A 72,089-nucleotide genomic window follows, 5' to 3' on the forward strand; every position below is an offset into this window, starting at 1 on the left:
TGTGATTGCTACTCTGTTATAAATCCTTCGAGTACTGTGTGTGTCAGCATTACCGATCCAGGGATGACACTTAAGCACAGAGACTTGACCGTCTGAGGTCGGGTCGCTACAACAACGATATTTCCTCAAGTATGTGATGTTTTAACCTTCACAAGGACCGGGCGTAGCCACACTCGGTTCAACTAAAGTTGGAGAAACTGACACCCGCCAGCCACCTGTGTGCGAAGCACGTCGGTAGAACCAGTCTCGCGTAAGGGTACGCGTAATGTCGGTCCGGGCCGCTTCATCCAACAATACCGTCGAATCAAAGTATGACATGCTGGTAAGCAGTATGACTATTATCGCCCACAACTCACTTGTGTTCTACTCGTGCATATAACATCTACGCATAAACCTGGCTCGGATGCCACTGTTGGGGAACGTAGTAATTTCAAAAAAAATCCTACGCACACGCAAGATCATGGTGATGCATAGCAACGAGAGGGGAGAGTGTCGTCCACGTACCCTCGTTGACCATAAGCGGAAGCGTTATGACAACGCGGTTGATGTAGTCGTACGTCTTCACGATCGACCGATCCTAGTACCGAACGTACGGCACCTCCGCGATATGCACACGTTCAGCTCGGTGACGTCCCACGAACTCACGATCCAGTAGAGCTTCGAGGGAGAGTTTCGTCAGCATGACGGCGTGATGACGGTGATGATGAAGCTACCGACGCAGGGCTTCGCCTAAGCACTGCTACGATATGACCGAGGTGGAATTTGGTGGATGGGGGCACCGCACACGGCTTGGAACAATCAACTTGTGTGTCTTAGGGTGCCCCCTGCCCCCGTATATAAAGGAGCAAGGGGGAGGCCGGCCCTTGGTGTGCCCAAGGAGAGGAGGAATCCTCCTCCTAGTAGGAGTAGGATTCATCCTTTCCTAGTCCTACTAGGAAGGAGGAAGGGGGAAGGAAAGAGAGGGAGAGGGAGAGGGAAAGAGGGGTCGCGCCCCCCTCCCCTAGTCCAATTCAGACTCCCCTTGGGAGGGGGCGCGCCACCTCCTGGGTTATTGCCCTCTCTCTCCCCTAAGGCCCACTAAGGCCCAATACTTCCCCGGGGGCTTCCGGTAACCCCTCCGGCACTCCGGTTTTCTCCGAAATCACCCGGAACACTTCCGGTGTCTGAATATAGCCATCCAATATATCAGTCTTTATGTCTCGACCATTTCGAGACTCCTCGTCATGTCCGTGATCACATCCGGAACTCCGAACTATCTTCGGTACATCAAAACACATAAACTCATAATACCGATCGTCACCGAACGTTAAGCGTGCGGACCCTACGGGTTCGAGAACTATGTATACATGACCGAGACTCATCTCCGGTCAATAACCAATAGCGGAACCTGGATGCTCATATTGGTTCCTACATATTCTACGAAGATCTTTATCGGTCAAACCGCATAACAACATACGTTGTTCCCTTTGTAATCGGTATGTTACTTGCCCGAGATTTGATCGTCGGTATCTCAATACCTAGTTCAATCTCATTACCGGCAAGTCTCTCTACTCGTTCCGTAATGCATCATCCTGCAACTAAATCATTAGTCACATTGCTTGCAAGGCTTATAGTGATGTGCATTACCGAGAGGGCCCAGAGATACCTCTCTGACAATCGGAGTGACAAATCCTAATCTCGATCTATGCCAACTCAACAAGTACCATCGGAGACACCTGTAGAGCACCTTTATAATCACCCAGTTACGTTGTGACGTTTGGTAGCACACAAAGTGTTCCTCCGGTATCCGGGAGTTGCATAATCTCATAGTCATAGGAACATGTATAATTCATGAAGAAAGCAATAGCAATATACTAAACGATCAAGTGCTAAGCTAACGGAATGGGTCAAGTCAATCACATCATTCTCTAATGATGTGATCCCATTAATCAAATGACAACTCATGTCTATGGCTAGGAAACTTAACCATCTTTGATTCAACGAGCTAGTCAAGTAGAGGCATACTAGTGACACTCTGTTTGTCTATGTGTCCACACATGTACTAAGTTTCCGGTTAATACAATTCTAGCATGAATAATAAACATTTATCATGAAATAAGGAAATATAAATAACAACTTTATTATTGCCTCTAGGGCATATTTCCTTCATTCATGCGTCTGAAGGTATCATAATATAAAATGTTGATGCTGCTGCCTCCGTCCATGAGCACCTTAGTGAGCTTATAACCATCAACTTGAGGTGCCACCACCAGAGCAAGACAACCCGGATTCTCGACCCTGGGCGGGTGATCCTCCCTACTCCAAACAACTGGTTGCTCCGACCAGTTTAAGTACTAAGGGACCGCCGGTTCAACCATATTGATCGCACGTTGCTGCAACTTGCAACCATAGTGGTGAACACGTGATATTGACCACTATTCAATTCCTTTGGATTACTCTGGAAACATGTCTGGTTGCCCTCACCAAAATGCTGATGTCCAGACCCGGCTGTTGCCAAATCCTTGATAACCAGACCCTAGACCGCCTGAGCCCTGAAAACCAGGGTTTTGGTAATTGCCCGATGGGCCGCCTCCTAGAAAACTTGCGCTCCAATAAGGGCTCCTTGGATGCTACAAATAGGGGAGATCGATGTAACACCCCGAGAATCATGCTACAGTAACTCCCTGTGATTAAGCTAATCATGTTGCTAAACAGGGCTTGATCACATTTGAATCACATTCCTTTTCAAACTCCTAATTCAAACTTCAATTAAATTTAAAAGGGGAAAATAAAAGTTTTCAAAAATTTAAACAAAAATGTTCGGGCCCTGCCAGAAATTGCACTGATAATTATTGTGGAGAAAACACATTTTTATAAAATGCCTAAATACTTTTAAATGAAATAAAACAGAAAAGAAAATAAACAAATAAAAGAAAACAGAAAACAGAACAGACAAAGAAAAAGAAAAAAAAAAGAGAAGGCCCTCCCCCCCACTGGACCCCTGGCCCAACTGGGCCGACCCCCGGCCCAGCCGGCCTAGCCCATCTCCCACTCCCCCTCGCCCCCTTCCCTGTTCCCCTGACCGGGGTCGGAACAGGGGCCGTCCCCGCCGCACCCCCTCGCCGGCGACGGGGAGGATAAGGACGCCAGCCCCCCGCCTCCTCGGGCCCCTCTCCCACTCACCCCCCCCCCCCCCCCGCTCTCCCTCTCGGCCTCTGCGCCTCCCCCGTCAGATCCACCTCCCTCTCCGCTTCGATCCCCACTGCCCGAGCGTGCTCGCCGCAGTTCACCGCCGTTCCCGTCGTTCACACGGCCACCGTGCCCCAATCGCCACCTCGCCGTGTCATACGCCGTCGCCGCCCTCGACTACACCACCTCCGCCTCTCCGTTGAAGCTCGGAGCCACTGCAACGGCCTCCCCGAGCTCGTCTTCAACTTCGGACGCCGGCGACCCCCCTTCTTCCCCGGCGCCGACCTGCTGCTCCTAAGCTCTCACCGGCCTCCGTGTGCCGCGCGGTGAGCCTCTCCCCCCCCCCTCCTCCCCTGTCCTTTCTCTCTCGCGCGCCCCCTAGCTTCTTCCACGCGCGCGCCCGAACGCCGCGCCGCGGAGCTCACCGCCGGCGGGTCTCCGGTGACCTTTTGGTCACGGGCTCAAGCCCGCAGCACTCCCCACTGCACGTAGATGCTCCCCAGCTCCTCCGCTTGCCCGATCTCGCGCCGAACCAACGTTGTCGTTGCTCGCCCGAAGCACCTCGCCGCCGGCGAGCTCGAATCGCTCGCCCCCGCCCGTTCCGGCCCCTCCGGCCACCACCGTTCGACGCGCGGCGCCGAGCCGCGTCGAACGCGCCCCGCCACGACCCCGCAGACCCCCTGTGCGTGAAACCCGCGCCCCTCTCGAGCCGCGCCGCCGCGTTTGGCTCGTCGGAGTCGCTCCGGCGCCGGCCGCCGACGTGGCTGGCCTGCCCCCCCCCCAGTGCCACTGCCCGTGGGCCCCGTGGGCCCCGTTGACTGGGTCAACCCAGTCAACGTGCTGACTGGGCAGGCTCAGCCACTGACATGCGGGCCCCGCCGCAAAAATAAAAAAAAAAGAGAAAAGAAAAATGTTTTTATAATTAAAACTAATTAATTAATCTAATCACTCACTGACAGGTGGGCCCAGTAGTTAATTAACTAAAAATTAATTAGTTTAATCTTCTGTTAGCCCACTGTCTATGACAGGTGGGGCCCACTGGTCAGTTTGACCTGGTCAGCCGCTCTGTTGACCTGTTGACCTGCTGACGTCGGCATTGCCTCATGCTGACGTCATAATTCATTTTTGCTTAATTCAAATAATTCCAGAAATTCAAATAAACTTTGAAAATTCATATCTTTTAAACCGTAACTCGGATGAAAATGTTTTCTATATGAAAGTTGCTCAGAACGACAAGACGAATCCGAATACGCAGTCCGTTCGTCCACCACACCTCCCTAACCTATCGAACTAGCAACTTTCCCCCTCCGGTCCGTCTGTCCGAAAACGCGAAACATTGGGAATACCTCCCGGATGTTCCCCCCCCCCTTCGCCGGTACCACCTACTGTCGCGTTAGGGCACACCTAGCACCGCTCATTGTCATGTCACGCATCGTCATGCTTATGTTTGCATTGTATTTACTGTTTCTTCCCCCTCTTCTCTCCGGTAGACTACGAGACCGCCCCTGCTGCTGCCCAGTTCGACTACGGAGTCGACGACCCCTCCTACTTGCCAGAGCAACCAGGCAAGCCCCCCCCTTGATCACCAGATATCGCCTATTCTTCTCTATACTGCTTGCATTAGAGTAGTGTAGCATGTTACTGCTTTTCGATATCCTATCCTGATGCATAGCCTATCCTTGCTACTACTGTTGTTACCTTTACCTGCAATTCTACATGCTTAGTATAGGATGCTAGATTTCCATCAGTGGCCCTACATTCTTGTCCGTCTGCTGTGCTATACTATCGGGCCGTGATCACCGGGCGGTGATCACGGGTATATACTTATATACTACATACATGACACATGTGATGACTAAAGTCGGGTCGGCTCGTAGGAGTACCCGCAAGTGGATCTTTGTGGCGGAGCGACAGGGCATGTTGAGACCACCCAGGTGAGAGGTGGGCCTGGCCCTGGTCGGCGTTCGCGGTTACTTAACACGCTTAATGAGATCTTGGTATTTGATCTGAGTCTGGCCATTTGGTCTATACGCACTAACCATCTATGCGGGAGTAGTTATGGGTATCCCGGCGTCGTGGTATCAGCCGAAGCCTTCTTGACGTCAGCGACTGAGTGGCGCGCGCCGGATTGGACTGGAACGCCACTAGGCTAGGTCTGCTTCCGGCCGCGTACGCAACGTGCAGGTGTGCATAGGGCGATGGGCCCAGACCCCTGCGCGCATAGGGTTAGACCGGCGTGCTGACCGCTCTGTTGTGCTTAGGTGGGGCTGCGACGCGTTGATCTTACGAGGCCGGGCATGACCCAGGAAAGTGTGTCCGGCCAAATGGGATCGAGCGTGCTGGGTTATGTGGTGCACCCCTGCAGGGAAGTTTATCTATTCGAATAGCCGTGTCCCTCGGTAAAAGGACGACCCGGAGTTGTACCTTGACCTTATGACAACTAGAACTGGATACTGAATAAAATACACCCCTTCCAAGTACCAGATACAACCCGGTGATCGCTCTCTAACAGGGCGACGAGGAGGGGATCGCCGGGTAGGATTATGCTATGCGATGCTACTTGGAGGACTTCAATCTACTCTCTTCTACATGCTGCAAGATGGAGATGGCCAGAAGCGTAGTCTTCGACAGGACTAGCTATTCCCCCTTTTTATTCTGGCATTCTGCAGTTCAGTCCACTGATATGCCCCTTTACACATATACCCATGCATATGTAGTATAGCTCCTTGCTTGCGAGTACTTTGGATGAGTACTCACGGTTGCTTCTCTCCCTCTTTCCCCCTTTCCTATCTATCTGGTTGTCGCAACCAGATGTTGGAGTCCAGGAGCCAAACGCCACCGTCGACGACGACACCTACGACACTGGAGGTGCCTACTACTACGTGCAGGCCGCTGACGACGACCAGGAGTAGTTAGGAGGTCCCAGGCAGGAGGCCTTGCCTCTTCGATCGTTGCTACTTTTGTGCTAGCCTTCTTAAGGCAAACTTGTTTAACTTATGTCTGTACTCAGATATTGTTGCTTCCGCTGACTCGTCTGTGATCGAGCACTTGTATTCGAGCCCTCGAGGCCCCTGGCTTGTATTATATTGCTTGTATGACTTATTTATGTTTTAGAGTTGTGTTGTGATATCTACCCGTGAGTCCCTGACCTTGATCGTACACATTTGCGTGCATGATTAGTGTACGGTCAAATCGGGGGCGTCACAAGTTGGTATCAGAGCCGACTGCCTGTAGGAATCCCCCTTTCCACACTCCTTGGCCGAAGTCGAGTCTAGACATTACAAAACTTTTACAAACATGGCTGTGTGTCTTACGGGCCCACGTCGCCATTGGGTGGTACTAGGATCTTTTACTCCTCGACCTTTACTCTGGGACTCTGAACTCTCTTCTACTCGGGTTAAACGAATTTACTAACTCTAACACTAGGATCCCGTGACAGCATTCACCCCAAAGTTGGATAAGCCATAGCTGTTTCTTAGAGTAGTATTTTGAACAATTCACCCACTGTCATTTGACTCCTTTGAAACGTCTTTGCTTTCAGATGGAACCCACAAGGCAGGTCGTTCGCCACACGGCGGCCATTGGTGCCTCGGGATCACCTGCGGTGCTAGCTGAGATGATGACCTATCTGGGTTATCGCTGGCACCCTGAGTACACCGTCTACGAGGAGTACCAGGACTTTAACCAGGAGCAGTACCGTGCCATCGTCCACCTCTACTCTCGGGAGTATGACTCCACTACTGTGCTTCACACCGCACATGGAGTTGGTGTGACCATCGATATGGCTGTCCACGATGCTGCCTATGCTGCTCTGACACGTCTTCGTGGAGAGTATCGGGAGTTGGACACCTCCCCTTTCAGGCACATTGCTATCACATCCGATGATGGTGCGGAGGGATACTATACTGCTGCCTACTCCACTGTCACCCGAGAGCCCTTCTACCATCAGAACCTGGTTCTGCATGCTGATGGGCTGGATCGAGCTAACCGAGCTCTTCGCCACGAGATGTACACCACCCGTCAGCACCTTTACCGTGCTCTGACGCTGTTGCACCCCTTTGTCCGATCTGGACAGGTACCGCGTACTGCGATCTACCCAGCCAGGACCGTGATGCCCCATGGTGTCGGTTGGCCAGAGGTGGGAGGCTACTCCCCCACACTTGGTCCTCTTCTGCCACCTGAGCGTCGGGCTCTACACCTGAGTATCCGCGGCCCCCAGTCTGCTGACGTCGAGGGCTATCCGTTGCCTCACTACCAGCTGTCGGGCTACGATTACCTCCACAGTACCTCTTGGGACTGATGTAGGCTTGCTTGTAGTATTAGTTGCAGTCGCCGCGAGCCTGTGTGCCGCCTATGATGTTTTAGTCTATGTACTGAACTCTATGCATGACCCCTTTTGTAAAGTTATGCCGACTACTATGTAGTAGCTATCGTGCTCCTTTCATTATGCATGTTTCATCATGAATGATTCTTGTCATTGCAAATTTCTCAATGCTGAACTACCCCTGTTATATATTAGCAGGATGGTTAGACCAGGTGGTCGTGGTCGTGGTGGCGATGCCCCACCACCACCTGAGTACATGGCTGGTATGATCCAACAGTTTGAACTGAACCGCCAATTCATGGAAAATATGATGGCTCAGTTCCCTCGCCCCAATATGAACCAGCAGCCAGCTCAAGTGACTCTTCAAGATTTCATACGCCTCAACCCAACCATCTACCGCAGCTCAACTCAGCCTCTGGATGCTGATGACTGGCTCCGTGACATCACCTATGAGATGGAGTCTGCTGATGTAGCCCCTGCCAGCTATGTCACCTTTGCTTCCTTCTTCTTGAAGGGACCCGCAGCTCAATGGTGGGACAGCCACAGGCGTACTCTGCCAGCTGGAACAATCATCACATGGCCAGACTTCCAAGCTGCTTTCCGTGCCCGCTTCATTCCTCAGGGAGTCATGGACCGGAAGAAGCGTGAGTTCCGCAACCTCACCCAAGGCAACAAAACTGTCGAAGCTTATCAGCGGGAGTTTCTGGACTTGTCCCGCTATGCTGAAGAAGACATTGCAACTGATGCACGCAGACAGGAGAAGTTTCGTCATGGCCTTCAAGCTGACATCAAGCTCGCACTTCTAGTGCATGACTTTGCTGATTTCTCCACCTTGGTGAACAAGGCCATCAATGTCGAAACTGGTCTGCAGGAATACAAGAGCTCTCACAGGCGCAACCGTGACACGGGCTCATCTTCGGGCCCGCCCTCACAGAAGCGTAAGATATGGATCCCGAACAGCATGTACTGTCCAAATGCATCTGCCCCAAGGCAGACATATGCTGCACCTCGTCTGCCTCCACCACCCTCTAGGCAGTCAAGACTTCCAGCTCCACCATCCCAAGCTCCTGTTCCCACTCCGAATAATGGCTTGTGCTTCAGGTGTGGTCAACCAGGACACCGTGCTAAAGAATGCAACCAGAACCAGAATCAACTGGCCCTTCCAGCAACTGGCCGTGGTAACAATCAGCCCCGCAACAACAATGCTAAGTCTTATGGTCGTGCTCATGCCAACCACGTTGATCTCAACGAAGCTCAAGACCAGCCTGCTACTGTCATGGGTACACTCCTCGTAAATTCAGTACCAGCATCCGTTTTATTTGATACAGGTGCATCGCATTCATTCATGTCAGAAGATTTTGCATACAAGCACGATGTTAAATGTGAGGAGATGAACACCTCTGTATTGGTCAAAATCCCCGTGGAACTCGAAGACATGCTTCGAGCTTGTGTTATTTCCTTCGGCAAGAAATGGGAGGAATCTCTCCCGTATGCTGAGTTCTCTTATAATAATAGCTATCAAGCTAGTCTGAAGATGGCCCCCTTCGAAGTGTTATATGGACGAAAGTGCCGAACCCCTCTGAACTGGTCAGAAACTGGGGAACGTCCACTCTTCGGTCCGGATATTATCCAAGATGCCGAAGAACAAGTCCGCATTATTCGTGAGAATCTCAAGACTGCTCAGTCACGTCAGAAGAGTCAGTATGACCGTCATCATAAAGACATGGTCTATCAACCTGGCGAAAAGGCTTATCTTCGAGTCACACCTATGAAGGGTGCTCACCGCTTCGGGATCAAGGGCAAACTAGCTCCTCGCTATATTGGCCCATTCACTATTCTCGAAAGGCGTGGAAAAGTGGCATACCAACTGGAGCTACCGCCGAACCTTTCTCAGGTTCATGATGTGTTCCATGTGTCACAGCTCCGCCCTTGCTTCAAGGATCCAATCCGAGCTGTGGATCATGAAGTGCTCGAATTGCAGCAAGACCTCTCCTATAAGGAACATCCGGTCCGCATTCTCGACCAAGCTGAACGCCGCACACGTCAGAAGGCGATCAAGTTTCTCAAAGTCCAGTGGTCGCACCATTCTGAAGATGAGGCCACTTGGGAACGAGAGGATCGTCTGCGCGAAGAATACCCCGCACTGTTTCCTTCTACCTCCTAAATCTCGGGACGAGATTTCTTGTAGTGGAGGAGATTTGTAACACCCCGAGAATCATGCTACAGTAACTCCCTGTGATTAAGCTAATCATGTTGCTAAACAGGGCTTGATCACATTTGAATCACATTCCTTTTCAAACTCCTAATTCAAACTTCAATTAAATTTAAAAGGGGAAAATAAAAGTTTTCAAAAATTTAAACAAAAATGTTCGAGCCCTGCCAGAAATTGCACTGATAATTATTGTGGAGAAAACACATTTTTATAAAATGCCTAAATACTTTTAAATGAAATAAAACAGAAAAGAAAATAAACAAATAAAAGAAAACAGAAAACAGAACAAACAAAGAAAAAGAAAAAAAGAGAAGGCCCTCCCCCCCACTGGACCCCTGGCCCAACTGGGCCGACCCCCGGCCCAGCCGGCCTAGCCCATCTCCCACTCCCCCTCGCCCCCTTCCCTGTTCCCCCGACCGGGGTCGGAACAGGGGCCGTCCCCGCCGCACCCCCTCGCCGGCGACGGGGAGGATAAGGACGCCAGCCCCCCGCCTCCTGGGGCCCTCTCCCACTCACCCCCCCGCTCTCCCTCTCGGCCTCTGCGCCTCCCCCGTCAAATCCACCTCCCTCTCCGCTTCGATCCCCACTGCCCGAGCGTGCTCGCCGCCGTTCACCGCCGTTCCCGTCGTTCACACGGCCACCGTGCCCCAATCGCCACCTCGCCGTGTCATACGCCGTCGCCGCCCTCGACTACACCACCTCCGCCTCTCCGTTGAAGCTCGGAGCCACTGCAACGGCCTCCCCGAGCTCGTCTTCAACTTCGGACGCCGGCGACCCCCCTTCTTTCCCGGCGCCGACCTGGTGCTCCTAAGCTCTCACCGGCCTCCGTGTGCCGCGCGGTGAGCCTCTCCCGCCCCCTCCTCCCCTGTCCTTTCTCTCTCGCGCGCCCCCTAGCTTCTTCCCCGCGCGCGCCCGAACGCCACGCCGCGGAGCTCGCCGCCGGCGGGTCTCCGGTGACCTTTTGGTCACGGGCTCAAGCCCGCAGCACTCCCCACCGCACGTAGATGCTCCCCAGCTCCTCCGCTTGCCCGATCTCGCGCCGAACCAACGTTGCCGTTGCTCGCCCGAAGCACCTCGCCGCCGGCGAGCTCGAAGCGCTCGCCCCCGCCCGTTACAGCCCCTCCAGCCACCACCGTTGGACGCGCGGCGCCGAGCCGCGTCGAACGCGCCCCGCCACGACCCCGCAGACCCCCTGTGCGTGAAACCCGCGCCCCTCCCGAGCCGCGCCGCCGTGTTTGGCTCGTCGGAGTCGCTCCGGCGCCGGCCGCCGACGTGGCTGGCCTAGGCCCCCCCCCAGTGCCACTGCCCGTGGGCCTCGTGGGCCCCGTTGACTGGGTCAACCCAGTCAACGTGCTGACTGGGCAGGCTCAGCCACTGACATGCGGGCCCCGCCGCAAAAATAAAAAAAAAAGAGAAAAGAAAAATGTTTTTATAATTAAAACTAATTAATTAATCTAATCACTCACTGACAGGTGGGCCCAGTAGTTAATTAACTAAAAATTAATTAGTTTAATCTTCTGTTAGCCCACTGTCTATGACAGGTGGGGCCCACTGGTCAGTTTGACCTGGTCAGCCGCTCTGTTGACCTGTTGACCTGCTGACGTCAGCATTGCCTCATGCTGACGTCATAATTCATTTTTGCTTAATTCAAATAATTCCAGAAATTCAAATAAACTTTGAAAATTCATATCTTTTAAACCGTAACTCGGATGAAAATGTTTTCTATATGAAAGTTGCTCAGAACGACAAGACGAATCCGAATACGCAGTCCGTTCGTCCACCACACCTCCCTAACCTATCGAACTAGCAACTTTCCCCCTCCGGTCCGTTTGTCCGAAAACGCGAAACATTGGGAATACCTCCCGGATGTTCCCCCCCGCCCTTCGCCGGTACCACCTACTGTCGCGTTAGGGCACACCTAGCACCGCTCATTGTCATGTCACGCATCGTCATGCTTATGTTTGCATTGTATTTACTGTTTCTTCCCCCTCTTCTCTCCGGTAGATTACGAGACCGCCCCTGCTGCTGCCCAGTTCGACTACGGAGTCGACGACCCCTCCTACTTGCCAGAGCAACCAGGCAAGCCCCCCCCCTTGATCACCAGATATCGCCTATTCTTCTCTATACTGCTTGCATTAGAGTAGTGTAGCATGTTACTACTTTTCGATATCCTATCCTGATGCATAGCCTATCCTTGCTACTACTGTTGTTACCTTTACCTGCAATCCTACATGCTTAGTATAGGATGCTAGATTTCCATCAGTGGCCCTACATTCTTGTCCGTCTGCTGTGCTATACTATCGGGCCATGATCACCGGGCGGTGATCACGGGTATATACTTATATACTACATACATGACACATGTGATGACTAAAGTCGGGTCGGCTCATAGGAGTACCCGCAAGTGGATCTTTGTGGCGGAGCGACAGGGCAGGTTGAGACCACCCAGGTGAGAGGTGGGCCTGGCCCTGGTCGGCGTTCGCGGTTACTTAACACGCTTAACGAGATCTTGGTATTTGATCTGAGTCTGGCCATTTGGTCTATACGCACTAACCATCTATGCGGGAGTAGTTATGGGTATCCCGGCGTCGTGGTATCAGCTGAAGCCTTCTTGACGTCAGCGACTGAGTGGCGCGCGCCGGATTGGACTGGAACGCCACTAGGCTAGGTCTGCTTCCGGCCGCGTACGCAATGTGCAGGTGTGCATAGGGCGATGGGCCCAGACCCCTGCGCGCATAGGGTTAGACCGGCGTGATGACCGCTCTGTTGTGCTTAGGTGGGGCTGCGACACGTTGATCTTACGAGGCCGGGCATGACCCAGGAAAGTGTGTCCGGCCAAATGGGATCGAGCATGTTGGGTTATGTGGTGCACCCCTGCAGGGAAGTTTATCTATTCGAATAGCCGTGTCCCTCGGTAAAAGGACGACCCGGAGTTGTACCTTGACCTTATGACAACTAGAACTGGATACTGAATAAAATACACCCCTTCCAAGTACCAGATACAACCCGGTGATCGCTCTCTAACAGGGCGACGAGGAGGGGATCGCCGGGTAGGATTATGCTATGCGATGCTACTTGGAGGACTTCAATCTACTCTCTTCTACATGCTGCAAGATGGAGATGGCCAGAAGCGTAGTCTTCGACAGGACTAGCTATTCCCCCTTTTTATTCTGGCATTCTGCAGTTCAGTCCACTGATATGCCCCTTTACATATATACCCATGCATATGTAGTATAGCTCCTTGCTTGCGAGTACTTTGGATGAGTACTCACGGTTGCTTCTCTCCCTCTTTCCCCCTTTCCTATCTATCTGGTTGTCGCAACCAGATGTTGGAGTCCAGGAGCCAGACGCCACCGTCGACGACGACACCTACGACACTGGAGGTGCCTACTACTACGTGCAGGCCGCTGACGACGACCAGGAGTAGTTAGGAGGTCCCAGGCAGGAGGCCTTGCCTCTTCGATCGTTGCTACTTTTGTGCTAGCCTTCTTAAGGCAAACTTGTTTAACTTATGTCTGTACTCAGATATTGTTGCTTCCGCTGACTCGTCTGTGATCGAGCACTTGTATTCGAGCCCTCGAGGCCCCTGGCTTGTATTATATTGCTTGTATGACTTATTTATGTTTTAGAGTTGTGTTGTGATATCTACCCGTGAGTCCCTGACCTTGATCGTACACATTTGCGTGCATGATTAGTGTACGGTCAAATCGGGGGCGTCACAATCGAAGCCTCATAGGGGGTCCATTCTTTCACCTTGTAGAAGGCATATTTTAGCTCTCTACCATTGCAATACAAAACAAAGCAGGAGTAGGGTATTACACCAAGAAGGTGGCGCAAACCTGGGTAGTTCTTCGTATTCACCTGTAGTTCATCCATCACATCTCACCCATGACTTGGGATTGTTGGACATGTTCAGTCCCTGGCCGAACTCTCAAAGAGTTGTTGCTCACAATTCATATGTAGGTTTTAGAAACTGACATAACCATGGCAAATTTATTTCACTGATCATGGTAAATTTGGTAATTGATCATGGCGAATTTATTACCTATATCATGGCAAATTTTAGTTTCATGTATTTGCCATCAAAATTTTACTTTATTGCGAAGACAATGGCAAATTTTAGTAAATGACCATATATCCTAACTAAATTTACCATGAAGAAGATATATATAAATTTTCCATGTGACAAGTTCTACACTTGCTAGAATTGCCATGTGGGCATTTCAAAGATTTTTTTACACTATTGACATGCTTTTTCTGGGAAAAAAGTTTTTTTACGAATTTGCCATGTGACCGGATATGAAACTTGCCATGCTATGAATTTTTTCCATTAACTTGCCTTGGACCATGGCAAATTTATTTTAAAAACAAATGGAATAGATTTGCCATACTACCTGGCAATTTTTCCCGTGGAACATGGCAATTCTATTTTACGAAGCATGGAAAATTTAATTAAATGGATTTTTTTGTGTTGAGTACAAAATGGTTATAGCACATGCAATTGATTTGCTATACTACATGTCATTTTTTCACCTCCACCATGGCAAGTTTATTTTACGAACCATGACAAATTTAGTTAATTGGAATAGATTGCCATACTACATGGCAATTTTCCCCCTGGCCATGGCAATTCCATTTTATGAAGTATGGAAAATTTAGTGAAATGGAATAGATATGCCATACTACATGGAAATATTTTCCCCTCCACCATGGCAAGTTTATTTTTTAAGAAACACGGCAAATTTAGTTAATTGAAGTAGTTTTGCCATACTACATGGCAATTTTTTCCCTCACCATGGAAATTCTATTTTGTGAAGCATGGAAATTTAGTAAAATGGAGTAGATTTGCCATACTTCATGAATTTTTTTCCCAAACCATGGCAATTGTTTATTTTACAAACCATGGAAATTTAGTTAAATGGATCGTGGCAAATATGTTGCATTATTTGCCATGGATATTATGTGTTCAGCAAATGCCATAGTGCATGCAATATATTTGCTATGTCAATATTTACTTCCTTATTGTTGCCATGGCAAACTTGGGTTTTTATTGCCATCGCATATTTACATCCATTGTCGTGGCAATTTTATCTTCACATACACGACAACTTTTACCTCCATCGCTCACGACAAATGTACATTTATGTAGAATGGCAAGTTAGTTTTATTTTGCCACGTCAAAAATAGCAATTTTTTTTTGCCTTTTTTGATTATTCATTGCAATTTTTACTTCCATACACTCTCGCACATTTACTTTTACAAAACATGGCAATTACTACTAACAATAGATGTTGCACTTTTTATTTATTTTTTGTGCTCCACATGATGGCAAATTTTCATGCACACTCTTCATGTATTTATAGTAAAAATGTCATATATTTTTAATCTAGATTTCTTGCCACCATGTTCACATGCAAATTGCCTTGATCTTTTTCCCTTTTGTGTCATTTGCATTAAAAAGTATCTTTTTCCAGTTTGGGTATTTTTTGGTAATATATTTGTTTTTCATTCTTTGTGTATCACAAACAGTTTTAATTTTGGACCATTGCAAAAAAAAAATCATAGCATGGCGAAATCTGGGTTTACTTGTCACAGCGAAAAGTGGGTTTTTTAGTCACACTAAAATTGAGCCAAACTGGGCTTTATTTTTCCTTTTATATTTTCACAACAAACAGATTTGTTGACCCCCCCCCCCCCCCCCACACACCCACAACAACCCTCAGGGGAACTCCAGCGCCTTCTGCGCCAACTAGGAGTTCCGGCGCCCACTCTGCCGCACTTATGGGCCGGCCCAAAACAGAGGCGCAGCCAAAAGGAAACAAAAACAGAAAATGGCGCGTGAAAGAAGGATCGAACCAGCGACCTCCTATTCCTGGGTACAACGCTCTTACGAGTCGGCCACTTAGGCACATCTGATAGCTTACATTGTTTCCCCTCTTTTCTTGTTTCCTTTTCCCTTTTCCCTTTTTCCATTTTCCACTTTTCGTTTTTGTTTTTTATTTTTTCTTCCTTATATGATGAATTCTTTTCAAATTCGTGAACTCTTATCAAACCGATGGTTTTTTTTCAATTTTTGATGAACTTTTATCAAATTCGCTGAAATTTGAAAAAGTTCATAAATCTGAAAAAAGCTCACCAGATTTGAAAAAAATTCACAAATTTGAAAAAAAAAATCGGATTTGAAAAAAGTTCACTGGATTTTTAAAAACGTTCATCACATTTGAAAAGGTTCGTCACATCTGAAAATAGTTCATCAATTTTGAAAATAGTTCATCAAACTTCAAAAAAGTTCATCGAATTTGAACAAAACTTCATCAAATTCGTAAAAGAGTTCATTGAAATATAAAAAAAGTTCATGAAATTAAAAAAAAGTTTCATCAATTTTGAAAAAAGTTCCTAGATTTTGAAAAAAGTTCATAAATATGAAAAAAATTCATCGATTTTTTTATAAAAACGCAAAAATGGAAAATCATCAATTTGGAAAAAACGAATACAAACACGTATTTGAAAAAGAAAAGGAAAAGAAAAACCAAATAAAAACCGCCCCGGAAATGAAAACGAACCGGGAAAAAACCTGGTTCCCAAAACCGAAGGATTCTCGTGGCTGGAGAGAACAATCAAAAGAAAACAAGTTAGTGGTTCTGTCGTTCGAGATTAAGTAAGAGATCGGCAGTTCGACTCCCGGTTGCACCACCTCCTTTTTTGAACTGTTTTTACAGAATAAAAACAACATTCAGGCGCCCGTTTGCGAACCGGCGCATAAGCGAAATGTAGCTAAAACAACCCTTAAAAGGATAACCAAGCTGGGCTCATAAGCATGCAGGGTACAAAGTACAAACGACTTCAGGAGGGAATGGTCTGCTCGGCACCATCTATCCATGTCTAGTCTTGGGGGATGACGACGAGCTCTGAGAGACCGCTTCGAGGATGGCGTCGACATTCAGATCACAGCAGCGCGCGATCTGCTTAACCTTGCCCCTGGTGAGCGGCATAGGTGTCTTTTGGAGAAGGAGCCCGAGGAGCTCGGACACGTGCTGCAGCTTGGCCTTCTTCTTCCTAGTGGCAGAGGAGGTGCGAGGGCGGCGCCGCGCCCCGCCATCAGATGAGCTGCCGGCTGCCTTGCGTTTGGCGGCGCGCTCAACAGAGCCCACCCTTGGCCCGTCATACAGCTTCTGGATGCAGGAGCTGCGCCACAGCGAGGACGCTGCCGCTTGGGCGGATGGCGAAGTAGATCTTGTCGGAGAGGCTGGAGGGATCGTGCCGCCCCCGGTCACGACAGCGGCAGAGCCGCCCACCTCACTGGTAGCGATGGCATTAGAGGCGTCGTTCCCTGCCGCAAGGCCCTCGTTCACCACACCCTTCGGTGCGATAGGCCAAATCTCTCTTCAGAAACAAATGGTTTCAGGCCGGCTACGGCGTTAACTGTTTGCACTACACCGACCGTGGCATCAAAGAGTCCATTCCCACAAGTGTGATACTTTACTCGCATAGGACGCTACTCCCTCCATTTTTTTTTCAAACTACAAAAACGTCTAAGCACTATTGGCTCAATTTTGGGAATGTAAATCCCTCGTTGGTCTGAAAGCTGAAAGTTTCATTCCCACGCCTCTCCTCTTCGAGGTGCGACGCCTCATTCAACATTTCGGTTGCGCTACGAGGACTCTGATTGTCTAGCATTGAAACCGCAATTTTCTCCATGTAGAGTGCCGTGGGCCATTTATAAGAGCATTTTTCAAAGATGCCCTCTACTATCTTCAAGTCTTGGAGGGCAGCATCAAGTTGGTCAGACATAAGGTAGCACAAGCTACGTCTGGCATAAACAACCGGTGAAACCAATATCCCAGTATCAATAAACTGTGAAACAATGACAGGAAAAGGATGAATCAGGGCATACTGCAGTCTAGAACGCCAAATATCTCCTGGTGATAAGTTCAAGGCATTACCTCAGTAAAATTGTCCAATGCTGCCTGAAAGTCTCCAGCTTGGAATGCATCATCACCCTTTTTTCTGTGGGTAATCGTCTCTTGCATTTGGTCTGTCCACATTTGGAAAGATAGCTGCACCATGGAGGATGATGAACATGTAAGCCCACTGAATTAAAAATAAAAAAATAAAGGTGAAACAAGAATGGATTACCTCCGTCTAATAATCTGGAATAGAGGGAATAGTTCTCTTTAATTACCTCAGATGCAACCCCTTCGTCTTCTTTGTATCCCTCCCTCTCTAGAATCTCATGGATGGCAGTTAGGTCGGCCGGGAAACAGGTTGCTTCCATTCTAGACGCTGCTGAAAGCTGAATAAAATTGTTGCTTATTGATGATTTGGTGCGGCATACAAGAGTATATAAGAGGGTACAAACCGACTTGGAGTAGGGGTACAAAACTGACTTGGACTAGAAGTCGTATACCATAATGACTACTCTAACATCCCCCCGCAGTATCAACGGCAGGCTCGACGACGTTGAGACTGAAACAGATATCTTGAAACGGCTTAGTAGGCAGTGCCTTGGTGAAAATGTCAGCAAACTGAGCCGTAGAGGGAACATGAAGCACCCGAACCTGACCAAGAGCAACCTTTTCACGAACAAAATGAATATCAATCTCAATATGCTTTGTGCGTCGGTGTTGAACTGGATTGCTGGTCATGTAGACTGCTGATATGTTGTCACAGTAGACAATAGTGGCCTGCTCAATAGGCCTGTGTAGCTCGGAGAGTAACTGCCGAATCCAGATTGTATCTGCAATGGCATGTGCCACAGCGCGATACTCAGCCTCGGCCGACGAACGTGAGACTGTAACCTGTCTTTTCGAAGACCAAGAAATCAAATTGTTACCAAGCAAAACACAAAAACCGGAAGTAGACCTTCGAGTGTCAGGACAACCAGCCCAGTCTGCATCAGAGTATGCGGTAAGCGAGTTTGGAGAAGAATTATTGAGGTGGAGACCATGATTGAGAGTTTCTTTTAAATACCGAAGAATGCGTTTAACATGATTATAGTGAGGAACCCGGGGATCATGCATATAGAGACATGCTTGTTGAACAGCAAAAGAGATTTCAGGACGAGTAATGGTGAGATATTGGAGAGCACCTGTTAGGCTACGATAGAGAGTAGGATCGGAAAAGGGTTCACCGGTAGCCGAAAGTTTAAAACTAGTATCGACAGGAGTGCGAGATGATTGACAGTCAAGCATACCAGCACGATTAAGAAGATCAAGAATATATTGGCGTTGGGAAAGAAAAAGGCTGGACATAGAAAATTCAGATCTAAGAAGAGAGACAATATGATCTAAGAACTTTTGAGAGGAGGCGATAAGAATGATATCATCTACATAGAGAAGTAAATAGGCAGTGTCAGAAGTTTGATGATACACAAAAAGAGAGGTGTCGGAGAGAGATGGAGTGAAGCCTATTGTTTGAATGAAGGAGGAGAAGCGTTGAAACCAAGCTCGTGGGGCCTGTTTAAGACCGTAGAAAGATTTCTGAAGAAGACATACATGAGTTGAAAAGGATGGATTTTCAAAACCCAGAGGTTGCTGGCAGTAGACAGTTTCTTGAAGGGAACCATGGAGGAAAGCATTTTTAACGTCAAGTTGGTGAATGGGCCATGAAGAGGAGACAACAACACTAAGAACGGTGCGAATGGTGCTAGGTTTAACAACAGGAGAGAAGGTTTCTTCGTAATCAATTCCTTGTTGCTGAGAAAAGCCACGACAAACCCACCTGGCTTTATATCGTGAGAGGCTCCCATCGGAGTGGAACTTTTGGCGAAAATCCATTTGCCAGAAACAATATTTGTATTGGGAGGACGAGGAACAAGTTGCCAGGTGTTGTTTTGAAGTAAAGCACTATATTCTTCTTGCATGGCAGCGGCCCAATTGGGATCAAGTAGAGCAGTTTTGTAATTCTTTGGAAGAGAAGTGAGAGATACGGAGGTATGAAGGTTTAGGCGGTCTTGGGGTTGATGAAATCCTGATTTGGCCCTAGTACGCATGCGATGATCATTAATCGGGGCTGCTGTAGGAATAGCACGAGGGGGTAAGGTGGGTACTGGTGAGTCCGGCGCAGCGGAAGAGTCGGACGAAGGAGTAGGGCTGGGTGGTGGAGTGGGAGCAGGGCTGGGTGGTGGAGTGGGAGTAGGGGCCGGGGGTGTTGGGGAGGGAGCAGGGGCCGGGGGTGTTGGGAACGTCTCGGGTGGGGTGAGTGTATGGTTGGGATTGGCTATGGTGGGTGTTAATGATGGTGGTGATAAGTTGTGTTCGGCAGGTAGGGGAGTATATAGTTGGAAAGGACGGGGAGAGGGGGTGTTTGCGGAGCTAGGGGTGTTGGATGGTGTAGTAGTGCGTTGTGAGAAAGGAAAAATGTGCTCAGCAAACGTGACATCACGAGAGACATGAACGTGTCCGGTGTGAAGGTCGAGACAGCGATAGCCTTTGTGCTCGTCAGAGAAGCCGAGAAAAGCACATGGGATACAGCGTGGTGACAATTTATTTGCAGAAGTGGCGTAGGCATTGGGAAAACAGAGACAGCCGAAAACACGAACCGCGGAGTAGTCGGGGTGGGAAAGAAAGAGGGAATAATAGGGAGTAGTGTTGGGTTTAGTTTTAGAAGGTCGAATATTTAGAAGGAAGGTGGCCATGTGTAGGGCTTCAGCCCAAAACTTGGGAGGCATAGATGATTGAATGAGGAGAGTGCGAACTATATCATTGAGGGTGCGAAGAGAGCGTTCTGCTTTACCATTTTGAGGGGATGTGTAGGGACATGAGAACCTAAGCAGGATGCCATGTTGTAAGAAGAAAGTACGATTTTTAATGTTATCAAACTCGCGACCATTGTCACATTGGATAAAGCGAATTGGGAGGAAGAAGTGAACAGACACATAGCGTTGAAAATTAAGGAAAAGAGAATGGACCTCGGATTTGTTGCGTAGAGGAAAAGTCCAGACAAAGTGGGTGAAATCATCTAGGATAACAAGGTATTATTTAAAACCCGAAACACTTGCAATGAGAGAGGTCCATAAATCACAATGTATTAATTCAAAGGGATAAGTGCTGCAAGAACTAGAGGAACTAAAGGGAAGACGCACATGTTTGCCTAATTGACAAGACTCGCAAAACACAGAATTATGAGAGTCCCTATTACATGGTATGGTAAATTCACTAAGCATAGAAGCTAAGACGGCGGGGTTGGGATGGCCCAAGCGACGATGCCAGAGATCGACGGAGGCCAGCATGGATGTTGGAGGTGTGGCGGCAGGAACTTCATTAAGAGAATAAAGATCACCGGAGCTATTGAAGCGAGCGATCTCGGCCTTGGTCAGGTAATCCTTCACAGATAAACCAAAAGGGTCAAATTCAGCCGAAACTAGATTGTCGCAAGTAAATTGGCGAACAGAGATAAGATTTTTAATGAGGGCGGGTGCAACTAGAACATCGCGAAGTAAAAGAGGTTTGGTGGAAGAGGGAAGTTGAGCCTGACCAACACAATATATAGGAATAGATGATCCATCTCCAAGGATAATGGAAGGGAAAGGAGATTTAGTGCAAGAATATAACCAATTACTAGATGCAGACATATGACTAGAGGCCCCTGAATCAAAGATCCAATCCGTACCTGAGTTTCCTTGTGCAGCAAAGTTATTCATGGCCTGGAGAAAGGCAGCTTGATCCCAGCTCGGCGTCACAGGTGAGGGTGGCGTCGGAAGCAGTGCCGGCGGATACGATGGTGAAGGCAGTAGGGCCGGCTGGGGAGTGTAGTAGGCATTGGCCGGCTGTGGTGGGGGTGGCGCCGGGAGCAGGGCCGGCTGAGGTGTGTAGTAGGCGCCGCCGTCGCTGGTGTAATGACCATAAGGAGCATACGTCGGGGCGGCGTGATAGGCATTGGCCGGCTGTCGGGGGTTGAGAACCCCGGGAGCACCAGTAGGCGGCCGAAGGCCGGGTTGCCAGGCACCTGAGTATGCCGGCGGAGCACCGAGGGTGGACGGAGCGAACCAGGGCATGGGCCATGCTTGAACAAGCCCCGTCCAAGGATCATGAGGAGGCCGCCATGCAACCGCAAATGGAGCACTGGTGGGTGGTGCAGGACTCGGTGCTGGTGATGTTGTAGGCGGAACCGAACGAGTCGACGACGGCCTGTAGATAGGGTTTTTGCCGCGGTAGTTCGGACTAGGACGCCAGCCTGGGGGCGGTTGAACAGATGACGATGCGGACGGCCCGGCGGCAGGAGCCGACCTGGAAGGCGGCGCTGGTGTAGACGACAGAGGAGGACGAGCCGCAGCATGAAAGACCTTGGGGCGAGAGTCCTTGCGAGCTTGTGTTTCCGCCGTGAGTTGTAGCAAGGAACGAACTTCAGCGAAGCTAGGAGGGGGCCGTATCATCGGTATGAACGAGGCTTGCTTGTCAAAGTCTTCGCTGAGGCCGACGACGACGATATTGATTAGCTGTGAGTCGCTAACTGTATCGCCGAGTTCGCGGAGCTCATCACCAATGGTCTTAACGCGCTGGCAAAACAGGTTCACCGGGGCGTCTCCTTGCACCATATTGCGAAGCTCGGTGTGGAGAGCGTTTTTCCGAGCGTCGGTGTTGCTTTGGAAGAGCTGACAGAGGGAGTGCCAGATGTTGGCAGCGGTGGCGCCGTCGTGATCGAGCATGTTGAAGATCTCGGTGGTGATGCGGGTATAGAACCACTGGACGATCGCGAGATCGTCTTTCAACCATTGCGGATCGTCGGGGCGGGGAAGACAGTTGGCGGCGACATGCGAGCGCAGGTTGCAGCGGCCGAGGTGGAGATCGAAGAGATGTCTCCAATGGTAGTAGTTGTGGGCGGCGAGATCAAGAACTATGGGGATGTAGGGACTGACGTCGGAGATTGTGTCAGCAAGAGATATTGGTGCGGCGAGGATGGGTGCAGGGTAGTTTTGTGGAGCTATGGTGAGGGCCGAGAGAGAAGCGGCCGCGGCGTTGGCGGCCTTGGCGATGAGTGCGGCCCGGCGCTCGAAGTAGCCGGGCGGCGGCGGCGGCGGTGGCGTTGGCGGAGCCATACCCTAAACCCTGGGACCGGTATCTGATACCATGAAAGCTGAATAAAACTGTTGCTTATTGATGATTTGGTGCGGCATACAAAAGTATATAAAAGGATACAAACCGACTTGGGGTAAGGGTACAAAACTGACTTGGATTAGAAGTCGTATACCATAATGACTACTCTAACAGCTGCAATCTATATATTCCACTGGTTAACTATGACAATATTTTGCCTCATTTAAATTTTACAAAATCCCTGATAGTGATCACGGTTAGGACAGACCCGATGCATTGCAGGTGTATCTTATTTGAATGTGCACAACTTGTACTCTTCGAGGTGTTTTGATGACATTTACGTGCATTATGATTAAGTAATTACTATACCTCGTCTAACGTCATTCTTCCTTGTAGCAACTTTATAAGCTCGCCTGTTGATGGCCTTCCCTTCCGCTCAGGATTCACACATGCTAGACCTATCTCAATGCATCTTCTTATTTTTGGTATATAGCCTGGTGATTTGTTCAATGGATTTCTGGACCTCCATTTATCAAGTGTCTGAGAAATCGAAAAATGAATATAGAGTGGTACCAGTATGCAAAATTAAAATGTAACATGCTCTTTGTCGAAACAGGACATCGATTTCTTACAAGCTCCACAAATCTCTCGGATGATGTTCTTGTAACATCTGGGTAGTCCTTGTGTCCTGTTATTACCTCCAAAATTATTACACCCAAACTAAGTATGTCTGATTTAGCTGTGACCGTACCTCCATGTAGGTATTCTAGTGCCATGTAACCCCTACATCGCAAGGTTAAGTTTGTGAAGTTTGAAGGTACAAAATAACAACACTGTGCACGGGAAATATTTTGTAAACCAATAAAATAGAATGGATAATTACAGTGTTCCATCACGACTTGAAGTGCTTATAGTTTGCTGTTGATCGAGTAGTCTTGAAAGACCAAAGTCTGTAATCTTTGGCTTCATAGCATTATCCAGCAATATGTTGGCCGGCTTTAGGTCCATATGGAGCACGGGCTTATCTTTTCCCTCATGAAGGTACTTTAAACCATAGCAAATCTCGACAATTATGTTATAGCGGGTGTCCCACTCAAGTCCAGAAGATTCATCTACATTTTTTACAAAAAGAAATAACATTTTTTACACATGTTATGCAAAAATCTATTTTATACTGTTGATAATATATGAAAACACTGCAGATTCGAACTGCATTGTCCTTCGTCATGACCGATGTGTTTATCGCATATTCATAATTAACTTGAAAACTATAACAGCCATATTGTATACATGCAAATTAAGTTGTCCTAATCCCCACTGCCCAGCCAAAAGTATGGTGAACGAAGACTGCGAAATCATAATTAACTGCGTAATGATATCTTAAGGATCTCAAAATTATGGTATAGATACTATTAAACGAAAAAGTCGTAGGCAACTAAACATATAAACACAGACATACAGGCAACATATGCCCGTGTTGAATTGTTATATCTGAAATATAACCAGCAAGGCTTCCGTTAGCATAATATTGCAAGCAAAGCAACCTTTCTGACATCTCCGCAAAGACGAAATTCCCATTGTGCTCTACACATATATTCTGTGTTTCGTAGCAGTACCCTCGAAGTCGCACTATATTCGGGTGATTAAGGTACATTAGACGATACACCTCATTCTCAAACTGTTTCTGAAAGCTTGGCAATGACACTTGAAGTTTCTTCACGGCAACGAATTCTCCATTACTCATCCTTCCCTGTTTAAATTATCTTATTAATAGGTTCATAGGGTCATCTAGATATTGTTGTCTAGGTTTAAATATACCTTGTATACCACACCTGAACCACCACTACCGAGAGCATGCTCATCAGAGAAGTTGTTTGTGATCATTTTCAGATACTGAAATGGTAACTTTGGTGGTAGTGATGTTTGGTTGCATAAGAGCATCTCCAGCCGCGCCCCCAACAGGCCCCCTCAGGCCACTTTTTCGGCGCCGGCGCAAAAAAAACGCACCAGTCGCGGCCCCAGGACGCCGAAAATCGCCAGTTCGGCCCTTTTTTCTGCCCGGCGGTCACAGGCCGAACCCGGCGCACTGGGGGGCAATTGGGGGCTCCGGCGCAAGGGAAAAGTGCGGCTGGCCCACACCGTCAGGGGAAAAGTCAAGGTTTTCTTCCCGACTCGCCTCCCACCCCCCGCGCCCTCGGCCGCCACTACCTATATCCCGGCGCTGCCCGCCGCCCTTCACCGCTAGATAGCCATTCCCCGCCGGAAAAATAGCAGAGCTTCGCCGCGGCAGCCCCTCCAACAGCAGCTGGGCGTTTCCGGCCGCGGAGGGGCAGTTTAGCGGCGGGTACACGCCCACCGGGCGCAAGGTGTTCGGCGATTTGCCTGCCTCGGCGATGGACTCGAATGACGAGGAAGCGCTCGCCGCGCTGCTGGAGGAGGAAGCCGAGGCCGACGTCGAGGAAGAAGAGCATCTCATGGTGCTCGCCGCCCTCGCCCAGCTGCTGGCGAGCAATGAAAAGCCGCGGCGAGGTGGGTCAGCGCCGGGGCGGGTGAAAGCAAAGAACCGGCATCGTCTCGAAGGCTACTGCATGCTCTACTCCGACTACTTCGCCGATGCTCCACTTCACGGCGAGAAAACATTTTGGCGCCGTTATCGGATGAGCCGAAAGCTCTTCCTCAGGATTGTGAATTCCATCCGGGAGTTCGACAACTACTTCAAGTGCAAGATGGATTGCACCGGCGCCCTTGGATTCACCTCCATCCAGAAGTGCACGACAGCGATGAGGATGCTTGCATACGGAGCTCCCGGTGATTCACTCGACAACAACTATGGGCGCATGGCCGAGTCCACCAGCATAGAGTGTTTCTACAAGTTCTGTCGGGCAGTGGTGGCAGTGTTTGGACCGCAATACTTGAGAACACCCAATGCAGAAGACACTGCTCGGATCCTAGCACAGAATACAGCAAGAGGATTTCCTGGGATGCTTGGAAGCATCGACTGCATGCATTGGAAATGAAAGAATTGCCCATTTGCTTGGCAGGGGATGTACAAAGGCGCCAAAGGCGGTTGCAGTGTGGTATTTGAGGCGGTGGCCACACAGGACCTCTGGATTTGGCACTCCTTCTTTGGTATGCCAGGAACTCACAATGACATCAACGTGCTGCAGCGCTCTCCTGTCTTTGCCAAGCTTGTTGAAGGTCATTCTCCTCCGGTGAACTTCGAGATCAATGGGCGGCACTACAACAAGGGGTACTATCTAGCTGATGGCATCTATCCAAGATGGTCGACATTTGTGAAGACGATCTCAAACCCTGTGGCAGGCAGCAAGAACGCCTGGTTTGCGAAGATTCAGGAGGCTTGCAGGAAGGATGTCGAGCGGGCATTTGGTGTGCTCCAATCTCGATTTGCTGTTGTCCGGTACCCCGCTCAGACCTGGTCCAAAGATCAAATGTGGGAGATTATGACTTGCTGTGTCATCTTGCACAACATGATCATCGAGAGCGAGCAAGAAGACCCAGTGTTTGACACTGAACCATACTACAGGCAGGGTCCTCTAGCCGAAGTTGATCACCAGCTACCGGCAACCTGGACTGCCTATCTCAGTATGCGTCAGGAGATCCGAGACCCATAGGTGCATCATCAACTGCAGAAAGATCTGATTGAGCACCTATGGAGGCTCAAGGGGGACGCCGTGTGATGAAATATGAGTTTTTATTTGTTGAACTATATAATTTGTATTGAACTATTTGTTGTTGTACTATTTTGTTGAAGTATTTGATTTTTCTGTGATGAAATATGTGATAAGAAAAAATTGTGTTGATAATTGAACGCCGAGACACGGGAACCACGCCGAATATGGGCCTATTCTCGCCCATATGGGCCCTTTATTCGCCGAAATGGGGCTGAAAAGTGGGCCAATTTCGGCGCCTGGGGGCGACGACTGGGCGCAAAACCGCCCGGCTCGCCCCCAGGGGCGATTTTTATGCGTCCGGGGGGGGGGGGGGGGGGGGGGCAACGGCTGGAGATGCTCTAACATCCTCTCCATATTGTCTGTCATATTTGCTAGACTCGCCACCCATTTTATTGTCATGCGCCAGATTGTTGTCATATTTGCTAGACTTGTCTCCCATTTTATTGTCCTGCATGCACAAACTATTGAATTCATGTCCCAACCCGTTGTTCTAAAAGTCCGAAATGATGAAAAAAGGCATGCAATATATTTTAACACTCCGCCTCACGCCTAGGCTATCTTAGTCCTTAGATGATGGGATCGATGTAGGCCACAGAATATAATTTTTTAATACTACATTGGCAGAGTCTTAAACTCGTTTAATACCTCTTGGCTCAGATACCATATTGAATTCATGGTCCAGCCAGTTGCTTTAAAAGGACAAACTGATGAAGAGAGGTAGACAATAAATTTCAACACTCCCCCTCAACGTCTATGTGTATCAGTTAGCTGCGGTCACAACATTGTGCTACAATGATCATATGCGATACCGGATAGCATCTATAGTGAATCCCGGTGATTGTGGCCTTAGCTAAGTTTTCTTATGTTTGAGGTATATATTTTAATTCTAAGCTTTGTATTTCCACACGGTTGTACCAAACTATGTAACAAACTTTCAAACATCACCATAATTGTATAGTAAAATAAGGCAGTTAAAGTTCACATATTAAACTGTTGCTCAAATGGACGATCAATTATGTTTGCGTAATTATGGTGATCAATGTTGACTATAAGTTTATCTTATATGATGTTTGGAGAAATAATCCATAGGCCCGGGAATTTGAAGTATTGAATTTTTTTTGCTTTTGGCGGGGAAAACTGTTGGATCCTTTGTAGGGGTTCTTGGAAAGTTTCTTGAGAATTATAAGTATGAGTTGTTCGAAATAATAATGACTCCTCCTGAAATTTTAGACACTTTTCCTCCATTTCAAAATTTAGGCACTTTTTAAAAGATGTTTATTTGCACTTTTGAATAGTGCCCTAAAGGATCTTTTCTTGCAATTCTAAAATGGCCAAATCATTAAAGCGCTTTCCTTTGTATGTATAAACTTTGCAAATTTCCATTGCTTATGTTATGTTTCATCCGGCGCGACGTGGTGCCAGCTCTCCCATAAAAAAATGTAGTGCCTACTCATTTTTTTCAGAGCTTCTAGACTAGCTACCGGTGGGTATGCTTGTAAGTTACTACTATTTGTTTTGTTTTCTTAATTTGCGGGGTGGAGCTAAAACTCAACTAACTTAAGCGCCTGCGTGAACTTGAGGCTCAGGAAGATGCAGGCACTTGTGTTCCACTAGCGAACCGGCTAAGGAGACTCATAGCCTCACTGACTTGCGGGTCTAGACCACTAAAATCAGTGGTAAACTCATGGTCAGAGATCATATGGGTCAATTCATGTTGCTTTGCCTTTAGCAACTCTAGCAGACTCCGCTTCCCGCCCCGACCCGTAAAATAAACGTCAAAATGCGGGCCGGAGCAAAAAAACCAGCCCGAGCAGACCCCGCATCCCGTCCTGGCCCGCAAAAATTTTTGAGGGGCGTGGCAAAATCCCGACCCCAACTCGGGAAAACGCGGGTTTTCTCCGCGCGGCTGCGGTGCCCTGCATATAAGTGGAAGCGGTTGGTGGGGTGACATTTCATCCCGCGCTTTCCCCCACCAACCACCTCTCCTCTCCCCCCTCGCGCCGACGCCGGCCGCCGCCCAAGATTCCGGCGAAAGTAGCCGACAGGAGCACGCTGAAAGGCCGCCACGCGCACGAGGCCTCCCCTCCCTTCCCCCCTGCGTCGGCGGGCCGTCGGATTTGCGGATCTACGGCACTTCATCGCGGGCCGCCGGATTTGGCTTTTCCCGGGCGCCGGTTGCTGCCCCAAGCGATGGAGTGGTCGGGGAGCCTCTCCCGCAGCCCAGGCAAGGGCGCATCGCCGCATGCAGGTACGGGTTCGTCCGCCCACCGCCGCCGAAGGTTTGCGGGCATGGATTCGTCCAGCCGTCCACCGGGCTCGGCGCTCGCGCAGCGTCTTTGTGGCTTGCCGATGCCGCTCATACAGTGCGACGACTGCACGCGGAAAGTGTTGCGGCTCACTTCGGGCACGCCGAAGCAACCCGGATGGGTGTTCTTCAGATGCGAAAACGACGGGTACGTGCACTTGCGATAGCTCATGTGATAGCTCATTCTTTAGTTCAATTGTGGTAGCTCACTTCGAGCTTTCTCATTCTTTTGTGTAGGACGATGGATGCTCATTTTGGTTTTGGGAAGGTCAATACATTGATTTATTGATAGAAAGAAACTAATAGATGTTTGTGCACTCCTTAGTACAATCAAAGGCAATGATGCGGCTGCATGTGCAACTAGAGGGGAAGCAACGTATACTTCTTTCGAACCAAAGATGAAGAAAGAAGAATGCAAAATCAAGAATCCGCAGATCAACAATGAATGCATGGAGAAGATATTAGTCCAACTTGTGGGAGCAGTTATGGAAGTTGGAAATCTTCTGAAATGCATACTTGTGGTTCCTGTTTTTTTTGGTTTTGCTATTCTAGCAAAGATTTGGTGATGTCTTCTGTATCTAATGTTGTTGTAAAAGCAAAGAAATGCATTATGCTAGATCAATTTAAGTTGCAAATTTAAGTTTTGCGGGCCGGGAGGAGCTACGCAAGATCAGACGCCGCAAAGCCGACCAATAAAAAAGTATATTCCGGGAATATCTTTTTTTACAGGTCCATTATGCGGGATCTGCAACTGCGCCCGTCCGCGCCGGACCACAAAGGTGTATTTGCATGAACTGCAAACACGTTTTGCGGGCTGGGAGGATGAGGGGTCTGCTAGAGTTGCTCTTAACAAAATATTGTTACTCCCTCGTATACATATTACTTGTCACAACTTTAGTATACAATTTTATACGTAAATATGTACAAGATAAATTGCATTTATTAAGGATGTCAATTGAGCGTCTGCATCAGTACTGTATTAAAAAAAATCAACTGACTCCATTATTAATTACAGCGTAGGTGTCCCGTACTCCATCAGCTTATTTATTCTTACCTGAAAGCTACCGATATAGCAAATGTGGACAGGTTTTATGCTCTATAAGTATACTTATCTCATTTGCTACACTCATATTATTTTTTTGGTAATAATCGGAGTATATTATTGTCTTCTAGCTATATCAAACAACGAACCAACCCGTGATTGGATGGTCAGGGGGACAGTGATATCCTTGTTCACAAGAGTTCAAGTTTTAGACTTTACATTGGTCCTCGCATTTTGCTGGATTTAATTCAAACATTTTGGCAATGTACATTTAGTGGGAGGAGACGTCTCCGTCGACGATAAAAGTAATGCGTACATTCATACATATGTACAAATGTCTGTGTCTATACTGTATTTATATCAAACCAAAAGTTTTGGTAAAACCTGGAAATCATGTGCAGGAGGGGCGACCGCTCCGGCTGGAATTTTCCGCGGCGTCCCGCTCCCTCCAAGCCACTTCTGTGTGCCAGCTGGCTAGTAGACTCCGCCTCCGCCACTCTGCTGCCCATGTAGGTCCTTCGATGCCCTGCACCTGCCCGGAATCGAACACGCAGCGGCCGGAAACATAGTTGCTCGGGCCCCGCACAGCCGCCCTCTTCCCTATCAATTCTGCCGCCTCCGCAAAGCTCCCCTGCCTCTGGCCGCTGCGGCGAGCAGTCACGGGCCTGGCTCGAGCTCCCCATCGCAGCCACAAGCCCGCAACCTCCACCACCTCCTCCCCATCCTTCTAGTACACTCCGTCATATATGTTCCACCAGCGTCCAGCCCAACTCCGGTCATAGTTGAGCGTGGTGCACAGCAATTGTTCGACGAAATTCCTCCAAGGTGATTTTTTTTTTCAATTGCTCTCTTTTGTGATTTTGCCATGTGAATTCGATTACAAATGAGTGCAAGTGTTTCTTCATGTTTGTGTTGTGATTAACTGATGATGCAATTTGCTTTGTGTTCAGGATGCACTATGCGTGCATTTTGATGTAGCTTGCAAAAACGTCTTACATTATGGGACGGAGGGAGTATTTGTTTTGCCCTGGAATTCATATTCACTTTGGTTTTGTACTTGGTCAATATAGTATAATACTTTCTTCCAAAATTAAGTTGATTGATAGTTTTGTCCTTGGTCTACCAATCGTGAGTTTGACCAAATTTGCACGAAATAGTATTAATATTTATGACAATGAATAAGTGCAATATAAAATATATTTCATAACTAATCTAATGTTTTCTAACTTGGTGTCTTTAATATTTGAGCTTTTTTTTTCTTCAATAAAGCGAGTGAAACTTAAAATCTGTTGATTCGGGATAAAGCTAAAAATCAACTTGTTCTAAGACCGAGGAAGTACATGGCTTTTTCAGAAATCAATCAAACCAAGTAGTCTAAGCCAGCAAGTCTAGTGCCCATAACAAGTTGTGGAGACCGATATTACTAAACTAGTTAGAATTTTGAGGTGATAATATTATAATTTCAATAATAGTTGTAAAAAAAATCTCAAATTTCCTCTAATATGCAAAAAAGGTTGTTGAAAACTAAAGTTGGAAACAGCATATAGCTATCTTATAGTACAACATCTACTCCCTCTGTAAACTAATATAAGAACGTTTAGATCACTATTTTAGTATTCTAAACGTTTTTATATTAGTTTACGGAGGGAGTATTTAGGAATTGACTAGGGAGTACTCAGTAGTCCCTGAAGGCGCCCCAACTTGGAGTCTTTCACGCACTATTCCAACACAACCTCATCCGACAGAAAAACAGTAGAATACCATACTGGTTATTGAATCTATGCATACGTCGATAGTTTGTAAAATAAGAAAAAAATTGAGAAGAATCAAATTAATAAGGATGTTTTGTATCAGACTTGATGCCAGAAACGCTTTTGAACACGATAAAAGCTCAGTGTCAATTTTCGCATAAATAAAATACTTTGCAGGTTACTTTGGATCCTATCTTAGCGGATTAACCTAGAGATTTGATCGAGAAAGCTAAGAAGGCCAAACCGAGAGAACTCTCGGGTGTTCAGAATTAACACAGCATGCATGAAGTGTAAACTTAACAAAGCGCCAACTAACTGACATCCAAAAACATACCTAAAGATCCAAGACCTGCAGGTTTCGAGAGGTGCTGATCCTTGATTGTATGGATCAAGAGAAGAGCCGGAGAGGCGAGCGGTGAAGCAATCAAGCAGAGGGAAGGAGCAGGTTTGAGGAAGAGTTGGCTGGAGAAGGCTAATGCCTTTATTTAGAGCATCTGCATCCAGGAAGTGTATTTAACCATCTAGGGCAGCTCAACTTATCGATACGTACAAAAGCATCCAGGGACCAGGAACCTGCGTCGACTAGCTATAGAGTTTTCTTGCAAATGAATAAACAAACAATGCCACCCAACGATCAACGACCTTTGATTTGAGTGAATTTTATTGTTAATGGAACAACTCGGTTGAGAGGTTCGTTGAATACGCGGGGAGAGAAACAACTGTTGACTCAACAAACTTAAGGCCCTCGGTGACATTCTGTGGTCATGTCCACACAGCGCGACTTCCTTTCACACGGTAACGCCAATCTTCAAAATATATTACTAGTGAAATGTTGTACTCCCTCCGTTTCCAAATATAAGTGTTTTTAGAGATTTCAACAAGTGACTACATAAAGAATAAAATGAGTGAATCTACACTCTAAAATATATTTACATACATTCGTATGTTGTAGTCCATTTGAAATGTCTAAAAAGACTTATATTTAGGAACGGAGGGAGTATCTTTTTCTTTCTGATTATTCTCGGCAAAGAGGTAAGTCATTTCTTATTTGTAGGCTATGTTATTCTTTAGGATGCGACTAACTTCCGATTGTTCAGCAATTAGGAACACATACGAACGAGTGCATGTGTCATGCCTGCATATTATTCTACTTTCTCAATGCATAACATTCCCTCTTTATTAGAGCAACTAATTGCATGCATGCATGAATAGACAGATTTGATGATATCACCAAGGATTCTTTTCAAATCAAAAATTCAAAATGTTTTGTACCTCAAACCGTCAGTCCAATTCAAAATCTGTTTTGACATAAAAAATCGTCACGACGAGATCTTCAAAACTAGATCACATGTTGATATGTCCCGGCATATTTTTTTGGGTCAAAAGTTATCACTTTGGTCTACGTGAGTTATCACGTATGTGGTATATAAGTTATCATGATGTTTGAACAGAAATTATTGGGGCATACGAAATGATTTCTCCAACCTTCTCACCACACGCACATACATGCATGCATTAAATGACAAAAAAGTTGATGTCATCTTATATTCTTCTATTTCAAAACTTCAAAAAGTTTTGTAGCTCAAATCGTTGGACCGATTAAGAAATTGGTTTCACATAAAAAGATACATTGCGACGAGACCTTCGAAACTAGATCTCATTTTGATATGTTCCGGTGGCTTCCTTTTGGTTAAGAAATTACCACACCTATGCTATGTAAGTTATATTCTCTGTCATGCGTATATTATCATTTATTTACACATGAGTAATCGGAGGTGTTTTTCAAAAACTTTCTTTCCGGGTTTAAAAATTACCACATCAGGGCTAAGTAAGTTATCAGCCATGTTGGATGTACATTACTAGCTATGTGTACATGAATTATCCGAAGTGTTTTTCAACAAAAAATTCTCAATCAAAAAGTTACCATGCCTGGACTAAGTCAGTTATCAGCTCTGTTGTGCCTATATTACCAAGTTGTTGACATAGAAGTTACCGGGGGTACATTTGTCAATAACATTTTCACCGGTTCAAAAAGTCACCGTGTTTTTGTACATAAGTTATCATGTATGTGGTGCATATAACCTTTTGTAGATGTATCATTCACTACTGGAATCAGGATCTTCTATTTGTTGTCGCGGCTTGTTAGCGGCGAAGGGGTCCTGAAAACCCGCGAGACGCCATGGTTAGTGCTATAGTGTGTAGCTTTCCTATGCTTTAGCCTATTCAAAATGTATGCTTTTTGACAATGCTCAATTTCATTGACTTAATGGACAAAACTTAGTCGCGACAAAGCTCAATGTATGCTTTTTTCTTCTCACTGAAACCACCTGAGCACATGAACATTAGCTTTTTCTCATGGCAAATGCTTGTAGTTTTTCCATGGCCACCTTCCTCTCCTCAGCCGCCACCTTCTTCTCCTCAGCCGCCTTCGACGGTCACCGCCCTCCATTGTTCTGCTGCGGTCCGCTCCTCCATGTCTTTGATCTTCCTGCATTTTCTTTCTTCGTCCATCTCCTTTCTTGCATCAATGATGGCTTCCAGTTATTCCTTCATGTATTGTCTCCAGCCTTCGTGCCCTTTTTTGCCATTCCTTCTTTCACCGGGCCTTCTCGTAGGAGCAACCGAGTTGGGAGTGGGGCTTTTGTTTTCCTTTTTCGCCACTTGATGCATCATCATCACCAACCGTTACTGCATTTCGAACTAAGCTCTTGGAGTTCTTTTTATTAGGAACTTCATATGCCTCTCGGTTCTTTCACTTCTCACTTTCAGGCTCCTTCCAACGATGATGCAAGGTGAATGCTCTGCCTTGCTTCCCTTTTCTCCCTTTTCCTTTTCATTTTCCTTTGAACAAAGCTTGAACAACGTTGTCCTACATATCACAATTGACGAAACAAGTTAGACACCAACACATATAAAGTGGGAAGGAGACAAAGAAAAGAATGCATAAATTTGAGCAAATGAACATTCTTTCATGCTAAACATAGCAACATGGGTTCATCTACTTGATAGTTTTTTTGTTCTTTCCGATGGTGTTGAATATAAAAACCTCCTCATCCATGTCAAAATTGCACATATCATACTGTGTCTCGTTATTTTTTTGAAACTGTCACCGGGGGCGGGGGGGGGGGGGGGCTCCCCACCTGAATATATTTCAATCAAAAAATAATAGTTCAGACAAGACGAGAGGTGAAAAAATCCCGCCACAATCTGGCATGGATTTTTTGCTGCGCCTTCTTAAGGTGGTGTGAGACCATAGGGTAAGATCAGAGATAATAGCCCTAATTACATCATAAGGAGAGAGAGACAAGTTCCTAACGGTTTTGGTGTTGCGAGCGTCCCAAAATTTCCATAATATGAGAAGAGTGGTTCTTCTACACCCACTCTCGGTGCACCCAGGGTGCACCCACGCAAGAAAACATATCAAAACATTTCGAAAAAATCTGAAACTTTATGGAAATGATCATCAACAAATGTTAGGGAGGCTTGCAAAAATTGGTGGTCAAATAACATTCGAGGAGCTCTCTACAAAAAGACAAATTCACTGAAAATTAGTCAAAATGTAAGTGCACCGTTTGAGCAGATTTTGTAATTTTGTCTTTTTTGTAGAGAGCTTCTCGAAAGTTATTTGACCACCAAACTTTGCAAGCCCCCATAGAATTTGTTGATGATCATTCCCATAAAGTTTCAGAATTTTTGAATTTTTTACTATGTTTTCTTGCGTGGGTGCACCGTGGATGCACCGAAGGTGGGTGCAACCACTACTTTCCCTAATATGAGTAGCAGAATAAGAGGCCAGACTGACGGAGGAAGCCCGTGCTGAACTGGCGCATTCCATAAGTCAGACAGTGGAGAGTAACAGGGTAGCAACCCAATGGCACCCCAAATGGAGGCATCCACCGGACAGGTGAACAAGAGGTGAGCACGATCTTCTGGTCCTACGTTACAACATGGACAGTGTTTGGGAAAATTTGCATGCAAAACAAAAAAATTCTACGCACACGCAAGCTCTATCCATGGAGATGCATAGCAACGAGAGAGGAGAGTGTGTCTACGTACCCTCGTAGACCGTAAGCGGAAGCATTTAGTAACACGGTTGATGTAGTCGAACTTCTTCGTGCTCCAACCAACCAAGTACCAAACGTACGGCACCTCCGCGTTTAGCACACGTTCATCTCGGTGACGTCCTCCGCCTTCTTGATCCAGCAAGACGGAGAGGTAGTGGATGAGTTTCGGCAGCACGACGGTGTGGTGACGGTGATGGTGAAGTTATCTCCGCAGGGCTTCGCCTAAGCACTACGAAAATATGACCGAGGGTGTAAATGGTGGAGGGGGGTGCCGCACACGGCTAAGCGTTGTAGTTGTGCTAGGCGCCCCCTCCCACATATATATAGGTGGGGGAGGAGGGAGTGGCCAGGAGGCGCCCCCAAGTAGGCCAAATCCTACTTGAGGTCCTCCCCAAGTGGCGCCCCATCCCCTTACCATATTTATCGGAGGGGGGAAGGAAAGGGGGGAAGAGGAAAGGAAGGGGGAGGCCGAATCCCCGCTTTCCTCTGTTAGGGCTGCCATAGGGGGTGCACAAGCCCCTTGTGGGCTGGTGTGCCCCCTTCTAATGGCCCAATAGGCCCATTAACCTCCCGGGGGTGTCCGGTACCCCCTCCGGTATTTCGATGACTACCCGGTACACTCGGAAACACTTCCGGTGTCCGAATACCATCATGCAATATATCACTCTTTACCTCTCGACCATTTCGAGACTCCTCGTCATGTCCGTGATCTCATCCGGGACTCTGAACAACATTCGGTCACCAAATCATATAACTCATATAACACTATATCGTCAACGAACGTTAAGCGTGCGGACCCTATGGGTTCGAGAACTATGTAGACATGACCGAAACACCTCTCTGGTTAATAACCAATAGCGGAACCTGGATGCCCATATTGGCTCCTACATATTCTACGAAGATCTTTATCGGTCGAACCTTATGACAACATACGTAATTCCTTTGTCCATCGGTATGTTACTTGCCCGAGATTCGATCGTCGGTATCATCATACCTAGTTCAATCTCGTTACCGGCAAGTCTTTTTACTCATTCCGTAATACATCATCTTGCAACTAACTCCTTAGTCACTTTGCTTGCAAGGCTTCTTATGATGTGTATTACCGAGAGGGCCCAGAGATACCTCTCCGATACTCGGAGTGACAAATCCTAATCTCGATCTATAACAACTCAACAGACACCTTTGGAGATACCTGTAGAGCATCTTTATGATCACCCAGTTATGTTGTGATGTTTGATAGCACACAAGGTATTTCTCCGGTATCCGGGAGTTGCATAATCTCATAGTCGAAGGAATATGTATTTGTCATCAAAAAAGCAATAGCAATAAACTGAACGATCAATATGCTAAGCTAACGAATGGGTCTTGTCCATTACATCATTCTCCTAATGATCGGATCCCGTTTTCAAATGACAACACATGTCTATGGTTAGGAAACCTTAACTATCTTTGATCAACGAGCTAGTCTAGTAGAGGCTTACTAGGGACACAAATTTTGTTTATGTATTCATACATGTATTTAAGTTTCTGGCCAATACAGTTCTAGCATGAATAATAAACCTTTATCATGAATAAGGAAATATAAAACAACTTTATTATTGCCTTTAGGGCATATTTCCTTCAGTCTCCCACTTGCACTAGAGTCAGTAATCTAGTTCACATCGTCATGTGATTAACACCCATAGTTCACATCGCCATGTGACTAACACCCAAAGAGTTTACTAGAGTCAATAATCTAGTTCACATCGCCATGTGATTAATACCCAAAGAGTACTAAGGTGTGATCATGTTTTGCTTGTGAGAGAGGTTTACTCAATGGGTCTGCCATATTCAGATCCGCATGTATTTTGCAAATTTCTATGTCTACAATGCTCTACATGGAGCTACTGTAGCTAATTGTTCCCACTTTCAATATGTATCCAGATTGAGACTCGGAGTCATCTGAATTGGTGTCAAATCTTGCATCGACGTAACTCTTTACGACGAACTCTTTATCACCTCCTTAACCGAGAAATATTCCCTTTGTCCTCTTAGGTAACTAAGGATAATTTTGACCACTGTCCAGCGATCTACTCCTAGATCACTATTGTACCCCCTTGCCAAACTCATGGCAAGGTACACAATAGGTCTGGTACACAAAATGGCATACTTTATAGAACCTATGGCTGAGGCATAGGGAATGACTTTCATTCTCTCTCTATCTTCTTCCGTGGTCGGGCTTTGAGTCTTACTCGACTTCACACCTTACAATACAGGATAGAACTCCTTCTTTGACTGATCCATTTTGAACTACTTCAAAATCTTGTCCAGGTATGTACTCATTGAAAATCTTATCAAGCGTCTTGATCTATCTCTACAGATTTTGATGCCCAATATGTAAGCAGCTTCACCGAGGTCTTTCATTGAAAAATTCTTATTCAAGTATCCTTTTATGCTATCCAGAAATTCTATATCATTTCTAATCAACAATATGTCATCCACATATAATATTAGAAATGCTACAGAGCTCCCACTCACTTTCTTGTAAATACAGGCTTCTCCGTAAGTCTGTATAAAACCATATGCTTTGATCACCTCATCAAAGTGTATATTCCAACTCCGAGATGCTTGCACCAGTCCATAGATGGATCACTGGAGCTTGCACACTTTGTTAGCACCTTTAGGATCGACAAAACCTTCTGGTTGCATCATATACAATTCTTCTTTAAGAAATCCATTAAGGAATGCAGTTTTTACATTCATTTGAAAGATTTCATAATCATAAAATGCGGCAATTGCTAACATGATTCGGACAGACTTATGCATCGCTACGGGTGAGAAAGTCTCATCGTAGTCAACTCCTTGAACTTGTCGAAAACCTTTCGCAACAAGTCGAGCTTTGTAGACAGTAACATTACCATCAGCGTCAGGCTTCTTCTTGAAGATCCATTTATTCTCAATGGCTTGCCGATCATCGGGCAAGTCCACCAAAGTCCACACTTTGTTCTCATACACAGATCCTATCACAGATTTCATGGCCTCAAGCTCATCATAGCTTCTTCGTAGTTTGTATGTTCGCCTTGGTCTAATAACATGACTTCCAGAACAGGATTACTGCACCACTCTGGTGCGGATCGTGCTCTGGTCGACCTACGAGGTTCATTAGTAACTTGATCTGAAGTTTCATGATCATTATCATTTGCTTCCTCTCTAGTTGGTGTAGGCACCATGGGAACGGTTTTCTGTGATGTGCTACTTTCCAATTCGAGAGAAGGTACAATTACCTCATCAAGTTCTACTTTACTCCCACTCACTTCTTTCGAGAGAAACTCCTTCCCTATAAAGGTTCCATTCTTGGCAACAAAGATCTTGCCTTCGGATCTGTGGTAGAAGGTGTAACCGATTGTTTCCTTATGGTATCCTATGAAGAAACACTTCTCCGATTTGGGTTCGAGCTTATCAGGCTGAAGCCTTTTGACATAAGTGTCGCAACCCAAAATTTTAAGAAACAACAGCTTAGGTTTCTTGCCAAACCACAGTTCATACACTATCGTCTCAACGGATTTAGACGGTGCCCTATTTAACGTGAATGCAGCTGTCTCTAATGCATAACCCCAAAACGATAGGGGTAAATCGGTAAGAGACATCATAGAATGCACCATATCCAATAAAGTACGGTTACGACGTTCGGACACACCATTACGCTGTGGTATTCCAGGTGGCGTGAGTTGTGAAACAATTCCACATTGTTTTAAATGAAGGCCAAACTCGTAACTCAAATATTCGCCTCCGTGATCAGATTGTAGAAACTTTATTTTCTTGTTACGATAATTCTCCACTTTGCTCTGAAATTCTTTGAACTTTTCAAATGTTATCAGACTTCTGTTTGATCAAGTAGATATACCCATACATAGTCAAATCATCTGTGAAGGTCAGAAAATAACGATACCCGCCGCGTGCCTCAACACTCATCGGACCGCATACATCAGTATGTATTATTCCCAATAAGTCATTAGCTTGCTCCATTGTTCCAGAGAACAGAGTTTTAGTCATCTTGCCCATGTGGCATGGTTCGCAAGTATCAAATGATTCATAATCAAGTGATTCCAAAAGTCCATCTGCATGGAGTTTCTTCATGCACTTTACACCAATATGACCTAAACAGCAGTGCCACAAATATGTTGCACTATCATTATCAACTTTGCATCTTTTGGCATCAATATTATGTATATGTGTATCACTACGATCGAGATTCAACAAGAATAGACCATTTATCAAGGGTGCATGACCATAGAGATATTACTCATATAAATAGAACAACTATTATTCTCCGATTTAAATGAATAACCGTATCACAATAAACAAGATCCAGATATAATGTTCATGCTCAATGCTGGCACCAAATAACTGTTATTCAGTCTAAAACTAATCCCGAAGGTAGATGTAGAGGTAGCGTGCCGACGGCGACCACATCGTCCTTGGAACCATTCCCGACGCGCATCGTCACCTCGTCCTTAGCCAATCTTCGTTTATTCCGCAGCTCCTGTTTTGAGTTACAAATGTGAGCAACCAAACCAGTATCAAATACCCAGTCGCTGCTACGAGCATTAGTAAGGTACACATCAATAACATGTATATCAAATATACCTTTGTTCACTTTGCCATCATTCTTATCCGCCAAGTATTTGGGGCAGTTCTGCTTCCAGTGACCATTCCCTTTGCAGTAGAAGCACTCAGTTTCAGGCTTGGGTCCAGCTTTGGGCTTCTTCCCGGGAGTGGCAACTTGCTTGCCATTCTTCTTGAAGTTCCCTTTCTTTCTCTTGCCCTTTTTCTTGAAACTAGTGGTCTTGTTAACTGATACGTCTCCAACGTATCTATACTTTATGAAGTATTCATGCCATGTTTACAAAAATTTTATATGATTTTGGTATGATTTGATTAGAACTAACCTGGACTGATGCTATTTTCAGCAGAACTACCGTGGTGTCGCTTTTTGTGCAGAAATAGAAGTTCTCGGAATGGGCTGAAAATTTACGGTGATTTTTTATGGACCAAAAGAGACCCCCGAAGCATCGAAGTTGGGATAGAAGAGTCCCGAGGCAACCAGAAGGGTGGCGGGCGCAGCCTACCCCCGGGAGGGTGCTCCTATCTTGCCGTTGCCTTGTGGACCCCCTTGACATGAGACCAACGCCAAAAATTCCTATAAATACCAAAACCCCCAAAAAGAAACATAGATCAGAAGTTCCGCCACCGCAAGCCTCTGTAGCCACAGAAAATAAATCTAGGCCCTCTCCGGCACACTGCCGGGGGGGGGGGGGGGCATCATCACCGGAGGCCATGGAGGAGGAAGCCGGAGGGGTCCATCATCACCATGGAGGCCAAGGACCAGAGGGAGAACCTCTCCCCATCTAGGGGGGAGGACATGGAGGAGGAAGCACAAGGGGGAGACCCTCTCCCCTCTCTCTCGGTGGCACCGGAGTGCCACCGGGGGAACCATCGCCGCGGTGATCGTCTTCATCAACATCACCATCTTCATCACCTTCCTCTCTTTTAAGCGGTCCACTCTCCCGCACCCCGTTGTAATCCCCTACTTGAACATGGTGCTTTATGCCACATATTATGATCCAATGATGTTTTGCCATTGATTTCTTTTGTCTTTTGGGTTGATTGATGATCTAGATTGGTTTGAGTTGTATGTTTTATTTTGGTGCTGTCCTATGGTGTCTTCTGTGCCGCGCACACGTGAAGGATTCCCACTGTAGGGTGTTGCAATATGTTCATGATTCGCCTATAGTGGGTTGCTAAAGTGACAGAAGCTTAGACCCGAGTAAGGGGGTTGTTGCTTATGGGATAAAGGGGACTTGATACTTTAATGCTATGGTTTGGTTTTACCTTAATGATCTCTAGTAGTTGCGGATGCTTGCTAGAGTTCCAATCATAAGTGCATATGATCCAAGTAGAGAAAGTATGTTAGCTTATGCCTCTCCCTCATATAAAATTGCAATAATGATTACCGATCTTGTTAACAATTGCCTAGGACAATTCCGCACACCGGCCCATCATTATTCCACACTCGCTATTTATAATACATAGTAATATATTCTAACTTTATGTTAACAACACCTATTTTTATATTTTAGCTCTCTGATACCATGCAAAGTTATCCTCTTCATACCCACAACGTAGTTCTATTTCTTGTTTCTAGCAAACGTTCGGTGTATGTAGAGTCGTATCAGTGGCAGATAAGACTTGAGAGAATATTGATCTTACCTTTAGCTCCTTGTGGGTTCAACACTCCATACTTATCACTTCCATCTTTAAAAATTTCTATGATGATTCCTTGCACTTGGGGGTTATCAAGCTCTTTTCTGGCGCCGTTGTCGGGGAGCAATAGTGTGGGGTTGATATTCTCGTGTGTGCTTGTTTGCTTTCTTCACTAAGTAGATTTTGTTTTCCCTTCAGTTTTTTTTTCTTTAGTTGTGGGTGAAACAAAAAAAAATAAAAGAATGAAAATACAAAAAATATACTTGCCTCTTATGCCTAAAACCTTTTTCAAAAAGAGAAGTGATTGGAAGGTCATGCATTGGAGAAGTGAGGGTCGACCTTGAACACTTGTGTTCATGCTCATGGAAACAATGTATAATTTTTCATGGAAGTTTCTCAAAAGTAATTATGCCCTTGTATATATCCATTGTATTATAAAAATAATGTGCCAAATTTTTGTTTTAGGATGATTAGCTTGCTTGTTTGCTATGTGGGGTGCAAAAACAGAAACTTTGGCTGTAGTGCATGAATTTACATTTTTTACTGGACCGTCAAAAGTTTCTGAAATTTTTACAGGTTACTTCTATAATTTTGTTTCCAATTTTTTAGAATTGTTGGAGTTACAGAAGTATACGAAGTTTCCAGATTGCTACAGACTGTCCTCTTTTTGACTGATTCTGTTTTCTATGTGTTGTTCGCTTATTTTGATGAATCTATGGGTTGTATCGGGGGGTATGAACCATGGTGAAGTTGGAATACAGTAGATATAATGCTAATATGAAATTGGAATGAGTTTACAACAGTACCTAAAAGTAGTGATTTGCTTTATTATACTAACGGATCTCACAAGGTTTTTTGTTAAGTTTTGTGTGGATGAAGTGTTCGAAGATCGAGGAGTTATCGATATGAGAAGAATAAGGATAGGCAAGAGTTCAAGCTTGGGGATGCCCAAGGCACCCCAATTAAATATTTCAATGATACTCAAGCATCTAAGCTTGGGGATGCCCCGGTTGGCATCCCATCTTTATTCCTCAACAATTATCAGTATACCTTGGTTTTTGTTTTGTTCATATGATATGCGTCTTTTGTGTTTATTTTTATTTTCTTTTCCTTTATGAACCATGCTAATATGATATAAACCTTCATTGTTTTATAGAATGCTTAATGCGCTTCACTTAAATCTTTTGAGTATGACTTTATAGAATGCTCTTTGTGCTTCACTTAAATCTTTTGAGTATGACTTTATAAAATGCTTCGTGTGCTTCACTTATATATTTTGAGCTTGGATATTGGTTAATTCATATTAATTGTAGAATTCTCTATGAACTTCAGTTCTATCTTTTGGAGTAGGAATAAAATTATAATCGAAATTGGGCTTGGAAGAGTATCATTAAAATATCATGCCTAGCTAAAAAGGCATTAAAGAAAAGCGCTTGTTGGGAGACAACCCAATATTTTCCTTACTGTTTTTGTGTGTTCAAATGATTAAGCTACTGTATTAATCATTTTTTATAGTTTTTGTTTCAATAAAGTGCCAAGTAAAGTCTTTGGGATGGCTTACGGTGATAGTTGACTTGATCTTGCTGAAAAACTGAAACTTTTGCGCCCAGTACAATAATTTTCAAAAATCACAGATGTGTGATTTTTATCTGAATTTTTTACACAAGATTGATATACAAATTTCCTAGGTTTTCCTATTTGTTCAGAGTTTTTGTAGTAACATAAGTATGGTTGTTGTTCAGATCATTAGAGACTATTCTGTTTTTGACAGATTCTATTTTCAATGCATAGTTTGCTTGTTTTCTAGTTTCTATGGCTTATATTGCTCAATATAAATTGTAGAAATGATATGGTACAGTAGGCATTGTGTGAGAACAATTATGAATCTTATCTTGACAGTACCAAAGTGAATGATTTACTCTTTATCATACTAACCATCTCACGAAGTTCCGTTAAATTTTGTCTGATTGAAGTTTTCAAGTTTTGGGTGAGATATCGTTACGAAGAGAATAAGGAGTGGAAAAACCCTAAGATTGGGGATGCCCAAGGCACCCCAAGGTAATATTCAAGGAAGACTCAAGCGCCTAATCTTGGGGATGCCCCGAAAGGCATCCCCTCTTTCCTCTTCAAAACCATTGGTATACCTTACTCGGAGCTATATTTTTATTTGTCACATGATATGTGTTTTGCTTGGAGCGTATTTTCATTTTACTTGTTGTTTGAATAAAACCATTGGATCTGAAATCTTTAATGAGAGAGAGTCCTCCCATTGCTATTTAACTATTTGACTACTCATTGATCTTCACTTATATCTTTCTGGAAGTAGTTTTGTCATTTATTCTCGTGCTTCACTTATATCCTATGAGTAAATGGTTGAATGAATAGATATCATAAATATGAAATTATATATTCTTCATATGCTTATCCCATGGGGAGTAATGAATTCACATATAAGAAGTATAGGTGGTAAAATTTATTGAATGTTAGCAAACACAACATTGGTCACTTGAACAATTCATGAAAGAATATTGAAGGAAGAGAGAGTTCACATATAAATATATTATCTTGGACATCTTCTATGATTGTGAGCCCCATTAATTATTTTCAAACTCGAGCAAATTAGTTGAAGTTGGACAAGGAAGACAACGTAATGAGTTATGTTTGGGTATATTTGCACAGAAGTTATATTGTTATGGATCCTCTAACATGTGGTGCTTGCTTAGGATCTTTTGATAGCCAAAATTTTGTACTAAGTAGAGATACTACTTGTGCATCCAAAACCCTTAAACCCCGTTTCATGCCATGAGTGTCCACCATATCTACCTATGGATTCAACAAGATCCTTCAAGTAAGTTGTCATCGGTGCAAAAGTAATAAAAATTGCTCCTAAATATGTATGATCTTTTATTGTAAGGGAAAATTAGCGTTTTACGAACTTGTGATGGTAAAGAAATAAAAGCGATGGACTGCATAATAAAGGTTGCTATCACAAAGGGCAATACAACATGACGTTTCTTTGCATTAAGGGTTTGCACATCCAAAATTAAAAAGCGCATGACAACCTCTGCTTCCTACTACTTCTTGAGCTTGCGTTGGTTTCTCTCTTGAAGAGGAAAGGGTGATGCAACAAAGTAGAGATAAGTATTTCCCTCAGTTTGAGAACCAAGGTATCAATCCAGTAGGAGAAGAACGCGCAAATCACCAATACATGCACAAACAATCAAACACTTGCACCCAACGCGATAAAGGGGTTGTCAATCCCTTCACAGTCACTTGCAAAGGTGAGATCTGATAGAGACAAAGAAATAAAACTAAACAAAAGATAAAATATTTTTGGGTTTTTTGGTTTATAGATCTGAAAATAAAAGATTGCAAAATAGTAGATCGGAAACTAATATGATGGAAAATAGACCCGGGAGCCATAGGTTTCACTAGAGGCTTCTCTCAGGAAGGCAACTAATACGGTGGGTGAACAAATTACTGTCGAGCAATTGATAGAAAAGCGCAAAGTTATGACGATATCTAAGGCAATGATTATGAAATATAGGCATCACGTCCGTGTCAAGTAGACCGAAACGATTCTGCATCTACTACCATTACTCCACACATCGACCGACTCATGCTTGTATCTAGAGTATTAAGTTCATAAGAACAGAGTAACGCATTAAGTAAGATGACATGATGTAGAGGAATTAACTCACGCAATATGATGAAAACCCCATCTTTTTATCCTCGATGGCAACAATGCAATACGTGTCTCGCTACCCCTACTTTGTCACTGGATGAAATCACGCAAGATTGAACCCAAAGCTAAGCACCTCTCCCATTGCAAGAAAACCAATCTAGTTGGCCAAACCAAACCGATAATTAGAAGAGAAATACAAAGATACCAAATCACGCATATAAGAATTCAGAGGAGATTTAAATAATATTCATAGATAAGCTGATCATAAATCCACAATTCATCGGATCTCGACAAACACACCGCAAAAGAGTATTACATCGGATAGGTCTCCAAGAACATCGAGGAGAACATGGTATTGAGAATCAAAGAGAGAGAAGAAGCCATCTAGCTACTAGCTATGGACCCGTAGGTCTGAGGTGGACTACTCACGCTTCATCGGAAGGGCAATAGAGTTGATGTAGATGCCCTCCGTGATCGAATCACCCTCCGGCAGGATGCCGAAAAAGGCCCCAAGATGGGATCTCACGGGAACAGAAGGTTGCAGCGGTGGAAAAGTGTTTTCGTGGACGCTTCTGGTGGTTTGGGAATATATGTGAATATATAGGAGGCAGAACTAGGTCAGGGGTGTCACGAGGGGCCCACAAGGTAGGGGGCGCTGATAACCCACAAGTATAGTGGATCGCAACAGTATTTGAGGGTAGAGTATTCAACCCAAATTTATTGATTCGACACAAGGGGAGCCAAGGAATATTCTTAAGTATTAGCAGCTGAGTTGTCAATTCAACCACACCCGAAAGACTTAATATCTGCAGCAAAGTATTTAGTAGCAAAGTAGTATAGAAGTAACGGTAACAGTGGCAATTTTGTAGCAATTGTAACAGTGGCAACGGAAAAGTAACGGAGAAAAGATCAATATGAAACGAGCTCGTGGGCAATGAGTCAATGATGGATAATTATGTCGGATGGCATTCATCAAGCAACAATTATAACCTAGGGTGACACATAAGTAGCTCCAATTCATCAATATAATGTAGGCATGTATTCCGAATATAGTCATACGTGCTTATGGAAAAGAACTTGCATGGCATCTTTTGTCCTACCCGCCCGTTGCAGCGTGGTCCTATTGGAAACTAAGGGATATTAAGGCCTCCTTTTAATAGAGTATCGGACCAAAGCATTAGCACTTAGTGAATACATGAACTCCCCAAACTACGATCATCACCGGGAAGTGTCCCGACTATTGTCACTCCAGGGTTGCCGGATCATAACACGTAGTAGGTGACTATAACTTGCAAGATAGGATCAAGAACACAAATATATTCATGAAAACATAAAGGGTTCATATCTGAAATCATGGCACTGGGGCCCTAGTGACAAGCATTAAGCATAGCAAAGTCATGGCAACATCAATCTTAGAACATAGTGGATACTAGGGATCAAACCCTAACAAAACTAACTTGATTACATGGTAACTCTCATCCAACCCATCACCGTCTAGCAAGCCTACGATGGGATTACTCACACACGGCGGTGAGCATCATGAAATTGGTGAGGATGGTTGATGATGACAACGACGACGATTTCCCCTCTCCGGAGCCCCGAACGGACTCCAGATATACCCTCCCGAGGAAGAACAGGAGGCAGCGGCTCCATATCGTAAAGCGCGATGAATCCTTCTCCCTGATTTTTTCTCCCCGAACGTGAATATATGGAGTTGGAGTTGAGGTCGGTGGAGCTTCGTGTGACCCACAAGACCAGAGGGCGCGCCCTCCACCCGTGTGGACAGGGTGTGGGTCCCCTCTGGTTGATTCTTTCGCCAATAATTTTTATTTATTCCAAAAATAATCTCCGTGAAGTTTCAGGTCATTCCGAGAACTTTTATTTCTGCACAAAAATAACACCATGGCAATTGCGCTGAAAACAACGTCAGTCTGGGTTAGTTCCATTCAAATCATGCAAATTAGAGTCCAAAACAAGGGCAAAAGAGTTTGGGAAAGTAGATACGATGGAGACGTATCAACTCCCCCAAGCTTAACACATTGCTTGTCCTCAAGCAATTCAGTTGACAAACTGAAAGTGATAAAGAAAAACTTTTACAAACTCTGTTTGATCTTGTTGTTGCAAATATGTAAAGCCAGCATTCAAGTTTTCAGCGAAGATTATGAACTAACCATATTCACAATAACATTTAGGCCTCACATTTACTCATATCAATGGCATAATCAACTAGCGAGCAATACTAATAAATCTCGGATGACAACACTTTCTTAAAATAATCATGATATGATATAACAAGATGGTATCTCGCTAGCCCTTTATGAGACCGCAAAACATAAATGCGGAGCACCCCTGAAGATCAAGGACTAACTAGACCTTGGTAATTCATGGTAAAAGAGATCTAGTCACAGTCATACTCAATATCAATGAATAACAATGCATACAAATGACAGAGGTGCACTACTGGAATTAGCTTATTTGCCGTCTGCCGTCTCTTTGCCGTCCGCTAGCTGACGGCAAAGAAAGGCTTTGCCATCAGCCACCCGAAAACGGACGGCAAAGAGGCAACGGACGGCAACAGAAGGCTTTGCAATCAGCATTTCTTTGCCGTCCGCTAGCGGACGGCAAAGAGGGTGGGTGGCGGGTTTACGAGGACGACCTAACGGCCGTTTTCTTTGCCGTTTGCTGGCGGAGGGCAAAGAAACTGGCCGTTTTAACAGGCGTTTACCCCCGGCCCCACCCCACTAGGTACGCTCTTTGCCGTCTGCTAGCAGACGGCAAAGAGCTGTGACCTAGTAGCAAAAAAGGGGCCGCGCACGTGCCCCCACCCCTCTCTCTCTCGATCTCCTCCTTCACCACCCGCGCCGCCGCCCTCGACCGCCGCTCCGCCCCACCACCTCGCCCCACCACCACGCCGCCCCGTCCCATCGCCCCACCGCCACGACGCCCTGCCCCATCGCCCCACCACCCCGCCGCCCCATCGCCACGCCCCACGCCGCCACGCCGCCCCGGCCCGGTGCCCCGCCCCATCGCCCGCCCCGGCTCGCCGCCCCACCCCCGCCGCCCCGCCTCGGCTTGCCGCACCACCCCCGCCGTGGCGCCCGGCCCGCCCCGTCTCGCCGCCCCGCCCCGCACCACCCCTGGCTCACCGCCCCGCCCCCGCTTGCCGCCCCGGCGGCGCCCCGCCCCCGCCGCGCCGGCGCCCACCGCCTCCTCCACCACCGCTGGAGCCAAGGTATTTTTATACTGTTTTTTGTGTTTAGATTTAGGTTATAGTGGTAGGATTAGGTTACTGCCAGATTTAGGTTTAGATAATTAGAAGAAGAAAAAAATTGAAAAAGGAAGAATAAGTAGAAGAAGAGGAAAAAGGAAAAAAGGAAGAGGGTTGTCGAGGGCATAGATGGTGGAGCCAGTGGGTCCCGCCGATCCCGACGCCCATGCCGAGAACCCGCCGGTCCGAGTGGTGACCCGTCGACCGTGCATGGCCATACCTGAGGTCGCCCGGGGACGAGCGGGTTAGGGGGTTCCTCGGTGTTGATGGAACCCTAAATAGCAAGTATCGTCGGTGCGAGATACATGTGGCCATCGGTGTCGAACACTACATCCACGTCCCACAAGTGACGCCGACGTCCGGCGTCCCAAAGCAACTGTTCTCAGCATCGATGGCGGTCGAACACCATTGCAAATTTTTCTGGCAGCCTCTGCGATGACGATTAAAAGGCAAGTGTTGAAACTTGAAACACCCAAACGGACTCAAGTCGGTTTGGTTGTTTGAAATTTCAAAACTTGGTTTTAATCCTCATCGCAGAGGCTGCCAAACATATTCGCCAAGGTGTTCGACCGTCATCGGCCACCATAACTATTGTTGCGGGACGCCGTGCGCCGGCTTCACTTGTGGGATGTGGATCTAGTGTTCAACGCCAAGCACCACATGTATCTCGCACCGATGATACTTGCTATTTAGGGTTCCATCGACGCCAAGGACCCCCTAACCTGCTCGTCCTGTTGTAAATATTTAGTTAGGTCGACGGAAGAAACAAAATTGCTATGTTACTCATCTTTCGATTTAAATGTGCAGTTATTTCGTCGCTGCGAGGGTCTAGTGTTCGACGAGCTCCGCCCCTGCATTCGTTGGTGAGCACAAATGACATCTCCTCCTCCCCCCTTCATTTGCTCTGTTCCGGCCTTCGTGCCGATGAAACTTGCTAGCTATGGGTGTCAATCATCAGTATGCGTAACCACTATGCGTAACCACTATGCGTCTCCCGTTCGAAAGGGTTACATCTATAAATATGCATGCATTTGCATATTTATAATCATGATTCTTTCGAATTGTCCAACGTTATCCATGGTCAGCCCGAGTATGTGTAGATTGGGTTCGTTTTCCCATATGCTCTGCTCCGGATCCGATGCAGAATTTTGTCAGTGCCTCCCTGTTGTTCTCCGGGTACACATCCTCTCTGCTTATTGCCGAGACGTGTATCAAGAGAACAGCGGGGAGGTGCTGCCGAAATTTTGCGTCGGATCCGGAGCAGAGCATGGGAAAACGAACCCAATCTACACATACTCGGGTGGGATTAGGACCTATCTTTACCTATTAGCGTGTAGGTTGCATGGAACTGACAAACTCCATTAACTGATGGATATGGTTTGCTTAATTATGTATATATTTCTTGTGTGTCCAGTAGGAAGTCAATATGAGTGATCGTGCGTGGATGTACACCGGTTACACTAGTCAGAAAGTTTGGACCGAGGAATGGTTAACGAAAACCAAGGGGTTTGTTAGAGCCGCATTTGCAAATGCCCAGGAATTAAGCTGGTGCCCCTGTGCCCGTTGCGACAACTATAAAAAAGGGACAAGCTTGAAATGAGTAAAGACCTGCAGAAGTTTGGTTTTACGCCTGGTTACATGGTCTGGACATTACATGGTGAGTCTGCCCAACGTGCCAGAGCCGAGGTGGTTCGTCGTCGCACCGACAAGCATGGTACTGGGACCGCAGACATGGTGCAAGACTTTGACGATGCTCGGGACTCGGACGAGGAGATGGAGGAATCTGCAAAGGCCTTCACTGAAACGTTGGAGTCCTCAAAACGTCCTTTCCACGAGCACACTAAGCTTTGTTAGCTGGATGCCATCTCACAAATAATGGCTTTGAAGGCTCAGTTCAACTTGGGCAGAGAATGCTACGACGCGATGATGACAGTATTCGGACGATTTCTACCCAAAGGCCATGTGCTACCTCCAAACCTGTACCAGTCAGACAAAATCCTCCGTGCTCTTAAGATGCCCTACGAGAAGATACATGCTTGTGATAAAGGATGTGTCTTATTCAGTATGAGGACTTGAACTATTGTCCCATTTGCAATTCTTCCAGGTATGTTGTGGTAGACAACGGTATGGGTGAGAAGACGCAGACCAAAATACCCGTTAATGTTCTTCGGTATATGCCAATCGTACCAAGACTTCAACGTCTTTTCATGGTCAAAGAGACGGCCAGACAGATGACATGGCACAAATCGGGCAAAAGAACCGAACTAGATGCAGATGGGAATGTGATGATGGTGCACACATCGGATGGTGAAGCGTGGAAGCGCTTCGATGCATTATATAAGAAAAAAAGGCAGATCCAAGGCATCCTCGAGTCGCAGTCAGCACAGATGGGTTCAGTGTGTTTGGTGAGATGGCAACCCCATACAGCTGTTGGCCCGTGTTTGTCATTCCACTCAATCTCCCCCCCGGGCAGATTATGCAAAGAAAGAACATTTTCCTGACGTTGATAATTCCAGGACCCAACTATCCGGGGAAGAATATGAATGTGTACATGCAACCGCTTAAGGACGAATTGCAAGAAGCTTGGGATAATGGGTTCAAGACATACGACGCCTTTAGCAAACAAAACTTCATAATGCGTGCCTGGTACATGTACTCGACGCATGACTTGCCGGCGTATGCGCTATTCGTTGGCTGGTGTGTGCATGGAAGGTTCCCGTGCCCCACATGCAAGGGAGCTCTTGAGTTTCGTTGGCTGACGGCAGGGCACAAGTATAGTTGCTTCGACTTTCATAGACCGTTTCTACATCCTCGCCATAAGTTCAGGAAAGACAAGAAGAACTTCATCAAAGGTAGAGTTGTCAAACGCTCTGCACCACCTGCGTTGACAGGCCAACATACCCTAGATCAGTTAAACGCTCTCGAGCCAGATCCAGAGCGTCCAGGGTATTTCAAGGGGTATAATAAGGAACATGCCTGGACTCACAAGACATGCTTCTGGGATCTGCCTTACTTCAAAGACCTCCTTTGCCCACACAACATCGACGTGATGCACACTGAAAAGAATATCGCCGAAGCAATTTTTGGTACATTGTTCGGCATAGAGGGGAAATCAAAGGATAATACTAAGGCTAGAGTCGATCAAGAGGAGCTATGTGATAGACCGTTACAAAACATGAAAGAACCGAAAGGAAAGGGGAACTGGATGAAGCGAAAGGCATGGTTCAATCTTGGAAGGCCAGCTATGAAGGAAATTATTTTGTGGGTGAAAATGCAGTTGATGTTCCCCGATGGGTATGCAGCAAATCTAAAGAGGGGAGCGAGTCTTCAAAAATTGAAAATATCTGGTCTAAAAAGTCATGGTTGGCACATATGGATTGAGCGGATAATGCCGGTGATGTTGCGTGGCTTCATCCCTGAGGATGAATGGCTAGTACTGGCAGAGCTAAGCTATTTCTTTCGTGTTCTTTGTGCGAAAGAACTATCGCCTGGCCTCCTAGAAGAAATGGAACAGTTGGCGCCAGAGTTGATCTGCAAGTTAGAGATGATCTTTCCGCCAAGCTTCTTTAATCCAATGCAACACTTGATTTTGCATCTCCCGACCGAGGCACGATTGGGGGGCCCCGTGCAAAATCATTGGTGGTACTCAACTGAGAGGATGCAGAAGACGCTTCGAGCAAAATGTAAAAATAACGTAGAATAGAAGCATCGATGGCCGAGGCATTCATCACCGAGGAGGCGACAAACTTCGTGACAGCACACTACGAAGCCAAAAATCGTCATTTGCATAATCCGAAGCCTCGGTACAATGCTGACGAACCTCAAAAGGGTCAATCCAACCTCAGCCTATTCAAAGGGAATCTCGCACCAGCCAGTGGTTGGAAATCAGAAAGGTTGGATGTTGAAGAATGGCGGACCATTTCGCTGTATCTCTTCAACAACCTAACAGAAGTGCGGCCGTACATCGAGTAAGATCTCGGTACATTGTTTCGCAACTTCTAATTCCTTTGAACTTCTCTTATTCCTGGATATTTCATGCAGTCAATACGTCGCCATATTCTCGTATGGAGCGGTGATCCAAAAGGATTCCGTCGAAGAGTATGAGCTTCTGGCAAAGCAAGGAGCCGAATATCCCGGTTTCATCTCTTGGTTCAAAAAAACCCGGCAATTTCCATTAGACCCTTTCATTTCTTTGGCTAATTTGCGACTAATGCAACAATCCTTTTGTATTAAACTTGTAGGCTAATTCAGAGATTATGGATGCCGAATTGAGACAAGTAGCTAATGGTTTTGACTATAAGGTCCGTTCATTTGAGAAATACAACATCAACGGGTATCGCTTTTGTACCTATGGAAAAGAGATATCTATGGCCGACCGAAAGTCTACAAATTGTTGTGTATCTGCTATCGGCGAAGGAGGTATCGAGTATTATGGAAGAGTTGAAGCAATTTATGAACTTGAATTCTATGGTGAAAACCCACCAAACGTCGTAGTCTTCAGATGTTATTGGTTCCAGCCGAGGGAGACTAGAAGGACTCATGAACATATAGGGCTAGTCGAAATCAAACAAAGCACCCATTTGGATGTTCCCATGTCTATATTACGGCTCAACAGCAACTCTATCTACCGTGGGCCTGTCAAAGTGATCCAAATCTCAGTGGTTGGGACGTCGTTTATGAAGTGCCGCCACGTGTTAGACCACCTCCCCCCAATGAAAAGGATTATGAACCTCACATTAACCAAGACACATATGACGAAGGAGAATTCTTCCATGAAACACGTCTTTCCAAAAAACGTTTCAAGAACCGCTCTACTCCACCCCAGAACATTGAAGTAGACAATGATAGTGAATCCGACTTCACCCCTGAGCTGGAACAAGAAGAGCCGGAAGCAGAAGAAGTTACTGCTGCAGATGACCTGTTGATGCTTGAACGATTACGTAAAGGTTGCCTTCCACATGATGATGCATTTATTAATGATGATGATGAGCACGTCATTACCGATAGTGATGATGATGATGCTTTTATTAATGATGATGATGAGCACGTCATTTCTGATAGTGATTATTAGGTATTCAAACTTATATGTTGTAGTTGATTTATATAGTTATTTGTATGATTGTATGATTTATATAGTTGGTATTTATAATTTTATTACTTTGTATGATTGTTTCTTATACATAGTGCCATGGTCTTGATGTCCGTCCCCGTCGGCCCTCGCCCGCTTTATGATTCGGATGTGGTAAATTCTCTTCATAACTATTTGTTGCATTTCACATTTATGACAAATATGGCCATCAAGTTGACATAGAGATATTTCAATTTAGGAGGTATGTGAACCGGCATTTGAAACGGACCCTCTTCTCGAGAAGTTAAATTTAGTTGAAAAAGAAAATGAGTATTTGAAAGAAAAAATTAAAAGAATTGAAGAAGAGAAGATGACATTGGAGTTGTATGTTGCCGATGTCATTGATGATCACAAGATGAAGATGAATGCAATGCGCTTGAAGATGGATGCAATGCGCCTGAAGCTTAAGAAGATTAGAAAATATGCCATTGATAATGAGGCTTGGTATCATTATGCCGTTGGATCAATTGTTACCTTAGTTGCGATCTTCATCACATTTGTTGTGATGAGGGTAAGTTTTCTCTAGTGTTTTGCTTTACAAATGGATACTTAGCTTATTTTCCTCCTAAATGGCATAATTACCTAAGTTAGATAAAAAATGAGCTATACTTAGCTTATTCAGTTCATTTATGACATACTTAGCATACTTAGGTCAAAAATGGCATGATAATCTTTGTTACCTCCAAAATGCTATAGACTTAGCTTATTTTCCTCGAAAATGACATAATAACCTTACTAAGCTCCAAAATGACCTATTTACCTAGCTTAGCTCTAAAATGACCTACACTTAGCATTTTTACCTAGCTTAGCAATAAAATGGCATTTTTACCTATCTTAGTTAGAAGAAGAAGAAGATAAAGAAGAGGAGAGGAGAAAAAGAAAGAGAAGAAAAAAAATCTTCTTCTTCTTCTTCTTCTTCTAACTAGTCTTCTTCTTCTTCTTCTTCTTCTTCTTCTTGTTCTTCTTCTTCTTTTTCTTCTAACTTTCATCTTTCCCAATTTGCAGATTTGCTTTACATGAGGAAGCTTGGATTCATGGAGTGTACTATTCCTCTGGTGCTTCCTTGTTGTTTATGAAAACTTGTTTGGATATGTATGTCTATATGGATATGTTGTTGGAAACTTGTTTCTGGTTATGTATATATGGATATGTTGGACTTTGTTGAACTATGTTGTTGGATATATATGTTGGATTTGATGAAATATGTTGTTGGACATGCTGTTATATGCTGTTGGATATGTTGGATATGTATGCATGTATATCTGTGTTGGAAACCATGTCTATTTAAATGGATTTAAATAACAACAGGGGATATATAGCCTCTTTGCCGTCCGCTAGCAGACGGCAAAGACGACAAAGAGGACACGTGGTAGCTACCTGTGCAACCTGGGAACACTGGCTGCCTATTTGGTCATTTTGCCGTCTGCTAGCAGACGACAAAGAGGGCAATCTATGCCGTCCGCTGGCAGACGACATAGCTTGCCACGTGGCAGCTTCCCGGTGCTGGCCTAGCTAAGCTCTTTGCCGTCTGTCAGCGGGCGGCAAGAGCTTTGCCTCTTTGCCGTCCGCTGGCGGATGGCAAAGAGCGCCGTTAACCCCCTAACGACTCTCACCCCACCCCACTGCCGTCCGTTATCTTTGCCGTCTGCTGGCCTCGGACGGCTGATGGTACAACCCTTTGCCGTCCGTTTCTAGGAAGCGGACGGCAAAGAAGGCCTTTGCTGGCATGCGTTCAGCCGGACCTGTTGCCGTCCGCTGACGGACGGCAAAGGCCTTTGCCATCCGCCATGTATGCCTTTGCCGTCCGCCATAGCAGATGGCAAAGAAGCTAATTCCAGTAGTGGTGCTCTCTAACTGGTGCTTTTTATAAGAGGATGATGACTCAACATAAAAGGAAATAGATAGGCCCTTCGCAGAGGGAAGCAGAGATTTGCAGAGGTGCCAGAGCTCGAGTTTTTAAAATAGAGATAAATAATATTTTGAGCGGTATGCTTTGATTGTCAACATAACAACCAAGAGATCTCGGTATCTTCCATGCTACATACATTATAGGCGGTTCCCAAACAGAATGGTAAAGTTTATGCTCCCCCTCCACCAACAAACACATTCCACGGCTGGTACGAAACAACGGGTACCGTCCAACTAACAACAATCCTGGTGGAGTTTTGTTTGATATAATTTTGATTTGATTTGAGCATGGGTCTGGGCATCCCGATTACCAACCATTTTCTCGTGAATGATGAGTGGAGTCCACTCATCGTGAGAATAACCCACCTAGGATGGAAGATATAGACAACCCTAGTTGCTACATGAGCGATTTGAGCATACAAAACAGAAATTCATTTGAAGGTTTAGAGTTTGGCACATGCAAATTTACTTGGAACGGCAGGTAAATACCGCATATAGGTAGGTATGGTGGACTCATATGGAACAACTTTGGGTTTATGGAAGTGGACGCACAAGCAGTATTCCCGCTTAGTACAAGTGAAGGCTAGAAAAAGACTGGGAAGCGACCAACTAGAGAGCGACAACAATCATAAACATGCATTAAGATTAACCAACATTGAGTGCAAGCATGAGTAGGATATAAATCACCATGAACATAAATATCATGGAGGCTCTGTCGATTTTGTTTCAACTCATGCGTGAACATGTGCCAAGTCAAGCCACTCGAATCATTCAAAGGAGGATACCATCCTATGATACAACATCACAACCATTTTAAAAGCATGTTGGCACACAAGGTAAACCATTATAAATTCCTAGCTAATTAAGCATGACATTGAGCAATTATAATCTCTAATTGTCATTGCAAACATGTTTCATTCATAATGCGCTGAATCAGGAACAATGAACTAATCATATTTACAAAAACAAGATAAGTCGAGTTCATACCAGCTTTTCCACATCTCAATCATTTCATCATACATCATCATTATTGCCTTTCACTTGCACGACCGAACGGTGTGAATAATAATAATAGTGCACGTGCCTTGGACTAAGGTGGAATCTGCAAACATTTATTCAAAGGAGAAGACAAGGTAATATGGGCTCTTTGTTAGATAAAAAATAATGCATATGAGAGCCACTCAACATTTTCATCATGGTCTTCTCCTCTCGACCCCCAAAGAAAAGAAAAGAATTTCAAAGAAACACACTGAAATGTTTTTGGAGTTTTTGCTTTTCTGAAGAAAGTAAAACAAGAACGAGAAAAAAACTATTTACATGGGAAAGCTCCCAACAAGCAAAAGAAGAACGAGAAATCTTTTTGGGTTTTCTTTTAATACTACTACTACGTAAACATGGAAAGTAAACTAGCTAGAAGCTACAACTAATTTTTTTTAGATTTTCTCAAAGTTTTTCAAACACACAAGAAGAAAGCGAGAAAAATAAAATAAACTAACATGGATAATACAATGAAAAGTATGAACACCGACAACTGGAATGAGTGTGTGAACATGAATGTAATGTCGGTGAGAAATACATACTCCCCCAAGCTTAGGCTTTTGGCCTAAGTTGTTCTAAGCCCATGGATCAAAGACCCCACTCCGGTGTACTGAGTAGGTTCCTAGGGGTTCCACTGGTTAGCAAGCTCCTGCAGCTCCCACTGATAAATAGACTTCTGATAAGGATCAGGTGATGGCTCTGGCTCAGGAACTGGGGATCGTGTCCCCTACCAGTATGCATGAATGTCCGTGGGCAAAATGAAGTACCTGCCTGAATGAATATTGAACAAAGTAGGTGCAGGCAAGGTGATAATCTGAAAAATATCCTTGCTAAATATCAAGTTATAAATGAGTCTCTTTTCCTTATCATAGCGAATAAAATTATGTGCTACCATACTATCATAATCTAAGTATATAGTGGGTAGCAGTTTCTCCTCTTTCTCATCATGCCTAATAGGTATCTCAAAGCGTCTAGCAAGGCGGGAAGCATAAATACCTCCAAAGATAGGACCCTTAGTACGGTTTAAACTCAACCGTCTAGCAATCATAGTGCCTAAACTGAAAGTTTTATCACGAAGTAAAGCATGGCGCAAAATGGCAAGGTCAAGAGCACTAAGGCCTGCACTATCCCCGCGACCAATTAAACATCTCCCAGCAAATAATGAGTAGTAGCGCAGAAAAGGAAAATGTAAACTAGACACTCTCGCTTCCGACACCTTTCTCGTTTCCACAACGGTAACTCTGTCAATAAAATATTCCACATCTCTAGGACGTGGTTCCTCGACGTTGCCCTCAAAAGGTAATTTGCAAACCTCACAAAAATCATAAAGCATCATTTCCTTATACTCATCATATAAGTAAAAATCTACCATGGGTGGTGATCTCCTAGCATGAAAATGAAAATTTTGCACAAAAGTATTAGTGAGTAGGAGGTACTGATCACACTGGTCGTGGAGAAAGTCGGGGATGCCTGCATTCCCAGCCAAATAATAGAAATCCTCATAAATTCCGGCCGCCTCCAAGAATGCATCACATGGCCATTCACGCGGCCGAACCTCCGTGGTGCGAGGAAGGTTGTACATGGGCTTTTCCTTCTCTTCATTTTCTTTTCCTTCGAACCCCGGCTCGAGGAGCCTCTCAACAATCTCCTCATCATTTTCTTCCTTTGAAAATTTCTGAAATTTTTAGTGACTCAAAATAAAAGTAAACCAAACTCAACAAGATTGATAGCAACTACTCCTACAAGTGCCTAGAGGCTATGTCATGCATCAAAACTACTTTGGACCGTATAAATTTGACATGCAAGCTCAAGAATAAGGTCACCACAACAACAAAAATTTGCAATAAATAAAGCACTAGAACAAAAACTAATTGGACCATTGGAGGAGTCACATACCGAAGAACAATCCCCCAAAACAGTTTTGCAAATGGAGCTTTGCACAAGGAGATCGAGAATGGCAGCAAGATGAGCTAGAACACGGGTTTGAGCTACGGGATGACTTTTCTGGAGGAAAACGAAGTGAATGGGTGCTAGAATAAGTGGAGGGGGCCCACATGGGACCCACAAGACAGGGGGCGCGCCCAGGGGGTAGGGCGCACCCTCCACCCTTATGGCCCACTGGTGAAGCCCCCTGGTGTGTTCTCAGTGCCAGAAATTCTCAAATATTCTATAAAAAATCATACTAAATTTTCAGGGCATTTGGAGAACTTTTATTTTCGGGGTATTTTTTATTGCACGGATAATTCAGAAAACAGACAGATATTACTATTTTTGCTTTATTTAATCTAAATAACAGAAAGTAAAAGGTAGGTACATAAGGTTGTGTTTTCTAAATTCATCCATCTCATGCTCATCAAAAGGAATCCATTAACAAGGTTGATCAAGTCTTATTAACAAACTTCTTCCGAATGACATGAAATCGGAGAATTTTTGAATAACACTAGGTTACCTCAACGGGGATATGCATGTCCCCAACAAAAAGAATATCATATTTCTTTTTGACACTAGGAAGAGGGAATTCAAAACGTCCAATAGTAATAGTTGGAATTTTTTAAATAGAATTGATACTATGAACTTGAGGTTGTTTCTTCGGAAAGTGTACCGTATGCTCATTACCATTAACATGAAAAGTGACATTGCCTTTGTTGCAATCAATAACAGCCCCTGCAGTATTTAAAAAGGGTCTACCAAGGATGATCGACATAGTATCGTCCTCGGGCATATCAAGAATAACAAAGTTTGTTAAGATAGTAACATTTGCAACCACAACAGGCACATCCTCACAAATACCGATGGTTATAGCAGTTGATTTATCAGCCATTTTCAAAGAAATTTTAGTAGGTGTCAACTTATTCAATTCAAGTCTACGATATAAGGAGAAAGGCATAACACTAACACCGGCTCCAAGATCACATAAAGCAGTTTTAATGGAGTTTCTTTTAATGGAGCATGGTATAGTTGGTACTCCTGGGTCTCCTAGTTTCTTTGGTATTCCACCCTTAAAAGTGTAATTAGCAAGCATGGTGGAAATTTCAGCTTCCGGTATCTTTCTTTTATTAGTAACAATCACTGGTACGCGTCGGTGCTATACAAACGGTTTTAACCCTTTCCGTGACGGCATTTGGAACCGTCGCCTAGTGAGTGACGGTGATAGGGGGTCCTTCCCACATGACCCATAAACTGTCAAGGATATGCCCTCCTGGCACACATGCTCGGCAAAATAAGGTCGTGTGCGACCGGCGAGCGCTCAAATACGGAAATACGTACAGTAGAGCTAAACAATATATAATTATACATCCGAAATTGTTTCCGGTCGCAAGTACATCCCACACAGTCAGTCCCCGCTAAACGTTTCTGTTCGTATGTACATAGCACACAGTCGCTCCAAGGAAAACGTTTCCGTTCACAGGTACATCACACACAATTTTTCCCGTTAAATCGTTTGTGATAGCGTTGCCATTGCACACGATATTAACAATTTTATCGTTTGCGTTATTGAATGCATCACACACGGTCCGTAGAAGAAACTGTGTGGCAAAGGCTTTCCATCACACACAGTTTTTATGTGGTAAACGTTTGCGCAAGGTGGCCTAACGCAAACACTTTTCAAGAGAAAGTCGTGTGTGATTGTTCATTGATCCAACACGGTTATTCCTAGAAACTGTGTGCGTTGCCTGAGGTCATTGCCCACGGTATTTTTTCAATAACCGTTTGCAATAGCAAAACCCAATTAGCAGGCTAATTCGCCATTAGCGGGCTAATTGCCCAATTATTAATAATCCAATCATTAATCTAATTGACATTCATATTAAGCACATAATATATTTCATTTCCATATTAAGGAAGCAGGATTTCATAATTGAAATACATCAGAATACAACATGATATAGCTTCAGCACTCAGCTACCCCATTACACAACTGCACCAGCACCAAGTTTCACATGCAACATGTAGAACCTTTCAAAATTAGCATCATAGGCGGTATATAGACAGATGCATCTCATCTGGAAAACTGCTGAAGCGGAAGGCGAATATTGAGCCTTCATTCATGTTGAAGGTCTTTGCAACTTTAGGCCAATGCCTGTGGATGATTGACCGTCCGTCCTTCGTCCTCTTCAGGAACACTTCAATATTGAACCATGGGTGTTGTATGAAAACCTTCCTCGCCTCCTGACCATAGGGGTGGTTTGAGAGGTTATCATCAGTGAACTGCTTTGGAAAGGCCTGAAAACAAGGATGTGCATAAATATCTTCTCTATATTGGAAATGGGGCAAAGGAATAAAAAAGGCAAGGTATAATAGTTAGTACCATCTTGTAGTGAACTGATGTCTTCTTCGTTGTGCAGACAAAGATCTTGTTGTTTTTTGTCGTTAATTTCTTTATCCTAACAATCTTTCTGAGTTTCTTGACTTGATTGATATTCATGGACAACTCATTTCCCCATATGCAAAAAGGGTCGCATAGTGGGTCAAAACCTCTGAGAACAGGACCTACATGTGCAAGACCAAATTGTTAGAAACCTAAATATTAGAATGGTTCCTGCAATTGCACAATAATGTGCTATTAGACAATGGACCATGCACGTGCTAACCTCGATTGTGAACCTCAGTGCTTCCCATTGTTTACCTGCAACACATATAAGGTAGTTAGTCATCAAGTTAAGTAAGGGTTCGCATGCTATTAGTAAAATATGTTGATGAAAAATAAGCACATAGCAGATTCATCAGATTAATTCAAGCCGCATGGAAAACCCATTTATCCAAACCAAGCATGATTAAGAACTAGGAAATATAACACTTGTATATGTTTCTCATGTATTAAGTGCAGCCAAATTCGATTTATTCCTCACATGCACAACAATACAAAATTCTACCCACGCCAATTGGACATTGCATTGCAGAATTGAAACAAGCAGTTAACTAAACACCACAACAAATGAACCAAACATTAACTGAGCACCACATTGCACAATATAACATACTCCTAATAGAAGATCAGACAGTTAACCAAACCAAGCATGCTTAACAACTTGGAAATATAACAATTGTATTTGTTTCTCATGTATTTACTACAACCAAATTCAATTTATTCGTCACAAGGTATACAATAACAGAATGCACCCACAACTATTTAACATCGCATTGCAGAATTGAACCAAACAGTTACTAAACACCACAACACAAATGAACCAAACGTTAACTGAGCACCACATTGCACAATGTATAACCAAACCAAGCATGCTTGACAACTTGGAAATATAGCAATTGTATTCGTTTCTCATGTATTTTGTAAAGATAAATTTGATTTATTTCTCACATGGAAGACAATACAAAATTGCAGCCTGAAGAATTGAACATCACATTTTCACAATTGAACCAAACAGTTAACTAAAGACGACAACTAATTAACAAAACAGTTAATAAGTGAGCACCACACTGGATGACATATAGAACATATACACTAGAGCAACAGATTGCATGGTAAAATTAGATAGCACAATTCACTAGAATTTGTGAAGGAAAGGCAGGAGCAACACTTGCAACGGGTAAACCGAGCATGTTTAACCGGCGTAGCTAGCAAATGGCAAGGTGCTCCTCCAAGATCTAGGGGTCGGCACAAATGGTAGCCATCGCGACCTCATCCGCGCGTGCAGCCGGGATTTGCTTCTCCGCTACCAAAAGCTCCTTGAGATCCTGGATATACTGCCTGCACCATGGCTTAGGGCGGCGCTTATTTGGTTGAGGGGTCGGTGATTTGGCTGGAAGGTGTCGCGCTCGCACCAGCGGTCGGGGCATGTGGGATGTGGAAGGAGGAGGAGGATAGGGGTCGGGTGTGGATTACCTGCCTGGATAGACGAGGCCGAGCAGCGTGAAGGAGGGTCGCCGGCAAGGAGGCGGCGCTGCAAGCAAGGAGTGAAGGTTTCAACTTGGAAAGGAAGGCGGAAACAGGGGAAATGTGGCTTTTGGTAAGGGGGAGGGGGCGGGGAGGTAGATATTTCCGCGGAAGCCGAAAATCTGGAATCGCTTCAGTGAAAAAACTGGCTCGCAAAGGTCATCAAACACGGTCCCTTATTCAGAACTGTGTACGATATGTGAACATCACAAACGATTCAGATAGCTTAACCCGTGTGTGATGAGTTTGAACGTCAAAAATTTTGGTTCCAATTTCCCTGGTCACAGTGGTCATCCACGTCGTTGCATAATTTGGGTACACAAAGGAGACTACAGCACACCCACACTTCTTAATCGTGGGTACTACTACGGCTGGTGCTCATCGATCTCCGCCGCCGCCTCCATGTCCAGCTCGCGCCCGACGGTCTCCTGGGGAAGGGGCTCCATGGCATCCATCGCACCATACTTGGCAAGCATCTCGCTATCTGTGTCCGCCATCTCTTTGGAAAAGGCCACCATGAGCTGCGCGTGGGCAGCCGTGATCTGGGCTTGGACGGGCTCCGTCGTTGCAAGGTATGCAGCGGAGGAATGAACGGCTGCTCGAATGCTCTCGGCGATTGCCAACTCTTCGGCCATGGGTTGCCGACCGTTGTCGGAGAAGCTTCGTTCGATTTGTGCGGTGACCACCACGAGCTGGGCATGGGCAGCCTCGACATGGTCGTGGGCATCCTCCATCAGGGCTAAGGCCACCACTGCGGAACGGACAGCTGCTGTGCCGCTCTCGCCAGTTGCTATCCCCGAGGCAGATGTTGCTGCCGCCACCTGAGAAGCAACAGCGGCCGTTTGGGCTGCCTTGGCCGCCCGGTCGCAGATTGCGGCCGTGCTCATGCACCTTGGTAGCACACGCATTGCGGCTGCGGCCGCGCTCTCGCCGGAGTGGGCCACCAAAGTTGTCCTCACGACGTGGGTCCACGTGCCCATCTTTCACCGGCGACGATTGAACAGTGAAATGATATTTGGGGAGTGAGGTAGTGTGCTTGAGACGCCGGCTGTGGACTGTAGCCGACGCACCTTCTCGCGTAAGCCATAGGCATACTATACACCGACGGTGCTCCAGGATATTTTGTGCTGCATCTCACACGGTTGGTGATAATAAACTGTGTGGGATCTACTTGATTTTTCATCTTGATTTGAATTACATAATGGGGTCACAGTGGCAATGGACGGTGTTTGAATTGCTAGACCTTTTATCTGCAGTGAACATGCAACTATATGTGTGTCGTAAAAGAATTGGAATTATTCAGGGTTCGTTTGAACATTTTATAAATTAAAATGGTTTTCTAGCCATTTCAGGTGCACAATTAAAAATTAAACTACATGCACATGCTCCGATGCACCAACATGGGTTGTAAAATCATATATGTGTCCACGGGTTTATGCTTATGTCCCATACAAGAAATGGGGATGAAATTCGAACACCACGGTACCGTGGCTCTCCGGTAAACGTCGACGTACTTGATTTTGTAATTCTAGTAAAACCAAAATTCGTCCGAAATTCGTGAAACTTGGCATGCTATCATGGAGCGGCATCAACATGCCATGGTAAAATTTTTGTCCCATTTGGGACAGGTTTGGGTATAAGCTTCTCATAAACCAGAGCTTCTCACAACAAGTGTGAAGGTTTCGGTACGAAACGTTTCACCTTTCTGGACGAAAGGATATCCGTTGCCTCTTCTCGATTTCAAATTTTTTTCTAGTGTCAACATAGAACAACAGGAGTGTTGTGTCAATTTTTGGGATTTTTCGGGGTTCGCTTGGACATTTTTATACATTAACTGAGTTTTCTATGCATTCATGTGCATAATTCAAATTTGAACTACAGGCACATGCTCTAATGCATATAAATTAGTTAAAAATTCAAATCTGTGTCCTTGGTTGCCTGCTTAGGTCCCATGCAAGAAATGGGAATGAATGTCAAACACCCTGCCACCGTCACTCGGCCGCAAACATTGAGATACCTAGTTTTTAAATCCTAGTAAATCGAAAGCTCGTCTGAAATTCATGAAACTTGGCATGCTATCATGGAGCGGCATCAAGATGCCGTGGTAAATTTTTTGTCCCATTTGTGGCAGGTTTGGGGATATGCTTCTCACAAACCAGAGCTTCTCACAACAAGCATGATGGTTTCGGTAGGGAACGTTTCACCTTTCTGGACGAAACGATATTCATTGCCTCTTCTCGATTTCAAAATTTTTCCTAGTGTCAAAGTAGAACAACATGAGTGTTGTGTTAATTTTTGGGATTTTTCGGGGTTCGTTTGGACATTTTTATGCATTAATTGAGTTTTCAATGAATTTATGTGCATAATTCAAATTTGAACTACATGCACATGCTCTAATGCATATAAATTGGTTGAAAATTCAAATCTGTTTTCTTGGTTGCATGCTTAGATCCCATGCAAGAAATGGGAATGAATGTCAAGCACCCTTCCACCGTCACTCGGCTGCAAACATTGAGATACCTGGTTTTTAAATTCTAGTAAATCCAAAACTCGTTTGAAATTCATGAAACTTGGCATGCTATGATGGAGCGGGATCAACATTCCGTGGTAAATTTTTTGTCCCATTTGGGGCAGGTTTGGGTATATGCTTCTCACAAACCAGAGCTTCTCACAACAAGCATGATGGTTTCGGTATAGGGAACGTCCCACCTTTGGGGACGAAACGATAACCATTGCCTCTTATTGCTTTCAAAATTTTTCTCGTGTCAACATAGAAAACAGGAGTGTTGTGTCAATTGTTTTGCTTTTTCTGGGTTCGTTTGGAAATTTTTATGCATTAACTGAGTTTTCAATGCATTTATGTGCATAATTCAAATTTGAACTACATGCACATGCTGCAGTGCATATAAATTGGTTGAAAAATCAAATCTGTGTCCTTGGGTGCATGCTTACGTCCATGCAAGAAATGGGAATGAATTTCAAACACCAAGGCACCGTTGATTGCAGGCAAAACGTTGAGATACTTTATTTTTAAATTCTAGTAAATCCGAAGCTCGTCTGAAATTCATGAAACTTGGCATGCTGTCATGGAGCGGCATCAACATGCTGTGGTAAATGTTTTGTCCCATTCGAGGCAGGTTTGGGGATATGCTTCTCACAAACCAGAGCTTCTCACAACAAGCCTGATGGTTTCGGTAGGGAACGTTTCACCTTTCTGGACGAAACGATATCCATTGCCTCTTCTCGATTTCAATTTTTTCCTAGTGTCAACATAGAACAACAGGAGTATTGTTTCAATTTTGGGATTTTTCGGGGTTCGTTTGGACATTTTTATGCATTAATTGAGTTTTCAATGCATTTATGTGCATAATTCCAATTTGAGCTACATGCACATTCTCTGATGCATATAAATTGGTTGAAAATTCAAATCTGTATCCTTGGTTGCATGCTTAGGTCCCATGCAAGAAATGGGAATGAATGTCAAACACCCTGCCACCGTCACTCGGCCGCAAACATTGAGATACCTGGTTTTTAAATTCTAGTAAATCCAAAACACGTTTGAAATTCATGAAACTTGGCATTCTATCATGGAGCGGCATCAACATGCCGTGGTAAAATGTTTGTCCCATTTGGGGCAGGTTTGGGTATATGCTTCTCACAAACCAGAGCTTCTCACAACAAGCATGATGGTTTTGATAGGGAACGTCCCATCTTTGGGGACGAAACGATATCCATTGCCTTTTATTGCTTTCAAAATTTTCTCGTGTCAACATAGAACAAACAGGAGTGTTGTGTCAATTTTTGTGATTTTTGGGTGTTCGTTTGGACATTTTTATGGATTAACTGAGTTTTCAATGCATTCATGTGCATAATTCAAATTTGATCTACATGCACATGCTCTACTGCATATAAATCGGTTGAAAATTCAAATAGGTCCCATGCAAGAAATGGGAATGAATGTCACACACCCCGCCACCGTCACTCGGCCGCAAACATTGAGATACCTGGTTTTTAAATTCTAGTAAATCCAAAACTCGTCTGAAATTCATGAAACTTGGCATGCTATCATGGAGCGGCATCAACATGCCGTGGTAAAATTTTTGTCCCATTTGGGGCAGGTTTGGGTATATGCTTCTCACAAACCAGAGCTTCTCATGACAAGCATGATGGTTTCGGTAGGGAACGTCCCACCTTTGGGGACGAAACGATATCCATTGCCTCTTATTGCTTTCAAAATTTTTCTCATGTCAACATAGAACAACAGGAGTGTTGTGTCAATTTTTGTGATTTTCCGGGGTTCGTTTGGACATTTTTATGCATTAAATGGGTTTTGAATGCATTTATGTGCATAATTCAAATTTGAACTACATGCACATGCTCCAGTGCATATAAATCGGTTGAAAAATCAAATCTGTGTCCTTGGGTGCATGCTTAGGTCCCATGCAAGAAATGGGAAAGAATTTCAAACACCAGGGCACCGTTGATTGCCGGCAAAACATTGAGATACTTTATTTTTAAATCTAGTAAATCCAAAACTCGTCTGAAATTCATGAAACTTGGCATGCTATCATGGAATGGCACCCGACATGCTGTGGTATTTTTCGTGTCCATTTTGAGAGAAGGCGCACTCGAATAATGACATCCAACAAAGGCATTTTAAAAAAATAGCTGCCACTTTAATATCTCAAACGTTTGTATAATTCAAACCGTGTGCGTTCTGTTAACTATTCACGTGACGCCACGTGTCTTGGTTGTAATGGCTACAGGAGGTGCCGTGCGGACAACTACTTTACCTTAACTGAACGGGAGGCGTGCGAGCGCAGTCCGGTGCGCAGGCTGACTGAGAGGCGTGCAAGCTGTCATCGAATGCGCAGGCTCACCAGGAAGCGTGCGAGCTGTACGCTGCAAAGGCTCATTGGGAAGCGAGCCCTTTGACTTCCATGGCCGCCCGCCTTCCTCTCCATTAATGGGGCCCGAGCCGCTGCTTAATACGGGCGGCCTTACTGTTCGCCTCCCATTCCCCTCCCTCCCACAGACCTCCACCAACGCCAAGGCGCAGATGGATCATCTGCCACTAGTCTTCAAGTTTGGAGAAGTCGACTCCGAGCCGGAGGAGATAGAAAATAAGGAGGAATGGGGCCTCTTGGACATGGCACAGAACGAGCTGGCCGCGGCGGTTGCTGCCCCCGCTCCCGTCCCAGCTCCCAGCCCCGCGCCCGCGCCAGCAACCATCGCAGAGCTGGAAGCCGCGGGTGTCAGCAAGGTCTCCGCGGACCCGCGCGAGCTCGTGTACATGCCAGTGCGAGTGCCCGTGCCTGTGCGTGCCCCTCCACCAACCGCGGCGCCGGTCCCCGTACGTTTGGTTGCACCCGCCGCGCCCGTGCCCGTGCGCGCGCCCCCTCAGCGACATGGGACGCCACCGTCGACCGCTACCTCTCAGTGCCGTCAGCTGCCGTCCTCCCGCGCCCCACCCGTCGATCCCGGGACGACATGATGTTTGATTTACAAGTGAAGAACATTTTGTGCTGCATTGAGGACTTCAACAACGGCATCCCGGAGGACGACAACGACAACGACGGCGCGGCACGCCGCCTCCACCGCCGCCAGAAATAGTTTTTTTCTTGGGTTTAATACTGTATCTCGATCATATGAATATAAATTCGCAGTATGACTGAATGAAAGATATGGTTTGAGCGAACTTGCTTTTTTCTCTCTTAATGTACAGACTTATCAAACGATTTTCTTTTGAAAAAAACGTCAATGGTTTTTAAATATAAAAGACTCATCGCAAACGTTTTAGTTAGAACACCCGTATGCAAACCGACAGCTTCCCCAAGAAGCCAAGGGAAAATGTGCCGAGCAGGATTCTCGCGGCTCTTGATCCCAAACGTTTTAGATAGAACACCGTATGCAAAGTGAGAACAGGATTTGTGCATCTCTTCAATGCAAACGGTTCTTTTGGATGACCCGTGCGCAAGCACTTAGAAACAATTTGGTAAGATTTGCATCTGTCATATTGGGTATGTTGCTGATAACCCACAAGTATAGGGGATCGCAACAGTTTTTGAGGGTAGAGTATTCGACCCAAATTTATAGATTCGACACAAGGGGAGCCAAAGAATATTTGTAAGTACTAGCAGTTGAGTTGTCAATTCAACCACACGTAGAAATTAATTATCTGCAACAAAGTAGTTTGATAGTTTTGATAGTAGTGACAACAGCAATAGTAACGGTAACAGTGATAGCAGTAGTTTTGTAACAAGTGCAACAGTAACGATAGCAATAGTAACTTAGCAAGAACAATATAAGATAAATTCGTAGGCATTGGATCGGTGACTTGTTGGACGATATTCATCATGAAACAGTTATAACCTAGGGTGATATGGCACTAGCTCCAGTTCGTCAATATAATGTGGGCATGTATTCTGTAGATAGTCATACGTGCTTATGGAAAGAACTTGCATGACATCTTTTGTCCTACCCTCCTGTGGCAGCGGGGTCCTATTGGAAACCAAGTTATATTAAGGCCTCCTTTTAAGAGAGAACCAGAACAAAGCATTAACACATAGTGAATACATGAACTCCTCAAACTACGGTCATCACCGGGAGTGGTCCCGACTATTGTCACTCCGGGGTTGCCGGACCATCCAACTCCTCACCGACCAGCGAGCCTACAAAGGAATTACTCACTCCCGGCGGGGAGCATCATGGAATAGGTGATGGAGAAGGGTTGGTGATGACGAAGAACGAAGATCCCCCTCTCCGGAGCCCCAAACGGACTCCAGATTTGGCCTCCCGATAAAGAACAGGAGGTGACGGCGGCTCCGTCTCCTGGATCATGATAATTCTTTTTCCCTGATTTTTTAATGGAAAAATAGGATTTTATACCGTCGGTTTCAGGGTCTGCGGGGCCACCAGGTGGGGACAACCAACCTGGGCACGCCATGGTGGGTTGTGCCCACCCAGGTGCCCCCCTTCGGTAGGTGTTGGCTCCAGAAATTCTCTTATTTGATATAAAAATTCCTTGCAAAGTTTCGTTCCATTCCGAGAACTTTTATTTCTACACAAAAAACAACACCATGGTAGTTCTGCTGAAAACAGCGTCAGTCCAGGGTTAGTTTCATTCAAATCATGCAAATTAGAGTCCAAAACAAGAGGAACAACGTTAGAAAAAGTAGATACGTTGGAGACGTATCAACTCCCCCAAGCTTAAACCTTTGCTTGTCCTCAAGCAATTCAGTTGATAAACTGAAAGTGAAAAAGAAAAACTTTTACGAACTCTTTTGCTCTTGTTTGCATAAATAAGCTTAAACAACACACAGGTTTTCAGCTAATCATTATAACTAACCATGCCGACAATAACTCTTAAAGATTATATTGACTCATATCAATGACATAATCAGCTAGCGAGCAATAATAAGACATCTCAAACAGCAACACGTTGTCAAAACAACCATGATATAATATGATAATAGTGGTATCTCGCTAGCCCTTTCCGAGACCGCAAAACATAAATGCAGAGCACCTCCAAAGTTCAAGCATCGACTAGACATTGTAATTCATGGTAGAAAATATCCAGTCATGATGCACCCCAACATTAGGTACACACAATGCATAAGTCATGACAGCTGTGCTCTCAGGTTCTGGTGCTTGTTTTAGAAGGTGATTACACAACATAAAAATAAATAGATAGTCCCTTCGCAGAGGCAAGCAGTGATTTGCAGAGGTGCCAGAGCTCAAGTTTTTAAAACAGAGGTAAATGATATTTTGAGACATGCACCCTTCTCATTTACTTCACGACCATCAGTTATCAATATCTTCCATGCTAAGCACGCTAGTGGCGGTTCCCAAGCGATACAAGTAAGGGTTTACGCCCCTCCACCAACAATCACATTCCACGGCTTGTCCGAAACAACGGGTGCCGTCCAAACCAACAACAGTCCCGGGGGAGTTTTGTTTAATTATTTGCATTTTTTGAGTTCGGGACTGGGAATCCCTATTACCGCCCTTTTCTCGTGCAATGGCGAGTGAATAAACACTCGACCTGAGAATAACCCGCTTAGCATGGAAGATACCGACCACCTCCTATCGTTCCATGAACGATCCAGGCACACAAAAAGGATATTTATTTGAAGTTTTTAGAGGTGGAACATGCAAATTTACTTAGGATGGCAGGGTAATACTGCATACAGGTAGGTATGGTGGACTCATCTGGAATAACTTTGGGTTCAAGGTTTTTGATGTACAAGCAGAATTCCCACTTAGTAGAGGTGAAGGCTAGCAATAGGTTGAGAAGCGGCCAGCTAGAGAGGAACAATGGTCATAAACATGCATTATGCATGAGTAACATTGGACACTAGCATGAGTAGGATATGAACACCATGAACATGAATATCCTAGAGGCTATGTTGGTTTTGATTCAACTACATGCATGAACATGTGCCAAGTCAAGCCACTCGAACATTCAGAGGAGGATATCATATCATCATACTACATCACAATCATTTTAACGCAATGTCGATATCCAAGATAAATCATTATCCACTCCCAGCTACTTATGCATGGCATGAGAAACTATAATCTCTAATTGTCACTGCAAACATGTTCAATCATAATGGGCTGAATCATGGATACTAGGTTAAACATATTTACACAAACAAAACAAGTCAAGTTTATACCAGTTTCTCTCTGCCACGGTCAGTTCATCGAATATCGTCATTATTGCCTTTCACTTGCATGACCGAATGATGTGAAAATAATAATGGTGCAAGAGTGCCGTGGACTAAGCTGGAATGTGCAAACATTTTATTCAACGGGAGAAGACAAGGTGAAATGGGTTCTTTATTAGATTAACATTTATTAATATGAGAGCCACTCAACATTTTCATCGTGGTCTTCTTCTTGGTACGACTCAAAATAAAAAGAAAAGAAATTCAGAGAAACACAATGAAATATTTTTGGAGTTTTTGGTTTTCTTGAACAAGCAAATTAAAGGGAAAAGCAAAAATGATAAAAACTATTTACACGGGAAAGCTCCCAACAAGCAAAAGAAGAACAAGGAAAATCTTTTTGGGTTTTCTTTTTAGTGCTACTACTAAGCATGCAAAGAAAGATAACTACTACAACTAATTTTTTGGTTTTTGTAGAGTTTTTCAAACACACAAGAAGAAAACAAGAAAATAAAATTAAACATGGATGATACAATGAAAAAGTGTGAACACCGACAAATGAAATGAAATGCGTGAACATGAATGTAATGTCGGTGAGAAACACGTACTCCCCCAAGCTTAGGCTTTTGGCCAAACTTGGTAATCGATCAGTAGCCTGGATAGTA

General features: G+C 45.1%; 1 protein-coding gene and 1 long non-coding RNA gene across 3 annotated transcripts; one reads left to right on the forward strand and one right to left on the reverse strand.

The window, feature by feature from the left end:
* Positions 1 to 17,173: 17,173 nt before the first annotated feature.
* Positions 17,174 to 31,965, reverse strand: LOC109750302 (serine/threonine-protein kinase BSK1-2-like). 2 transcript variants are annotated; one of them, XM_073495910.1, is made up of 8 exons: positions 24,283 to 24,482; positions 24,198 to 24,229; positions 23,622 to 23,850; positions 23,371 to 23,521; positions 23,108 to 23,278; positions 17,887 to 17,997; positions 17,648 to 17,761; positions 17,174 to 17,558 (listed from the first exon to the last, which is right to left on the reverse strand). In XM_073495910.1, the coding sequence occupies exons 1-8, from the start codon at positions 24,480 to 24,482 to the stop codon at positions 17,244 to 17,246; spliced, it is 1,323 nt and encodes a 440-aa protein (XP_073352011.1). In that variant the 3' UTR covers positions 17,174 to 17,243. The 2 variants fall into 2 exon arrangements, 1 of the variants encoding a protein (XP_073352011.1); XR_012180943.1 differs by lacking the exons at positions 17,174 to 17,558; positions 17,648 to 17,761; positions 17,887 to 17,997; ... (2 more) ...; positions 24,198 to 24,229; positions 24,283 to 24,482 and adding an exon at positions 31,863 to 31,965 and having other exon boundaries at positions 23,746 to 23,850.
* LOC120975401 (uncharacterized) lies at positions 30,282 to 32,228 on the forward strand. The gene is made up of 2 exons (XR_005771174.2): positions 30,282 to 30,602; positions 31,884 to 32,228. It is a non-coding gene; the product is annotated as an uncharacterized lncRNA (long non-coding RNA).
* Positions 32,229 to 72,089: the final 39,861 nt, after the last annotated feature.

The sequence above is a fragment of the Aegilops tauschii genome, chromosome 3 (genome assembly GCF_002575655.3).
Source record: "Aegilops tauschii subsp. strangulata cultivar AL8/78 chromosome 3, Aet v6.0, whole genome shotgun sequence".
Lineage (NCBI taxonomy): Eukaryota > Viridiplantae > Streptophyta > Magnoliopsida > Poales > Poaceae > Aegilops > Aegilops tauschii.

Bases quoted from the DNA above. Each gene is read 5' to 3' on its own strand.
- LOC109750302 (XM_073495910.1), bottom strand. From the start codon at position 24,482: ATGAGTAATGGAGAATTCGTTGCCGTGAAGAAACTTCAAGTGTCATTG. The intron at 23,279-23,370 runs GTAAGAAATCGA...TCGATTTCTCAG, and splicing joins CCGAGAGATTTGTGGAGCTT to ACACTTGATAAATGGAGGTC. The intron at 17,559-17,647 runs GTAATGCCTTGA...ATTGTTTCACAG, and splicing joins CATTGGACAATTTTACTGAG to TTTATTGATACTGGGATATT.